At 32.1% G+C, this 72089-nt stretch overlaps 3 pseudogenes across 1 annotated transcript; all 3 read left to right on the forward strand.

The window, feature by feature from the left end:
- The first annotated feature begins 7248 nt into the window (after positions 1 to 7248).
- LOC149560574 (peroxidase 5-like) lies at positions 7249 to 8562 on the forward strand (annotated as a pseudogene). The gene is made up of 4 exons (XR_016363356.1): positions 7249 to 7290; positions 7391 to 7582; positions 7699 to 7864; positions 7985 to 8562. The product of XR_016363356.1 is annotated as a peroxidase 5-like (transcript).
- Positions 8563 to 18856: 10294 nt separating this feature from the next.
- Positions 18857 to 43014, forward strand: LOC149560575 (peroxidase 5-like; annotated as a pseudogene).
- Positions 43015 to 68056: 25042 nt separating this feature from the next.
- Positions 68057 to 69321, forward strand: LOC149560576 (peroxidase 5-like; annotated as a pseudogene).
- The last annotated feature ends 2768 nt before the right edge of the window (positions 69322 to 72089 follow it).

The following is a 72089-nucleotide window of genomic DNA, read 5'->3' on the forward strand; positions in this document are numbered from 1 at the left end:
TGGTCGTCCCTAGCAGTACAACACAATTTTTGAAGTCCATATTATGTGATAAATTAGAAGATTCAAATGATTTCAAAGTGCAATGCATCAAAAATTAGTGTGAAGATTGTGGAGATTTACGCAAATTTTTTGAAATGCAAATTGAGAATATTAATGAATCCACACCAGTTTCATGGATGAGATATGAATATGAGACATACCAAAATAAGATAGGAGATGAATCCAAAAAAATTGTATTGAAGGAGAGTGAATTGCATTATGATGAGTTTATGACCAAGTTTAATCGATTAATATATCCACATATCCAACATTGTCATGGTGCACGATGGCAAGCTAAATAGCTTCATGATTCCAAAAAAAAATTTCCACCTAGTTGTATACTTTTAGTTGTAGATTTTTTTCAGAATTTTACATTTGCACCTCAAACAGAGCTTCAAGGGCAATATTATCTTTCTGAACAAATTGCAATATTTTTGCAAGTGGCCTATAGACATGCACAATTTGAGGTGGATCAGATAGAAAGGTTGGATGAAAATAAATGCATCATCATCAAAGAGGTTCATTTCTATATTAGTGATGATAGAGTTCATGATAGGAGTTATGTGGCTCATTTTTTTGCAATGTTCTCTAAAGATCTCAAAAATTGTGCAACAAATGTTTCAAAGCACTGGATTTGGTTTGATGGATGTGCAGGTTAGTATGTACATGAACTTACACATTTATTTAACTTTATTTTAACTTACATTTGTTTCTACATGCATATTTTGATTTGATACATATACACAGATAATTGTAGATACTTATCATGTTTCATGTTCATAGGATAATTCAATTCTGCAAAAGTATTTAATTGGTTAGCAATGCAACATGCTAGAACCAATGTTAGGTTTTTATGGAATTTCTTTGAAAGTGGACATGGAAAAGGGGAGCATGATGGAGTAGGAGCATGTATAAAGCATGTGCTTCAACAACATGAACTTGCAGGTAAATATATGCATTTAATGTGCATGTTTAATACTAGTAGCATATATACTTTTAAATTATATATATATGCAAATTGTATGTACATACAGGGAATAGGATAGAGAGTGCAAATCAAATTGTTGAATGGTGCAAAGTTCATTTTGCTACTTGAGATACTGAATACAATAAGCATTACTTTTGGGAAGTGAAAGGTGAACTAAGTTATATTTATTTTTAATGTATTTTTTAAATTGTTTAGTTTTATATTAAATATAAATCTTTTGAAAAATGACAATTATTTTTAATGTATTTGTAATAGATATAGACCGATCTAATCCTTACAATTGTTAAATGATCCCTGGTATTAGAAGCTTGCATCAAATGATGACTACAGGAAACCATAAACCTCCAGTAATTAAAGTAAGAGAGAAAACATGTTTTGTGATGACTGCATTAAGGACAATCTAGTGAGTGCATGTGAAAATAATGTGAATGGATATGTTTCACATTAGGATTTGAAGGAGATAGTTAGAAAGCCTCATTTTGAAGATGTTGACATTGACATTGACATTCATGATCCTGTATATTCAACTAATTATGAGTGCATTTCTTATTTAGTTATGGTAGGTCTGTGTGCATATATACCTATATTAAATTAATATACATGTATATTCATTTTTAAATTAATTTATATTTATCTGTATTTTTATATACATGCAAGAGATATTTTTGCAGTTCAAGCCTTACTAGATAATGTGGAAAATGTGGTCTATTATCTTTTAAGATGCACAAAAGAAAAACACAAGTTGCTAGAAGGAACTATAGATGCTGATCAACAATCATATCCAATTGGATTAGTTGTTATTGAAGGAACATATTATCAAAAAACAAGGGTAACTGATAGTGGTATTGAATTTATTAAATACAAGCCTGGAGGAAACGTTTTACATTATAGTAACCATGTTATAGCAACCAAGTTACAATTTGAAGCAATACAAAGAAGAGGACATTGTGGAAACTATCTATTGAAGAACATGAAAAAATTCTAGAGATAATAAAAACTAGAGAGGATCCTAACAATACATTGTTTGTGGAGCTCTATTTTACCTATGTACTTATTGTGGAGCTTTAGTTCAGCTATGTCTATATAGCTCTTATACTTTCACATTTAACATTGACAAGATTTTTTTTTTATAAATTTTTATACATTGAATCATTTATCTTGGATATGCAAAATCAGACATGTTTTGTTATTTTTATTTAAATTAGACATGGATATCTCATTTAAGACAACCTGTTAGGACCTCCCCTTAAGACAACCTATTAGGACCTCCCCTTAAGATCACCTATTAGGACATCCCCTTAGTACCACCTTTTAGGACCTCTCCTTAAGAAAACCCCTTTAGTATTTGTATGTATTTATATACATTGTTTATGTTTTCTTACATATGATTGTGAATGCTATTATGTATTTATGTTATATTCTATGTTATACTCTTTATATTCTTTATATGTTCTTACATGTATATGTTATATTCTATGTTATACTCTTTATATGTTACATGTACATGTATATGTTGCCCTTAAGACATGTCATTAAATATAGTTAATGAGCTTGTGCACACAAATTAATGGGGACCAATTCAAGTATATTCCCTTGGGGGCTTTCATTATGATGTTACGTTCATTGATGATACAACTAGAAAAGTATGGGTTTATTTCCTTAGATATAAATATGATTTATTTTAAACTTTTAAGAAGTAGAAATGCTTTGTTGAGAATGAGATTGGTAAAATATCAAAATGTATCAGATCTTGTAATGGTGGAGAGTATTGAAGCAAAGGGTTTGAAGATTAATTTTCTCAAATGGTAATAATAAGTAAAAAAACTATGCCAAGGATTCCATTGGAAAATAAAGTGGCTTAATGCATCAACAAGATAATTATTGAGTGTACAAGGAGTATGAGGTTATATGTTGGAATTTCCTTAAACATGTGGGTAGAAGGTTTCAATAATACATTGTATATTTTATCAATAGAAGTCCCTCTTCTCGCTTGGGTTGTCATATTCTAGATGAAGCATATGTTGTATAGAGATATCTTGTAGCATAATGAGAAGCAAAAATGATTATGTAGTACTATATGATACTAAAAAATATGATGTTCCAATAGTTTCTCATGCTTCATAAAAAAATAAAGAACAAATACCAAAAACCCAAGTAGATGTTAGAGAGTCAAAAAGACTATGTAAACGTCCACAAAGGTTTTCTCCCTCTTCGTATTATTTTTATGAAAACATGTTGGTGAGAAAGAATGTTATGATGAATATGTGTAGGTGAAAGAAAAGCTCAAGGAATGAGTCTGCCATGACAAAACAAATGGACTTGTTGCTAAAAAGATAGACTTGGGACCTATGTAAGTTGTCTACAAGTAAATGATCCTTATAGAATAAATGGGTATACATATTGAAACAAGAGGAAGGAGGTAAGAAACAATTTAATGAGAATTTAGCATACATATTGAAGAAAAATTTATGTGGCTTGAAACAAGTAGCTTAGAAATGGTATATTAATTTTGACAATTTTATGAATGAGCATGGTTATAATCAGTGTCATGTAGTACATTATGTTTATTTTAAGAGGTTGGATTATGGAAACTACATTATTTTGTGTTTATATGTTGATGGCATGCTTGTAGCTAGGCCTAACATGGATCATGTTAAGGAATTGAAACAACAATTAGCACATTCTTTTTTTGTGAATGATTTAGGGACTGTAATGAATCCTTTGTATTACAATTTGTAGAAATGGGAAAAATAGGAAATTAAATGTATTCTTGGGTTGATTATATTGAGAAAGTGTTAAAATATTGTTCTATGGAGAAATCAAAACATATCAGCACACCTTTGCATGGTTAGTTGGAATCAATTTAGGAGATCTATCAATAGACACATGAAGATGAAGATGAAATGTCCAAGGTATGTTATGCTTCATTTGTACATACTATAATGTATGTGATGGTATGTACAAGGTGAGATGTTGGACACGCACTAGGAGGCATTCACAAGTATATGATTCATCCTAGCTTTAGAATGTAGTCAAATAGAATCTTAGATATTTAAGAGGGATGTTGAGTAAATGTTTACATTTTAGTGGCTCTACTACTGATTTATAAGGCTAAGTTGGCTAAGATTTGGCACAGATTCTCAATGCTAAGAACTATACTAGAGGATATATATTTACTATTTGTGTGAGAATAATGAGTTTGTTTTCTCAATTACAGAAGTTGAACACTCTATCCAATATAGTGGTAGAGTATGTTGCTTCTACAACAAAGGAGATAATATGGCTTCAATTCCTCATGAAAAAATTGGGATACCAACATAAGGATAATTATATATATACAAATAAGCAAAGTGACATTCATCTTACCAAGAATTCTACTCTCTATTCAAAGAAAAAATAGATAAAGTTGTGGTATCAATCTATTTAGCTAGTTTTGTATGGTCTAGACAATTAGATTTGACAAGATACATATAAATATTAATCTAGATGATATTTTTACAAAGGTAGGAAGAAGGAAGAATTTTAACTCATCTTTAGCTTTAGTTCATCTTGTCAACTTAATAGAATAAATGAACAACATAGTCTAGGGCGGTTCAATTGTGTGGGAGACTAACAAGGTAGTGATATGGCTAAATGATCCATCTCCAAGTGATAGATAATTGCTCAAGTGTAGCTTGATTAGTCACAAGGTGAGAGATTGTTAGCTTGTGGTGACTAGTTAGGTAAGTACTATACACATTTTATGCAACCTTGCTAGGTTCAAGGCTATTTTTCCAAGGGCCAATATGTTGTAATTTTCTAGCTCTAATTTTGTAACCTAAAAAAAGGTTCTATAAAATGTCTTAGTGTTAGTAATTTTATTATTTGATGTGATAGTAGCTTCTTGCAGTAGTATTGAGATGTAAGGGATTACAAATTATAATTAGGTAGTAATCATTAGGTAACGAGAAGAAGTTGGGCTTGTTATTTAGTGGCATAGAATAGGGATTGGTAAACCATGTTAAATATTTATGTTCTATCTTCTCTTATGTGTTATTTATTACTTTATGATGTTTGATATATTTTCATATAATTTTTGTATATATCACACTAATCATAACATTGTGCCCTCATCATAGATTCTAAAGTTAGATAGAGCTTTCGAGAAGCTTTCTAGATTTTATTACAAGTATTTTTTATTTGAAAAAAAATAAAAACTTCACCAAAATTGGAATCAGATGATGAAAATAAAGATATTAATGATTAAAATTTAATTTTAAAAAAAAAATAACAGTTGACTCTAAATTATAGAAATCGAATAATTTTATGGCCAAGACTAATTAACATAGGAAAATTAAAGCATTAGTTTCTATATAAACAAAGATTGACACATAGTTATTCATTTAAAATATGATAATATCCTAGCCAATGCTTGTACAATGTATCTTACAAATTAATTGACCATTTTATTTGCATAAAAGTATTATAGTATACTTTTCTCACTCGCTTTCACTTTTGTATTAGAGTATGTTTGAAACTCTTAACATGTAAATTAACACTTATATAATAATATGTGATCCTAAGGATATTTAATGTGCCTAGAAGACATAATGTGATTGTGCTAGATTATACAAGCTTTTTGAATGAAAATGTCTCTAATATAGAGCCCAATTCAACCAACCAATAAAAACATAGAGATAATATAGACAAATATAAAGTTATAAAATTGTTGTCTATTTTATGGAAAATCTAATATTTATATTTTTTAAAAATTTAAAAATGAATTCAAACTGGTATATTATAGTTCATTAACAATCCATTAATGCAAGGAATTCAAAATGTGTAATAGATTTTGGGTTGCATAGGAGACAACCATAGTTTCCTAGCGGCTATTTGGAAAGAGGTAATCAACATTACCTTCATTGCCCTACATTAGTTGTAATAGTCTGGTTAATTCATACAAAATCTATTGGTTCTTGTGGTGAGGTGAGCTTGAAATACATATGTTAATACATATTTATATTTAAAGAATTTTTTTTGACCAAACCATTGATATTAAGGATTCAATAATATTATGTAAAATATATAAAACTATTAGCTTAATCCTTACACCAGTAAAAGTGCTAGTTTTTAGAATTTTCTAGAAGTATTATTGCTTGTATGGAAACAATTACATAAGATTAGGTAATTTTTAAGAATGGTAGGTTATGAAAATATATATCTTCACTGAAAAGACGTGTGAAGAGATGTGAAAAGATGTTTTTTTTAATATATCCCTTAAAATATAAAATCGATAAATTTTATATATTGGAATATAGTAAAGTCAATCAGATGTGCTTGAATGTTTCGTGAGGACATGATAGATGGGTTTCCCATGAATAGTTAACGCATTTTTTATTCGTAATTTTAACACTAATTTTTCCTCGTTGCTACAGCTGGCGAAGCTTTGACATTTTCTTGCTCGGTATGGTTCAAAAATATCGTCGATTATAATTTAAATATAGTTACGTATCACTCTCGTGAAGTGGTCAACCTTGAGCTATATTTAATCCCTTTTCAGATTATCGTAATGCAATGAGAAGAAATTCAGTGCCATTTAATACATTTCATTTCATGCTCATTATACTTAGTCTCCAGGCTTTTATAGCCATTTTACATAATTTTAATTGTCATGGGTGATAATAGTCCTAAATATTCAGGAAGCTTTCATGGTCAACAATCAATCGCCATCAAGGTATATTTGGAAGCCAGTGCGATAAACGGATTTGTGCGTTGGGTTGGTAATGTCAAAGCCTGCAGATTTTGTTTTAATAGACAGACTCTGTCAACCGCGGCTTAGACAACTTGCTCTTAGTAGACTACCTCGTTTGTATGATGGATATATATATATATAGAAAGACATTACAGCACCGAATTCAAGCAATCTTAAGCACATCCTCACCATTTAAAAGTACTTCAAGATTTTTTCTGCAAAGGATATAGTTTGTACTCCAACAGTACCAAGTATTTTTTATTCATAACATATTGCTAATAGGCCGGAGGCAGTGATCGCAGCAAAAAAAATGAATCCATCGAAGTCCTTGCTGATTCTAGGGTTCCTCTGGATGGTGTCCTACTCGTATTCAGTCGATGCGAATCCAAATGGCCTGCGGGTGGGTTATTACCGCCATAAATGTCCACAGGCCGAATCTACTGTAAGGAGAACAGTCTCCAACGCCCTAAAACAAGACCCTACTTTAGCAGCTCCTCTGATTAGGATGCATTTCCACGACTGCTTTGTTACGGTAAGCATATCACACTTCTTAGATATCTTTTCATTTGTATGACATTAAGATTAGAAATGTATGGAGTGATTTAGCTTACATGTTAAGGTGGTGTTTACAGGGTTGCGATGGCTCGATTCAGTTAGACTCCACGCCTGACAACAAAGCAGAGAAAGAGTCTCCTGCGAATTTTCCAGGCCTTCGAGGGTTTGAGGTGATAGATGAAGCAAAGCGAGAAATTGAGGCCAAGTGCCCTCAAGTTGTTTCATGCGCTGACATCCTCGCATTTGCTGCACGAGATAGTGCATACAATGTTAGAATCTCTCTCCCACCGCCTCTGTTATAACCCTATAAACCTCTACTAAATCCGATCAACTTGTATAGACATTTCTCAGCCTCTTCTGATTGTGGGCTTCTTGATGTTTGCAGGCAGGTAAACTGAATTGGCGAGTCCCAGCCGGACGAAAAGACGGAAGGATCTCTAAAGAAGATGATATCATACGAAATTTACCACCTCCCTCTTTCAACGCCCAACAGTTGACCGATATATTTGGGAGGAAAGGTCTATCAGAGGAGGACATGGTAACCCTTTCTGGTGGGTGTCATTTAAATTATGTTTAAGATAACTCTCTGGCTTAGAAGAAAACATTTATTCATTTTTTTGTATAATTTCATAGTTAATATAAAAGATACATATGATTCAATTTTTGTGCAGGTGCTCACTCCATTGGTGTATCGCATTGCTCATCATTTCGTGACCGGCTATACAACTTCAACAACACGGGTGCTCAGGACCCCACTCTGGACGCTCAACTAGCGAGGCGACTGAAGCTGACTTGCCCAAATGCTGATACTCCCGATCCAACCGTAGCTTTGGAGGAGACTACCCCAACTCGTCTGGACAACAGATATTATACTCAGCTCACCAAAAAGCGGGGATTACTGACATCGGATCAAACCTTACTCTCAACTCCTTCTACTCGTAATATGGTAAGGAATAACGTGGTGAATCCGTCTAATTGGCGTAACAAATTTGGTTAATCCATGGTGAAGATGGGGAAGATTGATGTGCTGACAGGATCGGATGGTGAAATACGAAAGAACTGCCGCGTCGTCTTGTGACCACGTCTTCTTGTCGATGTTTCGTCTTAATTTCATCGAATCGTTTTTTATTCTTTATTCCCTTTCAAAAAAGTTGAGGTTGTGGGGTTAACGTTGCGTCCTTGAAAAAAGGGGTCATTAACAATTGTATTTTATGACAATAAAATAAATTTTTTTTTTCAAATTACCAAAGGTTATTGGTTATGAGTATAAAAAGAAACTTTTAAGTATAATTCACTTTTTGCAGCTCGTTTATTAGTATGAAGCTCATTATATATATATATATATATATATATATATATATATATATTATTGAATTAGATTAAGATTGAAGTGAGAATTTAAGAGTCAACATTAATCATGATTTTGAGAAATGAATTTCATTTTATTTGGTTATTTAGATTGAAGAGAAAATTATGTTAATGTTTTTTATAAAGGAGGTAGGGAGAGGGCCCTAAAGTAAGTATCATAATGTTAGTGGAAAGAAAGACATAAAAATTTGAAATGTACATATATCGTATATTATTCTTATAGATAGAAACTAAAGACAAAAGAAAGTTGTTTCTAATTGACTACAGCCATGTGTACCAAATACAAAGGAATGGGACTCAAAGATTGAAAAATATAGGACTTCTCAAATAACCTTCTTGATAAAATTTGGTTGAAGAAGTTCAAATTATTTAATCATGAGAGGACCTAAACCCATTTAGAAACAATTCTTAAGGGATAGGATAGATGTTCTAATTGGTTTTGAGATGTCCAAATAGGGCAAAAAAATGGTGAAAAATCCCATTTTAAAATAATCTATAAGATTAACTCTTATCATTCATTTATTGAAAGACATTGAAATAACGGGAAAAATTGGCAACACATCCTAATTGTCAAGTATATTCCACATAGAGAGTTCATGAGTAGTCATATGATTCTCAAGGGCTCAACATTTTTTAATAGCCGTATGAAATCTAAGACTATCATGGACAAATGACTATGATGGAAGCTTTAGAGGGAAGACAAAACTAACTTTTCAAAGGATGTGACAATGGAAGAATAACTCTCTATGGTTGGCTCCTATTTTAAAGCTTGTATCCTATTTATTCAAATTATATGAAAAGATTATAAAAAACTAGTCCATTCAAATAGACAACTCTACTATTTAAAGGCATCTCAATGCTCAATGATTTAGAATTTGAAATGATAAATTTATTGTCAAGCTACCAAATATCCTTCTTTGGGAAACTATTTGGCCAATGAGATATCTCTATGAAGATCCAATTATAGCATTGTCTTTGGATCATTATTTTAAATAATGAGGATACTCATCACTAGAAGGTTCATAGTTAAAAATGTGTATATGGATCATTATTAAAAGTTATATTATTAGTAACACATTTATCACATGTCCTTGGTTCATTGAAAAAATTTGTGTGTGTGTGTGTGTGTGTAAATGTGTATATGCATCATTATTAAAAGTTATATTATTAGTAACACATATATCACATTTCCTTGGCTCATTGAAAAATTGTGTGTGTGTGTGTGTGTGTGTGTGTGTGTGTGTGTGTGTAATTAGATTACAAAACTATAAATATATTATAATGTGTAATTTATTATATAACTATTCAAATTGTGTGACTCTAGTAATAATGCATTAGAACTCTGCACATTGTGAATGAAATAAAAATGAATCAAAGAGTTGTCAATCACATTAGTTGAATATAAGCATATATTACTAACATCATAACAAATAATTGATTACAAGATTTTAGGACATGGTACTGAAAAATAAAACTATTACTAATGAATATCATGAAGAGGGAAGCCTACAAGAGAACAATCCCTAAAGCTCTTTAGGAAAGATTCAATAATAGAATTGAATGTCTCAAGAATTTTTATAAGTACATGAAAACACATAAACTAGTTATACAATATTTGTTTGATCACTAAATAGCCTAAGCCTTGCCACTTTTATTATAATATAATTTAATCAAATTACACCCCATTAAACTACATGCACTAGGGGAAAAGAATGAGGTGAGAAAACCCATAGTGTAGCCCAAGACTTATTCAATCTAATCTTCAATAAATTAAAATAATTTTTCATCCTTGTATAATGGGAGCATTATCAGTTGATATGACTAATTTATATTTATACACCAAATTTACAAGATATGTTTTACATATATAAATGCTAGTTAGTGATTGTCATATTATGATGACTTACAGCTCTCCTCCCACCTTATTGTCCTAGGAGTTATGAGTTATTTATATCTTTTGATTGGAAATAATAGTATTCTTTATCTAGATAAGACCAAATTATTAGATTGTCTTGTTTAAGGAAAATCATTAATGATCACATTAAATCTTAAAATAGATTAATATTACCTTAATAACATCATGGTAATCACCCATGTCTAAAATCCCCACCCCCTAGTCTAGAAAGGACTTCTTTCTTGCTAGAGGAAGCAGAGTTGAAGAAGCTATTGGTTAAGCTAGAGAAGCACAATGACAAAATGATCATGTTGGAGTCTTATTTCATGACCTTGGCTAATTTTTGGAACAAAGTCATGCATGTTTCTATAACTACCCTCTATCTCTCTTGTACTATCTCTTGAGCTTCTAGATCTTGGCATTTCATTCTTGCCTTAGCCAAATTCTTACATCATATTATAGCTATACCAAATTCTTACATGGTAGTAGAGCCATAGGAGTTTTGATCCATAGCCATTGGAGAGATTTTTTTTGTAGGTCAAGACAAGAGCTTGTTTATGCAAATCAAATGTTGGTATATCATTTAGAAGGTCAAAAAACACCTAAATCAACTTTCGTTTCATCAAAATGTAACATTTGAGGAGAAATCTAAAATCATTTTATTCGGAGGTGTGACAACGGCAATTCAAGAAAAATAATTATAGAGCTGATTTTCAAACAGTGATATCTCCCTCATACGAACTCTTTTTTTTAGCATTTTTTTTTTCATTTTGGGGTAGAATTCTATGATCTACACATTGTTACCGGTTGTTTGTAATCTTTGTTCTTGAATTATTCTAAAAATCTTAAATCCCATTTTTTGCAAATTCAAAGGCTTCATTTAGGCTTCTATAGACACATATTCAAGTGTTATTTTTTTTGAAGTGTAATTTTTTATTTGCCTTCCGAAACTAGTATTAGTTTGGAGTAATTTTGAGTGGACAAAGCACTTGTAGCATTTGGTCATTTTTGACCTATTTTAACACTTGTAATTAACTAGATCCTTGAGAGGTCTTGTGTCTTACCTTGTTGAGTCATATATAGCTTCATATATGCTTTTGTAACCATCCAAATCATAGGTCCACTTTGATCTATTTTGACAAGTGGTCGATTATATGTGCACTAAGTATAAAGTGCTAAAATAATCCATTTTGGGGGGATTCTTTCATTGAGTGATTTAGGGGTTGTCTTTATTGTCCACACTTCTCTTTCTCTTGTGTACATTTATTTTGTATCATGGGTTGTCCAAGGTTTCCACTTTTAACTCCACATAATTATGCTACATGGAAAATTAAATCATAGATTAAAATGATGGAAAAAGGTTTAATTGATTATGTTGATGGAACCATGGTTGCACCATCTAATCCTGATAAACTAAATGAATGGAATCATAACAATAAGGTTTCTATTGGTACTTTGAGCAAGTATGTAAGTGAGAATCTTATCTTCCATATTAATAATTGTAAAATAGTAAAGGAAGCATTAGATAAGTTTGCTAGCTTGTATAGAAAAGTAGACAAAGTTATGGATTTTGAACTTGATGAAAATCTCATATCATTAGATCCAAAGGAGTTTGAAACAATTCAAGACTATATCACCAAGGTATATGAGGTAAGGTCAATGGTTAAGGATTGTGGAATTACCATAGAGGATGAAAATTGATCTATAATTTGATGAGAAAACTTCCTCCAAAGTATGCATCATTTTTTTCGAGCTTCAACACTCATAAGTTGACTTTAGGTTCTTCCTACACCATGCCTTCATTTGATTCCTTCATAGAGATGTTGATGGTAGAACAATAAAACTCAATGAGAATGGGGATTCTCAAGTCTTCAAAGTCCAAAGCATTGGTGGCTAGTAAATAGAATGAAGGAAAAGGGTCTAGCAAGAAGCATAAATCATGGCAACAAAATTCACAACAAGAGCAAGAAAACTCAACCTCCTCACCACAAGACAACTCCAACAATAAAGGAAAATCATCCAAGAAGGAGTTTCTCACTTTTGTATATTGTAAGAAGAATGGACATGAAGAACATAATTCTTATAAGAAGGAGATAGATGAACTCAAGAATCTTCTAAAGAAGAATCAAATTAGTCTACCTTCAAGAATGACTACTTCTCCCTATTCTTCACAGTCAAATTTTGATAAAGGAAAGGATCACATGGGAAAAGGTCAAGCATTAGTAGCTACTTCAAGTAAAGATTTAGGGAGATAGCTTCTAGATTTAGGGGCTTCTCATTATTTTTCCATAGTTTATGTTTTCATCATTTGATCCTTGTCATACTCTAGCTATTTTGATGGGCAATCATACTTACATGATTTTTTTTGGGAAATGCACTATTAATAGAGGGGAGGGATACTTCAAAGATGTGTTGTGTGTACTTCACCTAAGTCATAATCTTCTTTCCATCTATCAACTCACTCATAGAGATAAAAGGATTGTGGAATTCACATCTGATTCAATTTTTAGTAGAGACTTGGAGATGAGATAGATCATTGCTACAAGGGTGGTTGATCATGCATCTTGGCTATACTACTTCTCAAACATTGGTCATAATAATGATGATAGTGATTTTTCAACAAATTTTGATCACACTTCTAGTGTTGACTCATACTTTGAGGATTTTGGCTACTTGAACTTGGGTGTTCTCACATGTGATAAGGTTCCTAAGCTATCCATTACTTATACTCCTATTGTGATGACATTTACTATTGTTCCTAGTGATTCTTTTATTCACATAGCTATGGATTCAAATGATTTAGTGCAACAAGGTGTTCATTGTCTTCAAGACTCAGTTCGATGGGATGACTACTTGACTGAAATTTCCAATTTGTTTGTGGAGTCGTACATTGCAAATTTGGGAGAAACTATTGATTAGATTCATCTTTTCTATGGTGAAGATGATCCTCCTTTAGTTGTTTTAAGGGAACACTATAACTCTCATCTTCATTCTCTATTAGATCAGTCTTTTGAGGTTGACATGATAGTAGATCCTCTGATACAACAGTTGGAGGAGGTCATTTTCTCTTCAGAGAAGATATTTGAATCTTTGATACATGTTCTACATTCATCCTCAATTGATCATGATTTGTCTTTTTTAGCAGATTGGCATAATACACGTGATTTGGAGGAGGCACCTTTTAGTATTGACATGGGGACACTCGAAAAGGTTTTAGAGATTCCATACATTTTGAGGTTTCTTCCTACACACGGGGCAGGCTTCGTTGATACACTTTTCATTCTATTTCTTCCTAAGTGGAGAAATGTGGTTCTACACTCATGGAGAAGTTTTTACATTGAGCCTGGAAAATATACCATTGGTGTACGTTATACATTGAGAGGGGGAGGGAGGGGAGCTACTTGGTCCCTTTTCCACTTCTTCTCTATTATGGGAGGGATCTTTTCCTTACATGAGATCTTCTCTCTCACTTTATTTTATTGTACTTATCTCTCTTTATGGATGGGTGGTTTTCCCATTTATTTTTCCCTCTTTCTCCTCTTTATGAGAAATTGCATTGCATATCTTTTGCAATTGCATATTGTACATGGGCACCTAACATGGCCTAGTAGCCAAAACCCATCTTGCATTATTATATAACTTTTGTGAGCTTAAGTACATTCTCCTAAGTTGCACTTAAGGGTGGGTGTTGGTGTAAATAAGTATTTACTATTTACACTTTACTTAAAGTTTACTTATGATAATGCATATTCGTATTAGTTGACATGTAGACACCTAGGAGTTTGCATATTCATATGATTTGTCATGTAGACAACAGAGTAGTTTGCACTCCAATTGAGCACATATTGTCTACTACATCTCTTTATGGGATACACCTTTGTATTCTTATTCTCACATTATTGCATGTATATTCATGCACAATGGAGGATATTCCAATCGTGGTGGACATGTGATTAGTTGTTATGCTTATCTCTTTGCATGACTCCTAGTCATCTTGATTTCCTTCATACACAAGGCACTTCTATGATGTATTCATCCAATTATCTAATTAATCCATTCTTATTTGATCATATCCTGTCTCTCTTGTGCTATCTCTTGAGCTTCTAGACCTTGGAATTTCATTCTTGCCTTAGGTAAATTCTTACATGGTATTAGAGCTATACTAAATTCTTACACCAATCACCCAAATTTTGACCTCTTTTAATATTTTTTAATAAAATAATAATAATAATTCAATAAAAATTGGATAGGTAATAGTCATAAACATTAAGGAAATTTAGAATATAAGTTGTAAAAATCTAATAGTATTGTTATCCATAAATAATCAAAGTGCTTAACAGAGGCAAAAACTGATGACACAATGGTAAATTGTGAGCCTCTTATCTAGGAGGTCTTCAATTTGAGTCTACTCAAGCTTAATAAATAATAGTAATAAATTAGGATACATAATAAATAATATTTAATCTTGGTTTTGACCTCTTACAATTTTTTAAAAAAAATTAAAGTTAATAGGATTAACTGGTATCTTTTGCAATCAAGACTGATGTTACCACAAATTTGATGCTCCTAATAGCCACCTAAAAAATGTTTCTAACAATATTGTTATGTATAATGATTAAAACTAGTATACATATATGTATTCATCACGGGTCAATTGTTTATGTGTGAGTTGAGCTATTTCCATGTGAGCTTTTCTGAAGCCTTCAAAATTATTGTCTTTTGTAATGGTTGACCACCATTACATATGTTGGTTCATATTTCCAAAAGTTTGGAAGTTAAAAAATTTAGTTGCATTAATGGTGCTTCTATTATCTTTTCCTACAACCTCATAAATTTTGAAATGTTGCCATTAGGAATTGTGTATTTGCTAATATATGCATTTAAGAAGTACTGGTGTTATGGTCAAAGGTTTTAACAAAAATTATGTGCTTTATTTTTAAGAAATGTTGATGGATTATTAAGGGCAAAACAATGTCATTTATTTGTTTAGGAAATGGCTAATAATTTTTAATATGTTTTTCTTTTCTTTTTAATTACCTTAGTTAAAAGCCTTTGATTATGATCCATGAATATACTTCATTCTTTTTGGGTGCTAACTTTCTCTAGTTAAAAAGCATATTATTTTAGTAATTATGTTATTAGATGAATCTTATATATTATATATTATATTAAAAGTCTTAATTAGTGATATATATTTTTATTTTCATAAGAATGTTTAATTATTATGTCATTTCTCATTTTTAAATATATTAGAAATATAATTATTATTATATAATAAAGTAAATCTATTAGTAAATTATATTAAAATTATATGTGATTTTATATTACATTTTATAAAAGAGATCAATTCAAGTAATCAATAAATAAATATTTTCTATTTTAATTTTAAAATTTAATCATAATTTAGAAGTATTTGATTAATATGTTTTTTAAATATTAGTAAAGATATGTCAAACCATTTAATTTTTTAAGATTTGGTATTAATTTAGTCAATAGGACTCTTTATTGTGGCACACAACAAGTTGTCTCATGCGTAAAAATTATTAGATGCATATTGGAGAAGTCGTATGGATATCAGAATTGAAGAAGTTAGATAGACATGGGAGAAGTGATTTATAATATTACACAGTAAACTTTATCGACAATAGGAAATTATGAAAACTAGGGTTAGTGGATCCAACATAAATCAGATAAAATTAGTCCATACACCCTTCAATGTGAATGCCTTGCAAGAAAGTAAAATGGATGTAGGTACAAAAAATTGTTTCCATCTTCTCCATGTTTTGTGGCAATGCATGCAGTAACAATTTTTTGATAAGTTTCCATATTTAATCTTTTGGATCAAATTTATCAATTCTATTATCTATATTGAGCTTTACATTAATGATAAATAGTTGAAATGTTGGTTACTTCTTTACCCTACCTAGGATATTTGTGCTATAAGTCAGGTAGGCCTTCTACTAAGTTGATACCTTGGATGAATTTACATGGTTTTTCTATCAAATAGTTTATATTATATTTCCATTTTAAATGCTATTTTTCTTAGTATACGCATTATTTACTTGCATCTATACTATGCATAATGTATTAATTTGAGAATGGAATTCAGAAATGATTAATTATAAACATAGAATTGAAAATTTTGAATCACTAGTTAAGGTATGAAAATTGAAGACTATCAAAGAGTACTTAGCCTACCACAAGTACTATTAATATTCATATATATGTGAAAACCACATATATTTTGATATGTTACCATTAGGAATTATAAAGTCAATTGATATAGGCATTTTAGAAGTATTAATTATATTGTCAAAGGTTTTGAGAAAAATCATGTGCTTTATTTTTTAAGGAGCGTTGATGGATTATTGAGAGCAACAAATAATATAATTTTACTTTTTAATTACCTTAGTTAAAAGCCTTTGATTATGATCTATGAATATACTTAATTTTTTTTGGGGTGCTTACATGTCCTAGTTAAAAAGCATATTCTTTAAGTAATTATGTTATTGAATGAATCTTATATATTATATTTTATAATAAAAATCTTAATTGGTGAATAAATATTTTCCATTTTAATTGTAATATTTAATTATTATATTATTTTATTTTTAAATATATTAGATGTACAGTTATTATTATATAGTGAAGTAAATCTATTAGTAAATGATATTCAAATTATATATGACTAGATATTACATTTTATAAAAGACAATAATCAATCAATAAATATTTGTTAATTTGATTTTAAAATTTAATAAAAATTTACAAGCATTTGATTATTATTTATTTCAAGCATTTGATTTTTTTTTTTTGAAATATTAATAAAGTTATGTGAAACCATTTAAGTTTTTAAGTATTAATATTAATAATAAAAATGTATTATGCTTTAAATGTATATGCATATATGTGATATAAAAGAAAATAAAACAAGTGCTACACAATGGCTAATTACTGGCCTCTAGTTATACAAGTTCAATACTGATAGAGAATTGTACTATTAAATTAAATCAAATTTTAAATTAGGGAGGGTAAGACCTTAATTTATGTACTCTACAAAAGAAAAAGAAAAAGAAAAAGAAACTTTATTCAAGTATGCAAATTTTGAGTTAGAAATATATGAATAGGCATGAAAGTTCTAATGAAATTTTTTAACTAAGAAACAATATATTAGTTTTATATTATGAGAATAAATTTCTCTATGTAACATTTTTTATAGTGTGTAATTAGGTAAATTTCTATTTTATTTAGTTTAAATGTTTAATCTTTAATTTTTATTTTTTCAAATAATTCATGAAAATATAAAAAATAATAATAACATAAAAAATAATAAAAATATTTAATATTTTTTTTCATAATTTTTTTAAAAACAAGACTTCTCACCTAAAAAAGTTAAAATATAATGAAACTATGATAAATGTGCTTGAAATTAGGGATTCAAATTTAATAATAATAATAAATGTGAAGATTCATAAATTGGCATATAAGAGCCCAATTCAGCCAACCAATCAAAACATAGAAATTTAATATTGAAAAAAATAAAGTTTTAAAATTGTCATCTATTTTATGAAAAAACTAAATTTAGAGCTTATTTAATAACTCGTTAATGCAAGGAATTCAAAATGTGTCACAATAGTACTTAGCCTATAAGAAGTACTAATATGAGAACACATAGATTGAGGTGGAATAAATCATGATAGAATTTTTTTAGAGATTTTATAGAGTTAAGTTTGAAAAGGAATGTATTTAAGAAAATAATCAAGAATAGAGGTGTAATAGATTTTGGATTGGATGCTTGTGGTAAGGTGAGCTTGAAATACATATGTTAACATGTATTTACATATAAAGTTTGTTTTTTACCAAACCATTGATATTAAGTTTCAATGATATTACGTAAAATATATAAAACTATTAGCTTAATTCTTGCACTAGTGCAAATGCTAGTTTTTAAAACTTTCTAGAAGTATTTTGGCTGACAACTAATTACATAAGATTAAGGTTAATCTATTAAGAATGGTTGAATTTTATATATAGGAATATACTAAAATCAATAAGATGTGCTTGAATGTTTCATCATGACATGATATACAATAAAGGTTGGGGTGTTCACGCTCCCTCCTTACTAGACATTTATAACTTGTATTTGATGAAAATGAATAAATCAATTTTGGTTATCTGTTTTTTCATCCACAAAAGTTGTCTACTTCAAACCCCACATCTTCCTTTTTATTTCCCTCTTGGTTTCCTCTTTGGTTGTTTCACCCGTCATTCTAGAATAGTAATGGAGCCTGGGTCATACTTGCACCCTTTATCCATGTTAGAATCCCTCCCCCATCGCCTCTGTTATAACAGTAATCTCTTCCATTAAATCAGGTCAACTTGTATAGAAGTCTCTCAACCTCTTCTGATTGTGGACTTCTTGATGTTTTCAGGCAGGTAAACTGAATTGGCGAGTCCCAGCCGGACGAAAAGACGGAAGGATCTCTAAAGAAGATGATATCATAGGAAATTTACCACCTCCCTCTTTCGACGCCCAACAGTTAACCGATAGATTTGAGAAGAAAGGTCTATCACAGGAAGATATAATAACTCTTTCAGGTGGGTACCACTAAAGTTATGATTATGATTTCTCTGTGGCTTAGATGAAAGCATATTTTTTTTGTGTCATTTAATAGTTAATATAGAAGATACTTAATGAGTACATTTTTCTGTAGGTACACACTCCATCGGTGTATCCCATTGCTCCTCGTTCCGTGACCGGCTATACAACTTCAACAACACGGTTGCTCAGGACCCCACTTTGGACGCTCAACTGGCGAGGCGATTGAAGGTGACATGCTCAAATTCTGATACTCCCGATCCAAAGGTAGCTTTGGACGAGACTACCCCATCTGGGCTAGACAACAGATATTATACTCAGCTCTACAAAAAGCGGGGATTATTAACATCGGATCAAACCTTACTCTCAACTCCTACTCGCAATATGGTCATGAATAACATGGTGTATCCATCTAATTGGCGTAGCAAATTTGGTTAATCCATGGTGAAGATGAGGAACATTGATGTGTTGACAGGATCGGACGGGGAAATACGAAAGAACTGCCGCGTCGTCTTGTGACGATAGATTCAGGTAGATCATCTGTTTTATTTCAGAAAATATTCTTTATTCTCTTTCAAACCAATAAAGGTTGGGGTGTTCACGCTCCGTCCTCGGCAGACATTTATAATTTGTATTTGATGAAAATGAATAAATGAGTCCTGGTTATCTACTTGTTTCATCCGCAAAAATTGTCTATAGGTCTTCCTACTCTTGCTTCAAACCTCACATTTTCCTTTTTATTTCCTCCATTTCCTTGTGGGTCGTTTCACCCATCATTCTAGAATAGTCATGGCGCCTGGTTCATACTTGCACATTTTATCCATGTTCCTTGTTCTATTATCTTTTACGACCAATTCCTTATTTGTTTTAGAATATATTCTCACTATCTTCCCCATGTGAACCAACACCGCATCTCCCCATTTGATTCCCAATTTATTCTCATCAATAGATAGTATTGGCATTTCCTTTTTTCAGGTTTTAACACCTCCTATAAAAGTATGTTTCACCTTGAAGGGGCATCAAACAAATTTTTTGAGAAACCCAAGATTTGGGGAATATCCTATTCCCTAATAGTGCCCACAAGAATTAACTTTTAGCACATGCAACAATAATACTTTCATCTCCTACATATTCCCTCTCTTATTCCATTTCATCCTCTACATCCACCGAGCCTTCTACACTTATATCCTAGGTATCTATCTTTATGATGTCCTTTTCTAACAAATGAGAAGCCATGCTAAGGGTGGAAGAAATTTGCTCCTTTAGTTATTTGGAGCCCTACTATTTGAAATTATATGACCATGTTTTGCACACATTCAATATAAAAGAGAAGAACTTTCATACATTAGAGTCTTTTTCCATTTTCCCCACTTAGAATTCAAGGAGATAAAGTTAGGGATTTCATTTTTTTGTTAGCAATGTTCATACAGAAGTGATCATAAATCAGCCTTATTTTCACAAACAAATAATATCCATTGAGACAAAGTATCTAGAGTGATTCCCAATACTTCTAAAAATGTTCTCATTCTAGAAAATAAATAGAAGACCAAGTAACCTAACACAAATAGGGGAAATATAATTAAGTTCCATAAAGGGTCAAAACTAGCCTCCCCTTTTAGAGGGAAAGATTGTTCTTACCATAGTACCATGTCCTTTTTTTTTATCAAGGTCATATCCACTATAAATGTGAAAAGGAAAACCTCTCAAGCATTGAAGACACCCCTATGCTTCACTTTAGCTTCTCTCATACAAGAACCCACCACCTCACCTTTTCAATGGTTGGTCTAGAAGTCATAAATCTCCCCAAAAGTGTCAATTTCACTTTTGAGGTAATCTAATCCATATTTCCATCAAGGATGTCTATTTTAGGGTTGTCCATACCATGTGAATTAGGTGTTGTATGTTCTCAACTCCCTCAAATTGATGACCCTCAAAATCCTCCTTCCATCTTGCCTTCGTCAAGATACCTTCACCCTTACAATTAATACCCACAAAATTGGATTACCTAAGAACCATTCCATTTCCATCCTCCAAACTATAGGCAATAAAAAAAATTACAATACTATTAGCCTCCAAGAAGTTATCCCTTATGGAGGCCTAATCCAACTCTAGGTCTGGGGATATCATCTTAAAGAGTAGACCTAGATTAGCGAGTATAAGACCAAACTCCCTAAAACTAGCCATAGAGGGCTCACACAAGTGAGTGAAAACTAGAGCTACAATAAACTGGTAGAGAAATTTTGTTGACCTACATTTGGTTCATGTCACCATTATAGTTAAGAAATAAGTTAATCTAATCTAGTCATATATTAAGTCGAGTTATGGTGGAGTAGTATATAATAACTTAGTTATGATTACTTGATATTATGGGTGGATTTATAAATAATCTAACTAAATTATAATTTGACCTTGAGTTATCTATAATTGTATTATGAAATAAATAAGAGTTATATTTTAACATTGGACTTAAAAACAACTTTATTTAGGATTCTAAAACTATAATCAATATTCATATGTCATCTATTGATATGTATATATGTTATTAATTAAGCTATTAATGATATAAGATCTCACAAATTAATAGCTCGATAAAGTTATATAGTCAAAATTATCAAGAATTAAAAAAAAAATCATATGTACACTTTACATCACATTTGTTTTCTTTTTCATTAATTATATGTATAGGTAAGGCTTTTCCCTTGGTATAGATTTTGTCTTTAAGACTTTGAACATTTTTTATGATTTCACGTGCTTAACTATTTTGGCTTAGATAATGAAATATCATAGCCATTTATTTTTCATGATCAAACCATCTATGGGTTTGAGGTGTATCTATGAGTTTCTTCACATTTTAATTTATTATTGTTAGTTGACCATAAAAGGTAATGACTGGTGTTTTATTAAAAATTTTCTTGGTCATCTTGTTTCTTGTTACTGTTCTGAGATATGGATGATGATATTTATTTATGTTTTAAACTTTTGTTGGAGAGAGAGAGAGAGATATTCATTTTTTCATGATCATTGGTATTGTGATATTGAAATCATTTATATGTGACATTTGATTTTTTTGAGACATGTACATAATGCAATGGGTAGTTTGGATTCTTATATATGATGATATGATATCTACTAATATACAATTTTTTCTAAAATTATTATTTTGACTTGATTATTTATGAGAAGACATTTCTGATTTTGGTTTTGTCTTCTTTATTTTCCATTTTGGGAGCATTTGGACAAGTTATCTAGGTATATATATGGGATGTGACATGCAATGGGGGTTGAGGCCCTTAAGTGGTCACTAGTGTAATTCATTGTAAGTTAATAAGTGATAACATAACATCTTAAATGGGGTTTAAAATAAACTAATAAAATAATGGTTTTCCTCACCCATGACTTGAGTGCTAACACAAGCTAGGATGAGAGTGGGAGAAGATTATCTCTGCTTGATTCAACTTGATATGGCATAGTTGGTAACCATGTATGTATGAGAGGATACTAGTTCTCATAGAGTCCTTAGGACATCAAGTTTCATTGGGTCTTCTATGATAACCATAGAGTTGACTCATATCATGACACTGCACCATATGCATCTTATGGTTTTTACATATTTTGATTTTCCACTACAGATAGAAAACTTTCCTAAATTCTCACTAGGTTTCTATTTTTTTCTTCTAGATTTTTATTTGAGTGGGACTGAGCATTATCTAACATTATCTCTTTAGCATTGTGGGATTGGACCTGTGGTTCTATCTAATTGAGTGGTAGTTATTTTACTAATATTTGATAGTTTAAGGCACTTGTATCAGTGCTAGATGATCCTTGTAGAAGTTATACTTCCTTCTTTCTCATTGTTGGAGACTTGTTCTTATCTTTTACATGTAGCATACTACATCATGTATCATGTATCTTTGTATCAATTGTGATACTTATGATATTTTATAATATAATTTATATATAGATTATTACTACATATCATGTGACTTTTGTAGTGGATGGTAGTATTTTGGGTAACTAGGTGATGGGTTTCAGTTGTATCTATGAATATACATATGTGATAATATACTTTATATTCATTTATTCATGTTAGAATTTATGCTTTTGATTAAACAAAATAATTAATTAAAACATTTGTGATTCTATGTTGTGGAACCCTTGAAGAATATAATCTTTCTATGAATTGTGTTTATATGTATAAAATATATTGATCATATTAATTATGTTTTGTTATCATTTTTGTTATGTTAGCTCTTAAAAAGAAGTAAATTATTCTATAAAACTAGTAACAAGTACTAGGTTAATTTCTCTCAAGTTCCCTATTGAGGTGTTACATTGCTATATTTTTGTATCACTATACTTATAATAGTAATCGCATGCTTATAATTCACACTTAAGATGTATTATTAAATGTTCAACTAGATTTGTAAGTGCATTATGTGCATAAGATTATGTATCCTAAAGGAATGATTTATTAAGAACGATCATTATATGGGATTCACACATGTTTTCATTTTATCGCTAATGAAAATTTTTCATTATTCATTTCAAAATGTTGATTGTAATGTATCCCTTATCATCTTCTATAGGATGTAATATTTCAATATAGATTATTTAATCTCTACGTGTTTCATCTTTTCCTAGTAGAGTGTTGATCTCTAAGTTTGTGTTTTCTATTAGTGTCCAAACACTTAGTCATCTACTAGGAAAGATTAGAAGGTCATCATTGCGACCATGTTATCTATTTAAAGACCAACTATAGAAAGCTTATATTGAGTAGGATAATGATTGCAGAGTATTCAGTAGCGATCGAGAAGATGTACGTGCTGAGCAATATAGTTTACATTGAGCATATTGACAAGTCATTGATTTCCAAGCCAGAAGGTATATATAAGTCAAGTGACAACTGGAAGAAGTATATATGACCGAGCATTTGAGCATTCAAGTGCCAAGTAGTTCTGTTATGACATATAAGTTTGTGATAGCATTTGAGTATTCAGTAGCGATCGAGCAGATGTACGCGCTAAGAAATATAGTTAACATTGAGCATATTGAAAAGTCATTGATTTACAAGCCAGAAGGTATATATAAGTCAAGTGACAACTTGAAGAAGTATATATGACTGAGCATTTGAGCATTCAAGTGCCAAGTAGTTCTGTTATGACATATAAGTTTGTGATAGCACAAACACATATATGTAAACCATTTTGGCCAAGTTTTATATGATATGTAGTATTTGTAGAGCCAACTAAGAAGGTGATCCCACATTATTTTAGAATGTAATGATCCCAAAGCATGCAATCTGACCAATCAGAAAATAAGATAGAAATGGATAAAGATAATGAACTGTAAACCATCGATCAAGATCTAGAACCTTTCTAGAACCTCTATTTAAGGAGGATTCTAACCCTTGAATTAGTAAGACTTTATGAATGCATATGCATATATGAAGGAAGGTATTACTTCAAGAACATGTGCACGTGAAGGAATGAAGACAATTTTTGAAAGCAGATCAGATACCGAGCAATCAAAGCAATGAGGGACTGAACAAAGTTATCAAAATAAAAGTCAGATCAAATATATAGAGAAAAGAGGAAGTTGAGATAAAATTCTAGAGAGAACTAAGGGTTGTGTACTAAATTTTTTATTATTAATTGAGAGAGGATAAATCTCTTAACATAGTGGTTTTAACAGGTCTATGTAAACCTCCTAATAGAGTCCTTACTTCACTATAAGTGTAAAATCATTTAACAAAGTGAACCTACTAGTCTCTTAATATTTTAATAGGGAAAACCCCTCAAAGGATAGATTATATATCTTATTATTAAAATTGTAACCCTAACAGGCTAACTTTATTATTGCAAAAATGAAGATTTATGGGTTTCATCCCCACCCTAGTTTTACATTCATCTTGAATTTCATTCATGTAACCAAATCATTGTGTAATGTATTGAAATATTCTATGGATGTGATGTATTTCATTTATGTTTCAACATTATATTTTTAATGGTAGGTCTATTATATGAAATTAATTAGGTGTGAATTTATGAAATTGATTTTGAAGTCAAAATTTTAAGATCCTAATTCAACCCCCCCACCCTCCCCCCCCCCCCCCCCCCCCCCCCGCCTACCCCTCACCCTCTTGGTATCTTATTTTCCATTTACTCATTCCAACAATTAGTATCAAAGCACAAATCTCTTATCAAGAAGCATAACAATTCGAGAGGACCAGATTATGGATATGAAAGTGTATAAGATGGGAAAAAATATTTAGAACCAAATGATTGAAATCCAAATCATACAAAAACTGGAAGAAGGGAAAGAAGAGTTATGGTGAACCCTAAAACCAAGGAAAGAGATAGCTATTCAATAAAATGATACACAGTACAAAGAAATTGACATAGAAGGAGTTCTTGATAGTGAAAAGACTTGTAGTAATGATGAAGTATTGACATAATTTCTAGAGAAGAATAGTACCCTAGAAAAGGATGCAAAAGATCTCAAGATAGAACAAGAAATTCAATCGGTTACACTATGTGAAGAAATCAAATAAAAGAAGAAAGCAATGGAAGACAAGCTCATGGAAGAAGAAGACAAAAGATAGATGGATAGTACACTTGAAGAGAGATCATTTGAAGTATAAAAGATTACAAATAATCAGCTAGATATGATAAATCAACTAGTAATTAATAATAAAGAAGAAAATAGAAAGGATTTGGAGATCACAAATCTAAGGTTAAAAATTGAGCAACAAAAAAGTGAGTTAAGGCATGAAAAGAACTCATGGAGAGATTGAATAAACCAAATGAAGCAATCAAACACTTTGAAGAAATGTTGAGGTTACCAAAAATAAAAGACACCTCTGGACTTGGACAAAACAAACAATGTTCATCTACTAAAGGAGAATCATCCAAAAGTGGAGAACAAAGGAATGCAAAAACCAAAGGCAAACCCACATGTCATTACTATGGGAAAATTGGTCACACAACCAACATTTGTAGAAGAAAAAAGGTAAGAAAACTCTTGAACCTAAACTACCTACTAACTATTTTAATTGCAAGAAAAATAGACTTCAAACACATGAATGCAGATCAAAATACAATGACCCAGCCAAAAACATATCTAAATTCCAAGCTCATTGTTACAAATATCAAAAAAAAGGACATAGAGCTCATGAGTGTAGATTCAAGAAAAAGTCAAATTAGATGCCTAAAAAACAAACTCATATAGCAAGGAAAGGGAATTCATACAATTGGGATAACAATACATGGTATTGTTGTCACTACTATGGAGAATATGGACACATTCCAAAGAATTGCATCAAAACACACTCCATAGGAAATTACAAGAAATATCTGAATGGAGAGATAGTATGTTTCAATTATCTCAAAGCTGGACCTATCAGTAGAAACTACAAAACTAGAACACCATCACTAGAGCACCATGTAATGGAAATAAAAAACTAAAAGAAAGAAAATATGGATGAAGATAGTGGAAGTTGGAAGCAATAGAGAAGGAAAAACTTTGATCACCTAATCTAATGAAATAGGTGATCACACCACATCTCACTAAATAAAGAAGGTATACATGAACTATATATTTAAATGTTATATTTTATATTAGTTCCTAATAGAAGTTTTAAAAGTCTATATCTCCATAAGTAAAGATGCATTAAGAACTGAAAGAAAAAGAATAATCATAAAGTACTAAATATCAATGGTAGAGTCTATATTGATAGAGATTTACATTATAGAATGAGTGATCAAGGTACATAATATGTTGACTGAATGAATTAGTTATGACCAAGTGAGTAACCCTGACAAAGTTGAAATGAAGACTAAGTTAGCTATCATACACCAAACAAGTATGAGAATATTAATTACAGACCTAGAATGAAAATTTTATCAAATGTGGACATTCATTTTCAAATACCAAACAATCAAAGAGTTTACAAGAAGATTTTAAGGAGATCGAAGTAATTTTAGTTATCAAATCCAAAAGAATCTCGACAGTTTACCAATGAGCTTGTGAAATAAAGTAAGTATTATTCTTAGTGCTAAGTTAAATATTTAGCGGAGATATTACAAAAGGTTTTGTTCTAAACCCTAGTTCAAAATGACATTTGGAAGTGAAATGATGAAGGAAAATGATGTACAAATCAAGAGAAATGATCAAAGTCCTCCACCCAACTTCAAAAATTTGGTAAACTTCAAAATATTGTTGATGAAATTAGAGCTTCATCATTAATTCCACCCAAAGTCTTGACTATTCAACATTTAAGATCTTATTATCAATGCAAAGTACAGGAAATTAGAGATTTTGATATTAGAGAACTTTATGATAAGCTATGTGTTAATGGAATTTTGAAGGATGAATACATGATCGTTGCTGAGAAAGGGCTTACCTATGCCCTAGATTTTCCAAATGTTTTTAAGGTTGAATGGATAAAGATTCTGCTTAGCACATTCATGACATGAAAATATGGCTAGCAGGTGGGCTGATCAAAATAAACAAGGATATCATTCACAAGGTAATTGGGTACCCTACCTTGGATCAGCCGAAGAGTATAAGAAGTGCAACAAAGAATGAAACTAAAAATCTAACCAAGGAGAAGTGGAATGATTGTGGTATGTCAATTGATGGAATTGAGGACCCATTAGTTAAATTTGTTGTTCCTATGATTGCAATTTTTTTTTTATCAATCTAGCAAGTTGAATAGTGTACCTTGTGTAGCAGTGGATTTGGGCTACAAAATTGTGAAGAATGATCATTCCTATGATCTCGTTGAGCTACAACTTTACCAACTTACAAAGAATTTAGAGGCAATGAGGAAAGAGAAGAAAACCTACTGTAAGTTTGGATCTCTATTGGTTTGTATATTTTCAATGAACAAAATTCTTTTCCTACCATTCAAACAATTGCTTGGGATAGAAATTGAATAGCAATGGAGTAGATTAGTAATTTAATTAGTAGATTTAGAGAAAAATTTGAAGCAATAATGAACAACTATTTTGAAGAATTCAAAGTACATATGAGGAACATAATGAGCATCCCTAAGTTAGTTGTAGATAAGTACTATGATGAAGTATATTTTATTGTAGATACAAATTTTGTATATGCTCAAATAGTTTTACCTAGGGTAGCATGGCTAAGGTCAATGCCCTACAAAGTAAAGATAGATTAGGTCACTACAATAATTACTCCACTTTTACTTGAGAACATAGATGCAAGTGTCAAGCAATTTGAAACATACGAAACTATAATTATTGAGCTAATTGTTGAATCTGGTACACCCAAATTACGAAAGAAAAAAAAGAGAAATGTTTCCAGGGGTGGAAATAAGGAAGAAGGAGAAGTGTCTGGATAGCCTATAAAGGCCATAGAAGGAAAAGGAAAAGAACTTGTTGTTGTGAATCCTAAGGCTACCAACTAGAAGAAGGTTGTTGTGATTGACCCTAAGGGAAAGCTGCCCTAAAGAAGGATATGGAAGAAATGGTGACACCTCAGAGGCCAAAGGATGAAGTAATCATGAGTAAGAAAAGGAAATCTCAACCCCATGTCAAGAAAATCATAGGAAGTCCATGAAAGAAGAGGAAACTGATGAGAATACAAAAGAACCCAACACAAGAAAAGTTGAGGAGAAAAAAGGTTGTAGCATAAGAAGGGGAGGAATATGATTAGATGATTGAGTCTAATGAACTTAGTAAACTTCAAGTAGTGAAGATACTCCCTACAATGACTATGGATTAAGTGCATGAAAAATTAAGAGAATCAGAATGTGTTATGGGATTAAAATATATTTATTATGATTGTTTGAATAATGTTGATCAAGATAAGCTCAAGAAGGATCTTTGATTGATGTGATGATAAAGTTTAGACTTACACCCTTGGAATTGGGATCTAGATTTCTAGTGGGATTGTACAAATGAGTAGATACAAAGTGGAAATTGGCATTATCCACTGAGAAATAAATAAGAGAAACAACACTAGCAAAAGCTATGATAGATTTAGGGAAGATTCATATGTCTATAGCTGTTAAAAGTTTTGTAAAGAAGTTTATACTGAGGGATAGGGCATATATATATATATATATATATATATATATATATATATATATATATATATATATATATATATATATATATATATATATATATATATATATAAAGCTCATGAAGTTGAGCAAGATAGAATTCATATATCAAAAGAAGAATTTTGTTTACTTACTCCATTTGTGGAAGTGAGGGAAGCCCGAGATGCAATAGAATTTGAAGATGACTATAAGAAACAAGTGGCCAAGCTAACTGAGGAGATTCAACAACTAGTCAATCACTGTGAATCAAAAAAGGCTATCACAATTGAAGATGACACTAACACCAATCCACCAAACCCAAATATACTAACAGAAGAGGAAATTCAAGGTTTAATGAAAGATTCAAGAAAACTCTATACTAACCCAATTTTCTTACAGATTGTAGATTATCCAAACCTTGAAATTAAGAAGACTAATGATATTCATATGACATCAATTATAGAGAATACAAGTGTCAAGGAACTTGGTAAAGCATTACTTATATATACACCTACTACTTGTATGCCAATTTTGTAAAAGGAAGAAAATTGTGAAAAAGAAACATGCACTAAATCAGTAGAAGAAGAAAAACAAAAAGAGAAAGATGCTAGTCAAGGTCCTATTCAATTTCCAAGTGTGGGTGAACCCACAATAGTGGGTTACACTTTTTTGGAGGAAGAAATTCCTCCAAAATTGCGAAAGTCGGATTTTTTGCCGAAAAACTTTCGATAGAATGTAATCATCTAGTTTCGATAGAAACTATAAAAGTTTCTATCGAAACTACTTTTGATGGTAGTTTCGATCGAAACTAACTATGCAAAAAAAATTTATCCTAAATAGTTTCGATAGAAACTAAATAGTTTCGATAGAAACTAAATAGTTTCTATAGAAACTATTTTTTAGTTTTGATAGAAACTGAAAAATAGTTTCTATAGAAACTATTTAGTTTCTATCGAAACTATTTTTTACATGAAAACTCAGCCTTATTAGTTTCGATAGAAACTAACTAAAAATAGTTTCTATCGAAAGTATTAAAAAAGTTTCGATAGAAAGTTAGTTTCTATCGAAACTAGTAAAGTAGATGGCTTTTACAAAGCCCATAACATTCTTAGTTGTTTTCATGGCTTCCAGGCTCAATTTCTCGTTTCAAATGGAGCACCAAAGACATGTGATTTTCCATGACTCAAGTACTTAGAATGAGATTTCTAATGAATATGGATTTGATAAATTTTGAATTTTTTTAGTATACATTTTTTTACGTTAATTGAATAGAGGTTCATTATAAAAAATAAACCTATATATTGAACGCTCATGGAAAAATAGTAAATAAGAGAATAAAAATTCTGAAAAATAACTACGGTCTCTGTATTTGAGTCCTCTTTCAATCAAAAAAAAACAATTTGAAATTGGATAAATATATAATAAGTTACATGTGTCAAAAGCCATATATGTCCAAATTAGTGTTAGGTCAACTTTAAACTCTGATAAAATATGAAATAATAATGATAAAGACATCAAATCACCTTTGCAATTTTGGTATGGATATTAAAAACTAAATTCGAAATAATTATACTGATATCTATTGTAGAGAAAAAGTTATGTGTGTCAAAAACAATGTCGCTTTTTCTCAGGTTTTTTATAACATAGCAATTTTCTTGGGAGAAAAATTAATTCAATCAAATCAATTAAAAAAAAATATTTAAAAATATATTTAGAATCGGCATAGAAAATCCTAAAGGACTCTAGTTTACTTCATCTTCAAATTCCTTACCGTTAAATGGCAATTCGCATCTGAATGTGAAAGTTTTCTTGAAAATTCATAGTTGAGTGTCAGTTTAGGCAAAAAAGTGTAACCCATTATTTTGGGTCCACCCGTCACGTAAAGGATGTAGAATATTCAATTGTGACACCTATGAAATAGGTGACTCTTACACAAGTGCATCAATCAAGATCAAGATTAAGTGAAAATGGGAAACAACTACAATTATCACTACCAAGTGATACACCTTTATGATCTCAAGATTGGACTCATTCAAGTGAGGATGATGAGTTAGTGAGCCTTGATGAGGTCATCATATTACCTCTGTATCATTTGAAAAATATTACTCTAGAGATAATGCAAGAACTGCAAACCTTGTTAAGCCATAAGGCAAAGCAGGAATAGTTGAGAAGAGAGAAGACGAGAAGGAAGGTATTATATATTGTCAAAGATATCTTTATATTTGCATTTGATTTTAAATATTTGAGTAATCAACATGCAAATTTGGATCAGCTAGTCTATTTAGTTGATAAGATTCAGATAGATGACATCTAGACTAATGATAAATTATTACATTAGTTTGAAAGAAGAATGGAACATAAAGTGCTATATAAAGTATTAGAAGAACTTTTACATAGATAGGTTGAGATTTCTACATTAGTTACACAATTGGAAACAATTTTGTAAACCATTAATTCATTATATTTGAAATTATGTGATATTGATTTCCTTATAGTAGATGCTACCGATTCATTAGAGCTATTGAATATAGACATAACAGAAAATATAATGTATTGGGCAAGAACACAAGTTCAAAATTATCCTCATATACTACCTTGACATTTAGTCAAAAGAGGTTAGCTGAGCTCATGGCTAAAGACATAGAAATTAGGCATAAGTTGACAATAATTCAACTATAGCTATTGCCACATATAGAGATTATTCAGAAGGTGGTATCTATTGCCAAATATATTTTGAAGAAATGCACACAATTTTCACATAGAGTGGGATTTATTGATCTAGCTGCTGAGCTAGAAATTCAATTTCAAAATTTGGATCAACTTAAGGAGAGATGGAATAAGGGCTATGGCAATATTGTTAGAAGTCATCAACAATTCTTTGGCAACTATTAGTTAGCCCTAGTAGCCCCCAGTTCCATCAGTGACAAAACCAAGGGGGATAGATCATGAAAGAATAAAATGGGGATATAAGGGAATAAGATAAGGAGATGAATTGTGCAGATCAAAGATCAAATCTCATATTCTAGATTTCATAGGATCAAACTATGATCTCAAGGGAAGTACTCATTTTAGAAAGAAATGACTATTCATGAAAAAGTGTTTTTGCCACTAATGTCAAAGATGGATATTGTTTATCTCTAAGCCTATGTTGTCTATTAGTTTCCAAACACTTAGTTATCTACTAAGAAATATTGCAAGGTCATCATTGTGACCAAATTATCTAGTAAAGGTTGAGCTTACAAAGCTTATACTGAGAAGAATAATGATTGTTGAGTATTCAGTAGCAACTAAGAAGATATATGAGCTAAGCAATATAGTTGAGACCATGGATGTTGACAAGTCATTGATTGTTGACTAAATAGGTATATAGAAGACAAGTGATAATATGAAGAAGTATACATGACTAAGCATCAGAGAATTCAAGTGTTGAGTTGTTCAATTTTGACATCTAAGTTTGTGATGGACCAAACACATATGTAAACTATTTTGGAAAATGTTTATATGATATTTAATATTTGTAGAGATAGCTAAGAAGGTGACCACACATCATTTTAGAAGGTAATGATCCCAAAGTGTGCAATAAAGACAATAATAAAATGAGATAGAAATAAAAAATATAATGAAGTTTAAATCGTCAATGATCAAGATCTAGAACCTTCATAGAACATCTATTTAAGGAGGATTCTAACTCTAGAATTAGTAAGGGTGGATATGAATGCATATACATATATCAAGAAAGGTATGACTAAGTGTATGTGCATGCAAATGAGTGAAGATAAAGTTTGAAAGTGTGTGTGTGTGTGTGTGTGAGAGAGAGAGAGAGAGGGAGAGAGAGAGAGAGAGAGAGAGAGAGAGAGAGAGAGAGAGAGAGAGAGAAATCACAATAGTGAAGGACCAAATAGAGTTATCAAATTAGGAGATCAAATTAGAGATATATCAAAGAGGAGACCTAAGATCAGCTTACAGCCAAGGGTCAGGTACTGAATCAATTATTATTAATTGAGATAGTGTAAATCTCTTGATAGAGTAGTTTTAATAGACCTATGCAAACTTCCTAACAGATTCGTTACTTTATTGTGAGTGTAAAAGCCTTTTAGAAGGTGAGACCTAATAGTTTCTAAAGCTTTTAATAGGGAAGTCTCCTCATAGATTAGATCATATCTTATGATCAAACATTGTAATACTAACAAGTTAACTTTATTGTTGCAATAGTGAAGATTTGTAGGTTTCATCCCCACCACAAATTGGCCTTCATCTTGAAGTGTTTCTAGATAACCAAATCATTGTATTATGTGTTGAAATATTTTGTAGATGTGATGTATATCATTTATGTTTTTGCATTATAGTTTTAATGGTAGATCTACTATATGAGATGAATTAGATGCGAATTAATGAAATTGATTTTGAAGTCAAAATTTTAATATCCTAATTGAGTGAAGGACTGAATAGAGTTATCAAATTAGGAGATCACATCAAAGATATAGCAAAGAGGAGACCTATGATTAGCTTACAACCAAGGGTTAGGTACTGAATCAATTATTATTAATTGAGATAGGGTAAATCTCTTAACGAAGTGGTTTTAACATAAGTATGTAAACCTCCTAATAGTTTCCTTACTTTATTGAGAGTGTAAAATCCTTTAACAAGATGAGACCTAATAGTTTCTTAAGCTTTTAGCAGGGAAGACCCCTCACAAGGTAGATCATATCTTATGATCAAATATTGTAACCCTAATAGGTTAATTTTATCATTGTAATAGTGAAGATTTGTGGCTTTCATCCCCACTCCAATTTCACCTTCATCTTGAAGTGTTTCTAGATAACCAAATCATTATGTTATGTGTTGAAATATTTTATGGATGTGATATATTTCATTTATGTTTTAGCATTACAATTTTAATGACGGATCTATTATATTAGATAAATTAGGTGTGAATTAATGAAATTGATTTTGAAGTCAAAAGTTTAATATCTTGATATATCTCACCCCCCCTCTTAGTATATTGTGTCCTATTTACAAATTCCAATAGTAGAGATAGAAAAATAAGACATCTCTCTCTACAATGAATCCACCCACTACTTAATTGTAATATTAAATTATTTGTCTATGCTACCTATTCTCAATATATTCTATTGACAATTAATTATGGAATATAGAAACAAGACTTTCATTTCTATCACACCACATATTTGAAGGAGTGCAACTCTTATAGATGTGAACACAAGTGTAGAAAAAAATCCTTTGAAATTAAAAGGACACCTCCTTATGCAGAGTTTGAAAAAGTTCCCACTAAACTATCCTAGAAAAAATATGATACATATAGATATGACTATTGGATACAATTGATTAATTGTGTATTATCTTTGATGTTACACAGATATCATATCATTATTAGTCACTGTATTCCAAGCTCACTCAGGAAGTCAAGACAATTTTTTGTGTCTACCAAGCCTTCTTGTGTTTTCCTAGTTCAGAAGATAGTGCCTACCGAGTTCACTTGAGCATTGAAGAAAAGTCTTTAGAAGATGAGTCTTAACCGAGCTCACTCAGTTACTGAAGGAAAATTCCTACCTACCCTAATTCCTGCCTCCCTCTTTCCAAGAACCTTCTTCACAATTTTGAGGTGAAACTCAAAAATTTCCTTTGGAATGATTATGAGGAAGATAAAAAAGTGGCCCTCATAAAATGGGAAAATATTTGCAAACCTAAGGAAATGGGAGGGTTAGGAATTAAGAATTTACAATGGTGAAATGAAGCACTAAGGGCTAAATTGATTTGGCATCTCTTTGAGGAAAGACATCATAAGTGTGCTAAGATTATGTATAATAAGTATCTTAGTATGCTCCACTTTCAAATTTTGGAATGAAAACCCTTCCTAAAGGTCTAAAAGTTGGAATTTTATGATTAAGTGTCATCCTCTCATCATAAAGTACCTCACTTGGGATGTTGATAAGGGGGATGATGATTTATTCTGGGAGGATTCTTGGGATGGACACCGACCAATAGATGATAATTCTTCCCCATAGATCTCAAAGAAAAATTAGTCAACCTTTGGGGAAGTAAATTTAGTAACTACAAGACAAAGATCATTTTGGAATGAACTTCCAAATGGATTTGGAAACCTTTAGAGGGTATAGAAGTGGATCTAGCTACTATTAAGTCATATGAAGAGATAACACAAGATAGGAAAGTTAAGCAGCTTGAGAGAAATTACAAACTTATTTGGGCAGCCTCGAATGACAGTAAGTATAGCATGAAAAATGGACACAAAGCATTAATACATTCACAAAGATGGGTTGAAGTGGAAATTTCACTTGAACTCTATTGGGACTCTATGTGCCTGCCAAAGGTAGGATTTTTCTTATGGATAGCATTTCAAAATAGGATTCTAACGGCAGAGAAATTTCATAAATTAGGCTTTGAAGGTCCTTCTAGATGTGTCTTACATAAGAAGAACAATGGGGATTCATATCATCTATTATACAGTTGTCCTTTTTCCCAAGCATGCTGGGAGTGGCTTAGGCATATGTTAGGATGGTCTTCGCCTTTTTCGAAATCATTTATTGATCTCCATAAAGGATGACTTACCAACATGGTTAGAGGAATTTACAATAAACTTTGGAATATTTTCCCTTCTATCCTTGTGTGTGAAGTTTGGAAAGAAAGGAACAAATAGATTTTTCGTGACTCAGAGTTGAAGTTAGAAGAGTTAATATCAAAAATTGAAGCTAGTATAGTTGAAATTGCCAACTCCCATCTTAGAAATTCTAGAAAAGAAGAAGGATCCTTCTCTATTTGGGATGGTTAGATGAAAAAGAACCGACCAAACTTGATTAATCCTCCTCTCATCTATTTTAAGAAAAGTAAGGAGGCAAGTGAAAGGTGCAAATGGTCTCCACCTCTAAAAGGATATGCTAAACTTAATTTTAATGGAGCTAGAAGAGGCAACCCAAGAACGATAGGTATTGGCTATATCACTAATGATGATACAAGTAAATGGATCATGAAAAAAGCCATGTCTATTAACCCTACTTCCAACAACCTGGCAGAGCTAGAAGCACTAGAAAAATGTCTAAAACTCTGTCAAAAGTTAGGATTAACAAATATCATCATTGAAGGTGATTCAAAAATTGTTCTAAACATGATAAGGAAATGTGCTACCCCGAATTGGATTCTTAACTCTAAGCTAGAAGAAGTTCTTAGGCTTCTAGATTGGTTTGTAGACATCTTGATATGTCATATTTTCTGAGAAGGTAATCAAAAGGTAGATTATTTAGCTAATAAGGGAGCTAATAGCATTAATTCTTTGGCCATCAAAGATGAGCTATAAATATGTCCAACTATACTTTTTATTTTAACTCTTAGTTTCACTCTTATAAGGTGTGGCTCTTTTAATCATATTATAATTCTTTTCAAGGATAGTGTGGGGTAGGTCTCTATCCAAGGATAAAGGGTAGAGTAATATATTAGGATCTAGGGTATAGCAATATATTAGCTTGAATATATTAAGTCTCCAATTGATGGTTTGTAAGCTTGGTTAGCAGGTATAGGTGTAAGTCATTTTACTTCATAAATATATCTTCTTAACATATCACAAGGATTTTAATTAGACACTAGCTTTGAAGTGTTTTATGCTAGGAACTTTATTTTGATCCACTTCATCATTAGTAGTTGTAGTATGGTTGCATCATTAATCACTTTGTAGGTATATTTTGAGGACTTTTTGTAACATGATTATTTATTAAGTGACATCTAGCCTCTCAAAAAGTAGAGTAAGTATCGAGGAACTTCCAAAGTGTTCAAGGAGTATCCATTTTGCCCTTTTGTAGAAGTTTTGTCATGATTTGACACCACATTTGGAGTTTTCAAAATGGATACCTTCATCTATGTCTCTCACACCTCTAAGAACTGCATTATGGCATTCTACAGCAATATCAAACTGGAAAGGTGGAATAGAGTGTTGAGGTTGGTTGATGGAATGACATGCATCACTGTGAATAGGGCAATAAGAGAAGGAGTTTTCAATTATGACTGCACCTAGAGGATAAATAGTGACATAATAGGTATCTTCATTGGGTACATGGCAAGAGCATGGATTAACAAATGGGACATGATAAGACTGTGTTTGAATATATTTGATTCCACTTGGTGTCATGGCGTGATTGAAGTGGTCATGAGCTTGGATGAGGATTTACAAGTGCCCCTTCTGGAAATGTACATGGACTATCCACCAAGGAGTCTTGCCATAGCAAACATACCAAAGTGGCCTTCACTGGTGATCAAGGACCCGGTAGCCTTCAATAAGGAATGGTTGAAGATAAAATCATGTCTACAATTTCTTCTTAGATGGCATAGAATTAAGGTGGATAACAGTATTGGTTGGCTCAAAAATTACTTGTGTATGTTTAATGCCTATATATATATATATATATATATATATATATATGAGGGTTGGTTTAGGTAACTTGGAGGCACTAGACTTTTGCACACCTAATGTTGAGAAGTCTAGTAGGCAGAGGTTCTCCTTTGAATCCTCCCCCCGCGCCCCCATTTCCAGTCAAAAAACCCTAATGACATTGTAGAAGTAATCATGGTGTTTTGGAAGAAATAATGGTTCTTAGCCAAAGTCAGACAACTCTAGCTTTGTGAAATACCTATGCATGCTCTGGTCTATGTTGCTAGCTAAAGTTGATCTTGTTCACTCCTATAGTAGGAATTTTGAGGCTTTCTTACCAGGTTATCAGTATTAGTGGTCTCATATCTTTAGTACCGTGTAGATAATATATGTATAGTGTTGTTTAGACATTTTCCAACCTTTCAAGGGTCTTGTTGTAATAGTTTGGTTCATAATTTGCTCTTTGTATGGTATCTAGAGTAGGGTCAAAGATGCGATCTTTTGCTAAAAAGTACTAAATGTTAAATGTAATCATCTCAATCATGAATATATAAGTGATATTTACAGTACTAATGGCAATCCTAAGTTTATCGATATGATGCATGGTTTCCTTATCTATTTTTAGTTAATTTGTAAAGGTTTCATTTAGCTCTAGTTACATTATTGGTAGATGACTAACCATGTTTGATGGTATCATAATGATAATTCAAGAGTATTCTCGGCATCATAGCAAAGTAATTTAGTTTAGGGTTCAAATTTCTTTACAATCATGGCTAGTCTTAGCTACATATGTTGTTCTCGATTAGCCTAAGGTATGGTTGTCTTTAGAGTTTATAATAATGGCTTGATGTCTTTTACTCTTTTGGTGGCTTCAAGTCTACATGGTATCAAGTTTCTTTCTCTATTATAAGTTTGATATATATACTTTATATGTTGTAGTCTTTGTAGAACTGTTATGTAAATACTAGTATGGTATTTTGTTTTCTAATTATAGATTATAGATTCTACTCAAACTATCTAGCATTACGGTGAAATGAGTTTGTACACTCAGTAGAGCTTTTAGCTTTAAAACCCTTAATTTGTAGGGATTTTCTGGTTTGGATTTCTATATTGTCTCATCTCGATTTTTGGATGCTTGAGAAAGGTATAATGGGCAAAGGATCTGGGTTTTTGAGGGCTTGGAGGGCATTAATGGCATTTGAGCCAGCCTTGTTTTGTATTTGGTTGCCTTCTAGTATTATTATGAGGCGTTTGTCATTTTTGTTGAAATTCTATCATGTGGCTTATGAGAGGCAGCTTAGGTACTACAATGGTTTTTGATCTCCATAGGAATGGTAATAGGCTCTTAGAATTCAAATTTAGCTTAGTATAAAAAGGTTAATTATAGATAACATCATAATTTTAAATTTTAAATGTTTCTAATACTCTTATTGATAACATTATGGATTTAGTTTATAAAGTAGCGGAATTATTCATTTAGATAAGTCGGTAAGTTTTATTTTAGTATTGAAGAAGGGAGCAATATTGCAATAGGCAAAGGTAATAATTTAGTCATTTCTTTTAAGTAAAATTAATGTAGTATTAAAACTAATTGTCTCAATGATCAAGCCTGTTAGATAGAAGTATCTTTCAGGTTAGGATTTAGAATCTAGGTCAACTCAAATGATAGAATTTTAAGAATGGCATTTGGGTCTAAGGTGTTGAGGTCAAAAGTGCTAATTGGTATTTAAGTAGTAATGTATTCATTTAATTATATTTAAGTTCTAATGATTCTTTTTGAGATTAGCCAAAGGTGTTGTCTATGTCTTTACGGCAAATTGAGACTAACTCATTTGGATTTTCAAAGGAATGTAGGTTTTTGTTTTGGTACTTGAATATTAAAGGAATTTTAATGGGCATATTGAACTAATATAACATAGTACAGTAATGAAAAGTTAAAAATCATCTTTTAAAATACAACGTTAAAGGTACTACTTGGTAGGCATTCAATGTTAATAATTTCGATGTTTAAAGGATTCTGTTAGTAAAGGAATAAAAATAATTATTATGACATATGCCTTTTTGAGTATTGTAGGAAATAGTTCAAATAATTAAAAGAAAAAGTAATAACTATTTTTTTCCAAGGATCTAATACTTAAAAAGATGTATGCAGTTCCATAATTAACCAATCTGATTGTAAAGTTAAGAAGGCAGGGTTGAGCGCTTAGCTTAGTAATGGAAGGGTTTAAAGTACAAATTCTAGAATGGCTCAACTTAATTGGTCTTAGTGGCATTTTAGTATCCCAAAAATCGTATTAATTTGTATTACAATCTCCTCTTTTGTAAACATAAAATATGAAACAATTTGACTAGGATATGCCCCTTTTATGATTTAATAATAAAGGACTTTGGTCTCAGGCTAGACTAGAGGTTTTCTTCTCTGTTCTTTTCTACCAATGTCTATTTGAATGGAAAAATGCTATTGTAAGTTATCAATTTTTATTAATAAATATAATCAAGGCTTTGGTCATTTACCGATGAATTTTTTTTTTGAAAATGTATTATGTTATATTTTACTATTATAAAATCTCCTTATATTAACATTATAAGATACTTTTGATCTTTATAAATTATTTTAATTAATTAAGCCTAGAGGCTTTCTACATTGGAAGCATTCATCAATGTAAAAATTTTGACATTTAAAAAAAAATTGACATTCGTTGACAGTTTTATGAAGTGATAATGACTATATTATAAAGTGATAAAATATTAAATAAATAAATACAAATAATGTACACACAAATAAAAAGAGCATGGTAACCAATCATCCTATTATTTCTTTAAAAACAAAATAATTCTAAATTTTCTTTTTGAAATATGTTTAGCATTTGTGTTGCTCTATATTGCACATAGTATGGGCAATAATTAAATATGAATTGAATTTATTTATTATTTGAAAGAGTAGGTGAGAGAATCATAATATAAACTTAAAAAATTATAAAATTTGATTTTCAATACTAATTACAATGCATTATTTCCAAAAAATGGCCAATGACTAATTTATTTATTTATTTTCCATAGTTTCATATCAAAATGATATTTTTAAGAAGAGTAACATCATTTTTAATGATCAATAAATATTAAAACATTTAATGTAGGGTTAAAAAGTTTGCCTTAATTGTATTTTTTTTTGAAATGTTTAGTACTTTCTAAACTCTGAACTAACATATATTTTTATTGAAATACTATATATATTATAATTTAATTTTTTATACACCGTATATATCTTAAACTACAAGTCAACCGTAATACTAATATTAACATCACCTAATTATATATCTCGACGGCTTATTTTATACAAAATTTTAGATATGCTAGTATATAGAAATAAGAAATATTCTTTTGTCTATAAACACTAAACTATTAAATAAATATAAACAGTAAGATTTGCTTGCATGATTCGCCAAGATATGATACACAAATGAGTTTGCATTCGCGAGTTTCACACTACTATTTCCGCGTAAGGCATACGCGCACCTGCCGAAGCTTTGACATTTACTGGTTCGTACGGTTCATAGATTTCATGAGTTATAATGTAAACATGATTGCGTATCACTGTCGTAAACTAGTCAGCCATTCGCCATATTTAATCCCTTTAAAAAATATTATAATGCAATGAGAATAAAGATTCAGTGCCATTTAATGCATTTTGATTTGTTCCCAGTTGAATTAGTCTCAGGGATTCTATAGCCATTATACATAATTTTAATTGTCACGGCTGGAACTAATTATATATATAAAGGAAGGTTTCAAGGTCAACAATTAATCGCTAACAAGGTATCTTTGAAAGCGAATGCAATAAACGAATTTGCGCGTTGGGTTTGTTGTGTCAAAGGCTGCAGATTTTATTTAAATAGATAGACTCTGTCAACCCCGGCTTAGGCAACTCATTCTTAGTAGACTACGTCGATTCAAGCAATCATAAGCACAGCCCGACCCTTCAAAACTGCTTAGAAGAGCATCTCCGCAAATCATTGCTTATAAGCCAACTCCAACAATAGCTAATTTTAAATTCTTATCATATTGCTAAGGCCGGAGGCAGTGATCACAGCTGAAAAAATGTATACGTCGAAGTCCTTGCTGATTCTAGGGTTCCTCTGGATGTTGTCATACTCGTATTCAGTCTATGCGAATCCAAATGGCCTGCGGGTGGGTTATTACCGCCATAAATGTCCACAGGCCGAATCTATTGTAAGGAGAACAGTCTCCAACGCCCTAAAACAAGATCCTACTTTAGCAGCTCCTCTAATTAGAATGCATTTCCACGACTGCTTTGTTAGGGTAAGCATATCACTCCTTAGAGATCTTTTCATTTGTATGACATTAAGATTAGAAATGTATGGAATGATTTAGCTTACATGTTAAGGTGGTGTTTACAGGGTTGTGATGGTTCAATTCTGTTAGACTCAGTCACCTGCGAATTTTCCGAGCCTTCGAGGGTTTGAGGCGATAGATGAAGCAAAACGAGAAATTGAGGCCAAGTGCCCTCAAGTTGTTTCATGTGCAGACATCCTCGCATTTGCAGCACGAGATAGTGCATACAATGTTAGAATCTCTCTGCCATTGCCTCTGTTATAACCCTATAAATCTCTACTAAATCGGATCAACTTGTATAGACATTTCTCAGCCTCTTCTGATTGTGGGTTTCTTGATGTCTGCAGGCAGGTAACATGAATTGGCGAGTCCTAGCCGGACGGAAAGACGGAAGGATCTCTAAAGAAGATGATATCATAGAAAATTTACCACCTCCGACTTTCAACGCCCAACAGTTAACCGATATATTTGAGAAGAAAGGTCTATCACAGGAGGACATGGTAACTCTTTCAGGTGGGTATCATTAAAATTACTCTGTTGCTTACTTGAAAACATTTCTTTGTTGAAGCCATTTCGTAGTTAATATAAAAGATACTTATGACTACATTTTTGTGCAGGTGCACACTCTGTTGGTGTATCCCATTGCTCCTCGTTCCGCGACTGGCTATACAACTTCAACAAGACGGGTGCTCAGGACCCCACTCTGGACACTCAACTAGCGAGGCGACTGCAGGTGACTTACCCAAATGCTGATATTCCTGACCCAACTGTCGCATTGGAGGAAACTACACCGACTCGGCTGGACAACAGATATTATACACAACTTTACAAAAACCGTGGATTATTAACATCCGATCAAACCTTATTTTCGACTCCTTCAACTCGCAATATGGTCACGAACAACGTGGTGAGTCCACCTAGTTGGCGTAATAATTTGGTGAATCCATGGTGAAGATGGAGGACATTGATGTGTTGACAGGATCGAACGGTGAAATAAGAAAGAACTGCCGCGTCGTCTTGTGACTACGTATTGTTGTCGATCTTCCGTATTAATTTGATCGAATCATTTTATATTCTTTTAGTCCGTTTCAAAAGAATTTAGGCTGTGCGGTTAACGTTCCATCCCCATAAAGGGCATTTACAACTTGTATTTTATGAGAATGAAATAAATAATTTTTTAAAAATTATCAAAGGTTATTGGTTCATAGAGTAAAAAGCATATTTCACATTTTGAACCTCCTTTAGTAATATTGACCTTGTAATTATTAATAATATTATTATAAAATCAAACTGAGATTGAAGTACGGAAAAAAGTCAATATAATGATGATCTCAGGATATGACTACTTCACTTCATTTGGTCATTCAAATTGAAGAGTAAAATATCTCATAGTGCTAGTGAAAAACGAGACATAAACACTAAAATATGACATATATTATATATTATTCTTATCTAAATAGAAACTAAAGACAAAAGAAACTTCTTTCTAGTTGGTTAGAACCATGTGTACTATATATAGAAGAATAGATGTCAAATGTTTAAAAATATAGGCCTTCTCATAAATCTCTCTTTATAAAATTTGTTTGGAGGAATTCAAATTAGGTAATCTCTTTTTTGATATGTTCAGGAAACCCCTAGTGTAGCCTAGGACTTATCCAATCTGGTCTTCAATAAATTATAATAATTTTGCATCCTAGTATAATGGGAGGACTATCGATTGATATGACTAATTTATAATTAGCCATCAGATTTTCAAGAAACTGGTTTACATGTAATGCACTCCCGAAAGATCCTTGGAAACAAGGATAAACAAAGATGGGCATTTTTCATATTAAAGATAAAGCATAGGAACAAGAAGCTAAAAACCTAAGATCACAAAGATCGCAACAAAAGACTAAAACCAAAACAAAAGATCACTATGTTCATCACTAACAACATGTTCATTACCGTCGACAAGAGTTAACATAAATGTTTTATTCCAATCATATACTAACAAGGTTATGATGTTCATTTTAAATCCCAAAAACAATTCCTAAATCATTAATTCATATAAATTCATTTACCATATGTCTAGAGCATAGACAAATTCATGAATAGCCATATTGAATATTGCAACCCTTAAAACTTTTATTTTCTATGTATGCTATATTTATTTTACCAACTTTTTCTTTAATTGAATTCATTATTTTTTGCTATCCACCTTTTAAGGTATGGGTTCTTCCATGATTTAATATATTATGTTAAAATATTGTACTGATTCTTTAGTGGTCATCTTAGTTAGTCTTCAATTTATTAGATAGTTATTAGAAACATCGCCTTCTTAAATTTATATAAGGAGCTTTCATCTCCTTTGTTTAATACAACAACATCGATTGTCCATAACATAGTATCAAAGTAGGTCAATGGGATTTCATAAAATTTGACAATATTTTAAGGAAAAAATCGAGCCTCTTCTAATCTAAATTTTTTTTTTTTTTTTGAATTTTTAAAATCAAAACTGCTAGAGGTATTTTATGAAAAATTTGTAGTTTTCCTTAGAAGATTTTTGCTGAAAATCATATGCCTAGTCAAGGGTTTTAATCGTGAAGTTTTCTAGTTTGAGTAAAAGTCTTTGATTTTGAAGGTTACATGTACTAACATGTTCTTTTTTGGTGCTTGCATATGCATTTGATGATTGCATGTGCCTTTTGTGAGTTGCATGTTGTTTGCAAATGTTGTTTATCACACACGTTAATGTTGTAGCTTTGATTAGATTGGTTTGATAAAGAGATAAATTGTTTTGTTCAAGTCATTATGGTTACTAGTTAAAACTTTTTTTAATCTCTGATTAATAGGCTAAGTCTAGAATCCCAAACTCCTAAAATAAGACTAAGTCTAAAATTTTGTCAACTCTTGGAATCTGTAATTTCTAGTGAAACTCCTAGTGGCTTGAAAACCTTCTCAAACGAATTATCATATATATTAAATATATCTTAAGTATAATAAATTATGCTTAAATGATGTATTTTATATACAACCCAAGTTTCCAGAGTAAAACAATATGATACTTCATACTAGTGTAGTACAATACTTCCCATAGCCATGGTACAATAGTTTACATTTTCATATGATATTCCATATCTATTCAAAATGATACATACTAGTATCATATGATAGTTCTATCAATTGGGGGCAATACTTCACTTATCATTTGATATTTTATCCTATTGTCATCTAAGAAAAAAAAAAGGTTTAAAAGCTAAAATGGGAAGTAAATAGGGTTACAACCTCCACACCAAGGAGTACCAAAACTACCAAACTTGAGGAGCAAACATCTAAGAGCATCAAAACCATAAAGAAGATCTACCTAACCCACATAAACAAAATACTACTCTAAACCATGATAAGTTACATTGCAATGAAGTAAAGAAACTCCTCACATAAAGAAACTCCTTAAGGTGGACTACTAGTGGGATGGGCAACCTCCTAGGAAGTTATAGTCATATCCAATAAGTTCTAAATGTTCTATTTATTATTATGAGAGATGGACTCATGGGAATCACTAGTCATGAAACACAAGTTAATGAGTTTGACTTAAAAACTTAAGAGTTAAATCCTAGTGGCAATATAAAAATAGTTAGGGTATCATATATATGTTCTAATTGGTTTTGTGATGTCAAAATAGGGTACAAAAATAGTAAAAGATCCAATTTTCAAATAATTTATAAGATAAAATATTATTATACATCTAATGAAAGATATGTAAGTAGGGGAAAGAATTTGTAACACATCCTAGTTGGTGATTTTATACTAGATAGAGACTTCATTAGTAATCCTACTATTCTCAAGGGCTCAACATTTTTGAATAACCATGTGAAATATAAGACTCTCATGTTCAAATGTCTACAATGCAAGATTTAGAGACAAGATGCAATTGGCTTCTCAAAGGATGTGAATGTAGAGGATTAATTGTCTATGGTTGGTTCCTATTCAAATGTTTGTAACCTACCTCTCTAAATTATATGAAAATAATATTAAAAAGTACTCCATTGAAAATGAGAATTCTATTATTTAAAGGCATTTCAATGCTCAATCTACCATACTAGAGGGCACCTAAAGTTTTATATAGAAGCTCCAAAATGAGTTTGAAATTTATTTACCCATAGATAATGGGAAATTAAACTTCACATTTTAAAAGCTCAGTTCCATAAGGAACTACAATATTTCCTCAACAAGATGTTCCTTATTAAGAAAAAAATAATTCTTTTTTATGTCAAATGATTTAGGGTTCCAAATTTTAAGGTGTTTATCAATTGCTACTAGATATCCTTGTGTGGGAAGTATTGGGCCAATGAGACGTGTCTATGAAGATTTACTTCTATCACTGTCATTAAATAATTATTTTTAATAATGGGGATAGTCATAACCAAGAGGATCATAGTTCAAAAGGTTTCTAAGCATCATTATTACTATTTATAATATTAGTAGCCCATGAATCATGTCCTCAATTCATTAAATAATTATCAAATCCCTAGATGAATTAAAAACTATATCATCATCATCATTATTATTTATCTCTAGTTAAAAGTACACTACAATCAATACAAGTACATGACATAACATAAAATGATACATATTGTACTAATTGGCTCAATTATAATGGAAACCATTTTTAATGTAACAAAGTGCATTTAGTAATCTAGAATCGCCATATGCATTCTTGAATTGGAAAAATAGAAATATTATAATTTGTAATTTATTATATAATTATTTCAATTGTGTGAGTCTAGTAATTATGCAATAAATCTATGTACATTGTTAATGAAATAAAAATGAAGCAAAGAGTTGTGAATCACATTAATGAATATCATCAAGAGGGAACCCTACAACAAAACAATCTATACAACTCTTTAGGAAAGATTGAACAATTGAAGTGAACGTCTAAGGATTTTTAATAAGTAAATGACAACATGTTTATCGATAAATGTCTTTATCCTCAACATTCTTTATAGTATATTTTAATCAAATTTCACCTCATTCAAGTGTAGAAACCGAGGAAAAGAATAGGGGTATAAAACCCCAATCATACATCGAGACTTATCCAATCAAGTTTTCAATAAATTATAATAGTTTCTTGTCCTAATATATTTGGAGGGTTAATCTATGATATGAATTATTTATATTTAGGCACCAGATTTACAAGAAAATAACTTACATATGTAGATGCTAGTTAGTGATTATCATATTATGATGACTTGCTACTCTCCTCCGACCTCTTTTATGTTAGAGTTGAGGCATATTTAAAGTTTGCACAATTGGGAATAATAGTACTAGTTCTCCTTACAATCTTAAAAACTTTTTCTCTATCTAAGGTCAAATTATTAGATTGTCTCCTTTGGGGATAATCATTCATGATTAGACTAAAAATTAAAATAGATTGATATTACCTTGCTAACATAATAATAGTCATAAATTAAAAAAAAGTTAGAATCTAACATTTAAAAATCAACTAGCCTCATTGTCCATTTAATTGGAAATATAAATCAAATAAAAGAAATTGCTTAGCAAGATTGACCATCTATGAAATATAAATGTTGTACCTTGCATTCAAAGCTAAGGTAAGATGAAAAAAATTACATAAAGGAGAGAAGGAACACTAATATAGGTTATAGCCTCATTTAGGAGAGGAACGTTTATAGGGATTTGATTAATCTTGCATGAGACAAAGTAATAGTACAAAAAGAAAAACTTTTTACTATAATAATTTATGTTTATAGGGATATACTCTTATTATTTGAAATAATTATTTATTATGTTATGATTCAACTTTATAATTTCTACACCCATTAATTTCTCTATTTTAGTTACTTTATGATGTTTAATCACTTGTGGACATTGCTAATGAAAGGTGAAAACTAAGGGTTTTAATTTGAATAGAAACTTTGAAATAATTTCTCAAGAGAGTGTAAAGGAAAATAAATAAATCTATAGTTGTTGTTAGTGTAAATACATATTTACTATTTACACTTACTTAAGTTTAATTAGGTTATTGCATTATTTTATTACTTTATTTCATGAGATAGTTAGGAGTTTGCACACCTTTTTGAGTTGTCATATTAACAACACAAAAGTACGCGACTCTATTTTAGCACATGATGTCTACAACACTAATTTGCGTGTTAAACTCTTGTAGACTTATCCTCTCATCATCTCACTTACTTTCGTGCTTAATGGAGGATAATCCATATCTGGTGGACATGTGCCTAGTTGTATGACTTATCATGTAGCTAATTTTGAGGCATTCTAGATGTATCTCAAAGGCCTTTATATACATGTACTCCTAGTGTACTTTTATAATGCATATTGAATGAATATATCATCATTTTGATCATATTCTCTCTTTCTGGTCTACAATTGTGCTTGTGTTTGAGTTCTTAGTTCTTGGGTGAATTTTTCCCTTATGCAAATTCTTACAAGGTATCAGAGCTTGGATATTTTCTCATCACATAGCTGTTCAAAACCATTGTTGCTTCAGGACCTTGACCCGAATCTAGAGTATTGCAAAAACTAGGAGCATCTAGAGCTAGATATGACCTTGTCATTGCATTTAGAATGCTGATTTGGTGAAGATCGACCATAAATTTGGCTACCTTAACCCAAAGTTGACCATGAGGAATTTTTTTTTGGCAAATTGGCACCCAAAGGCCCTAATTTGCAGTTCAAGTATGGTCATTTGCAAATTTAATTAATTTATTTGAATCTACATTTTTCATTCTCTGTATTTTTTTTCTGTATTTTTGAAATATTTTTTTCCCCTCCAGGCATTTAGTAGAGAAATCTTGTTTGTATTTACTGAGTTGTCAAATCCTAGCCCTGTGCAAGAGAAATTCCTTTCAATCCATGGGCACCTTCAATTGTTCAGTGGGCTTCAACACATTATTTCAGCCTTAGACCAATGGGCCATACCATAAATTTGGCATCGACTCTCAACAAATCTAGTCGACACTCATTCCAACTGGACAAGCCCATACACCAACCACTAGCAGAAATTTCTTTGTTCTAAAGCCTGTGGCTTGTGAGTTTTAAATAGCACACATGTTGTTACCCCCACTGATGTGGGATTTTATCTGAAAACCTTGCCAGTCGCAAAGAAATTTCCAGTGCTCGCTACAAGGATCCCAACTCCCATGACTTCAAAATCTGGTGCCCAAACAATACTCTAGTCCATGCAGACTATTTCTCACTAGTGGCATTAAAATCCTCCCTCTGGTGCAATTTTAAAAACCAACCTGCATTTATCATCCTAGTGGTGCAACATATGTCATTGGTACATGAAGATTCTTGTTTCAGTTTAAAACTCCAGCGAGCTTTGAATTTAGCCTGTGGACCACCATATCCACCACATGGCACATAGAGATGTTGCCATGTCTGCAATGCCAACACAGAACCTAGGGATATGTGGCATAATTTAATTCACCCATGCAGATGACCCATAGGATAGTACCTGCTGACACAACATCCAGTCAACAGTATATGTCATCGCACAATCAGCTAACATGTAAGTAGCTGAGTTAACAACCACTTAGTGCCATGTCAACACACATCAACATCTGATGCAAAGATGTACCTAGCCAAGTCAACAATTATGTATGTGACACGTGGTTGTCTGTACCATCTATAGAAAACTAATGTCATGTTGATGTCATCACAGTGAAGGTCACTAACATCATCACATCTATGAGCCGAAATTTGATAGTCATCTGACCATCATTCCTAGTCATTTTCAACTACAATGACAATCGTTTGATCATCAAATTTAAGATAGCAATTTTCCTTCCAAACCCCTCTCTAGATTGCTTTTTGAATTGGCAGCCTAAGATTGCGAGCCCATAACTTGGTCATCCAAACTTTGATTTAGGTGTGCTTTCTTTGAAATTGGGTAAAATATCCTAAACTTTCTAGTGGTGGTGTTCTTTTCTAGTTTTGGTGCAAAGATTTTTTAGAAATTGCATTTTTTGACTATTGTACCTACTTCATCCTAGATTTTGCAACTTCAAATGCCCCATACGGGCCCATCTAGACATGAAAACAGGTTCTATTTTTTTGAAAGTGCATTATTTTTTGTCTACTTTCCAAATCTATAGTTAGATTCTAAGGTTGTGTGGATGAAATTCTCACTTTTAGAAATAGGGCTCTTTTTGCATTGTAATACTTTGATTACTTTTTAGAATTTTTTTACATCTAAGCTACAGTGCTTAGTGACAGATTTGGGCCTCAAAAGGTAATTGTAAAAGAAAAATTAGAAAGTCCACTTTGTTCATTTTTACAAGTGTCTCATTATACATGCACTACTTACAAAGTGTCAAAAGCATCTTTTTTGGGGGGGTCTTTTGATTGAGTGAAAAGGGGGTGTGTGTACTATGTTCTTGTGTCTCTCTTTTGTGCTCTTTTCATTTTTGCATCATGGGTTCATTTAAATGTCAACCTCTAACTTCACACAACTATTCTACATGGAAAGATATTGCATGGAGTAGATTAATGGAAAAAGGTTATGGTCTTTATGTTGATGGTACAATTACCAAACCTAGCAATGCTAAAGAACTCATTAAATAGAAAAAAAAAAGACCAACAGGGTTTAGGAATTATTAGGAGTTGTAGGCATAGAGATCTCTTCTTTCACATTGCCAATTGTACAGAATCCAAACTAGCTTGGAACAAACTTGAATCATTGTATGGTAAGTTGGATGAAGAAAAGGGATTTTAGATTGAGGACGATCTACTTCTCTTGGATCCAAAGAACTTTGACACAATAAAAGATTACATCAACAAAGTCAATGAGTATAGGGCATTTCTTAAAGATTGTGGAAATCCTATGAAGGATGAAAAGTTGATTCATCAAATCTTGAAGAGGCTACCTTTAGAGTATGCTTCCTTTGTTTCGAGTTTTAATACTCATAGGTTGACCAAGGGAACTGCTTACCAGAAGCCTACATATGATGCATTTGCAAAGATGTTGATTGTTGAACAAACTCACTTGATGGATTTAGGACTTCTTATGACATCAAAGACCAAAGCCTTGGTGGTTAGTGATGAGCACCAATCAAGTCAAGGGGGGAAAGTTCTAGCAACAAGAAGAAGAAGTAGTGGGAGTAGAAATCAAAATTTGAGACACAACAATCCTCCTCATAGCAAGGAAATTCTTCTTCCAACAAGAAGGGAAGTAATGAAAAGAAGGACAAACTTTTTTGTGCATAATGCAAGAAGCCAAATATGAACGAGCATCATTGTAAGACTAAAAGAATCGATGAGTTAGAAAACCTACTTAGGAAGAACAAGATTCAAGTGCCAGGTACTTTCAAGGATTCAACTGCAACCTCTTCAAAGGGAAAAGGGAAAGCACTTATGGAAAATAAAAGTTCTTCTTTGGAATGGATACTTGACTCAAGTGCATCCTACCATATGGGTTCTTAAAAGGAATACTTTTCTTCATTGAAGTAGTCAAAAGTACCACACTTCTTTGTGGGAGATGATACTAAAATGGAAGTTGAAGGAAAGGACATGTGGAAATGGAAAATGGGTAATTTAGAGATGTTCTCTACATTCCAAATCTTAGCTCTAATCTCCTCTCAGTTTACCAAATCACTCACCTTGGAGATGGTCACAAAGTTGAGTTCCTTCTAGATTCAGTCATGGTGTGTAGTCTTCAACATGATTTGTTGGCTGTAGTGGGGAAAGTCAATGATGACAAGAGGTTTTATTCCTTCTCCTACTTCGTGCCTAAGTCTCCTTCTCAAGCCTTGTTGACTCAGTCTACTTCACAATCTACATTATGGCATGAGCGGTTTAGTCATCTTAACTTCCACTCTCTTTGGCAACTTTTCTCAAACCACATGGTCAAAGGTATACCTAACATAAACTTTTCTAAGGAAGAGTGTTGATCATGTTTAGTGGATATGCATCTCGAAGAGAAGTATGATAAAGGCAAATCTTCCAAAGCGCCAGTTGTTCTCCAATTGTTTCACATGGTTTTAGTAGGTCCCTTTACAGTGACTTTAGTCAGCCAAGGCCGCTACATCCTTACTTTTGTTGATGAATTTTCACAATTCACATGGGTCTAACTCCTTCATCACAAGAATGTAGTGGTTCATAAGCCTCAAGCCTTTAAGGGTCATGTTGAACACAAATCAAGGAAAGCCATCAAGGTACTACAAGTGGACAATGAGAATAGATATGTGGACAGAAGACTTAGGGACTTTTGCAAACTTAAGGGAATTGATCTTTAGAGCCCACCAAAATTCAATCCACATAAGAAAGATGTTGGAGCACTAAGGATTAGGACTCTCAAATCCATGGCAAGTTGTATGATATAAGCCAAGTCTCTTGATCCTGCACTTGAAGTTGAAGCCATTAGCAATGCTACTCACATACTTAAGAGGTCTCCTCATATTTCCTTAGATGGGAAGACTCCTCTTGAGGCATGGTGTGGCAAAAAATCAGTTATGAGTCATTTCAGAGTCTTTGGTTGTCCAGATGGGAAAACCTATCTTCTAGGAGATGCAAAGCACCAACACCTAGGCCTTGTAGCTTCATCACATATGAAGATATTGCTAAGGCATATAGACTTATGGATCTAGAGACACGTGAGATCTTTGTGGAGAAGGATGTACACTTTGAGGAAAGCTCACCCAACTTATCCTCTACTCCTCTCTGTACCTCATACACAATGGAAACTGATAGTGACACTAATGATAGTGTTTCAACAGATTCAAACACATGGGGTTCTATCAACAATTCTAGTGAAATATCACATCATTAGTCTAGTCCACATGCTTATATAGCCATAGTGAAAGGTCCAACACAACATGGTACATGTTGTCTTCTAGCTCCAGCTTTAGTTGATGACTACATGGCACACATTGTAGGTTTGTTCGTGGAGTCACACATCACAAACTTGGGAGATGGCCCTGAGGACTTACATCTTCTCTTTGATAAAGATGATCCTTCTACAATTGTTGTGAGGGCTCACTCTGACCCTCATGTCCCTTCACTACATGATCAATCTTCACAGTTTGGCATGATTGTGGATCCTTATGAACAATAGTTGTCAGAGGTCTCTTTATCAGTTGAGAAGACAGATGGTTCATTGGAACAGGTTCAACAAACATCCTTGCTAGATTTGCATTCATTCTTTCAACATAGTTGGAAGGGGTGACCATCAGCATCAACACAAGGATACTTGAGCAGGTTTCAGGACCATATATCTTCAAGATTGCACCTTTGCCATTGTTTCTTCCAAAGGGGAGAAACATCATTCTGCATTCTTGGACTAGCTTTTTCCTTGGAGCAACACTCACTAGTAGGTATTCTTCATTGGGGGGGGGGACTACCTTGTCTCTCTTCCTCTTATGGTGGGGACTTTTTCCTCTTATGAAGTTTAGTTCCTCTAATTCCTCACTTTTGTCTATATTGGATGTATGTCATAATGGGGGGTTATTGATTACTCCATCCATCCATGCATCCCTATTCATCTCTCTTTTTGGGGGAGGGTTTTTCCCATGAGGTTTTCCCTCTTACTCTTCTTTATGAGAGATTGCATTTCATTATGTAAATGGTTACTTAACATGGCCTAGTAGCCAGGACCCATTATGCATCTTCATCCTAGTTTTTGTAAGCTAAAGGGAATTCCCCTAAGTTGCACTTAAGGGGGGGGGGGGGGGGGGGTTGTGTTGGTGTAAATATGTATTTACTATTTACTATTTACACTTACTTAAGTTTACTTAGGTTAATGCATTATTTTATTATTTTATTTTGTGAGACACTTAGGAGTTTTCGCACCTTTTTGAGTTGTCATGTTGACAACACAAAAGTACGAAACTTTATTTCAGCACATGGTGTCTACAACACCAATTTGTGTGTTACACCCTTGTAGGCTTATCCTCTCATCATCACACTTACTTTCCTACTTAATGGAGGATAACCCACATCTGGTGGACATGTGCCTAGTTGTATGAATTATCATGTAGCTGATTTCGAGGCATTCTAAATTTATCTTAGACGCCTTTATATAAAAGCACTCCTAGTGTACTTTCACAATGCATATTGAATGAATATATCATCATTCTAATCATACTCTCTCTTTCTGGTCTATAGTTGTGCTTGTGTTTGAGTTCTTAGTTCTTGGGTGAATTTTTCCCTTGGGCAAATTCTTATAGTTGTCACCCTCACTTTCAATTACTTGGATTTATATTCATTGAAGACATAACAAACCTTTTGTGTAAAGATAGATAGTGATTAATATGGAAAATTTTATAGTTGTATAACATTCATGAAAATATCTATTTTAAGTTTTATAGGTCAAAAATCTAGGAAACTTATACTTAATATTATTAAACTATATTTTGTATGAACCATTTATTTTATAGTTTGACTTTAGTTTAGAATTTCTATGAAAGCTAGTCCATCAACACCTTTATTGGCTAGATTGTCTACTATAATGTTACCTTTTGTATATTTATGTTTGAATTCAAGTTATGAGATTTATAAAAGAATATTCAAGTTTCATTCTAGAAAGGAGTGGAGTTTTTTTATTGATGGAGAATTTTTTACTTCTTTATTTATGATTTTTTTTTTCGAGTCTAACAATTTTGATTAAGTTCACAGGTCATGATAAGATTTTTGGATGATCTCAAAATGAAGGATAACAAACTTTTTATGTAAACGATGTTGATACTAGGTGAATGACTGATCTTTTTTTTAATCTACAATGTAAGAAGATTGATTGAAAGAGATACTTTCATTTAAATGTATAACTTAATTTCACATATTCTAACCCCCTAACTTGAACTGTAGAGCCTCTCAACTAACAAGAAAATGATGTTGGTTTTGAGAGAGATTAAAGAAATTAAATGAAAATCAAACCATAAAATAATACAATTGATTGTGGAAAGGTAGTATAAGAGTGAATCAGAACATTTTAAAGAATCATTCTCTTCAAATATTTAGTAAGCTCGATCTTCTAAATGGTTTATCTAAGTATTCACACTAAATTTAGATAATGAAAACATAGAGAAAGAGTACATACTATCCCAAATATAATAGCAAAATTTAATTGAATTTTTCTCATTTTAAATAAACATAAATATCTAGATGAACCTAAATAAGATGAAGACCTTCCCTATTACTTTACTAAGTAATTTAGAGCTCCTGATACCTCAAATAGTTGCTACTGATATAGTAGCTAGATCCATCATACTTTCATTGAAGTCCAAAGACCCACCTAGCTTGTTAGAAGGGAAAAGCATGCTATTGAAATATCCCATGCAAATGGTATTAACATCATTGAAAGGAATCTTAACATAATTTATTTCCTCCCACATCAAAAGTCTCCTAGATAGAGAGTTGGAAGCATGTATATTGAATAATAATTAGGAAAACTCATGATTATATAATATGATTGCAAGGAAATTTTGCGAATGCAAAATGAGCATTACCTATGAAAATACTAGGGTTCCAAAAAATTTCTATACCTCAAGAGGCCCTATTAATTTTCATATAGTGAAAATCCACACCTAGCCAAATGTTTTTGACAATGTGGAAAAAATTATCATTTCTCATCTTATCCTCTTGTATGAGTAAGATGAAAACTTTTCTATTGAGAAATAGTTGTTTCACAATGAATTTATTTTTTGTGTTTTCCAATTTCTATGTATTCTAGGAGATGACTTCCATTTATTCATTCTCCTCTAGCAATTTCCATATATAGAGCTTCCAAAACTCTAGGGGAAGCTATAGGAGACTAACCCTAATCAAGGCCAAATAGTGTAATTTCATTACTAGGTAAAAACTTGGTTTCCATGTAGCTATCAGTAGGTCATGCTTTCCATAGCTCTATGACCCCGCTAGCATAATATTGACATCATTCTCCCCAATGAAGCTAAATAGGAAATTTCCTTTGGGTAGCACAAAAACATCACACTACCTTTTAGTTTCCAAAGGGTACACAATTTTCTAACTATCAAAATAAATAGTTTGAAGGATTGGAACCGACCAACTAGGAAAATTTTATAAGAGTAAGTGATACACCCATCCAAAAAATTTGGAAAGAATATTTTAGACCACCCCACACCCATAACCAACTTTGAGAGATCACAATTATTATTAGTAGTTCATCCCACAATGGTCTCATTCCATCATCTTCTAATACCTTGTAGAGCTATTTTCAACAAGGAGGATCTGGAAAAATCCAAATCATCACTCTGATAGCCAAAAATGGGGCCAAGGGTAGAGAGAAAGTCAACATAGTCGACATAAATTAGAGGTTCGACCTATGCTAACCAATCATTGAAAAAAAAGGAAAAAGGTAGGGGTTTCACATGTCCTGACCAATTATTTGAACAAAGAACAAATTAGGTACCAAATATTTTTAGAATTAGAGTCACTTTTGTCAATTGTTATTATCCATTATTCAGGTCAATTTAGTGTCTTTCTTAAATGATCTTTATTCAAAATTCTATAATGTATTTCATTTGCACTAACACTCTTTGCATGGCTGACTTCTAATATTGTTGTACTGGCTCGAGATTTCACAAAACGTGGAGCAAAAACTTTGTTGACTAGTTTATTTTTTCCTAGATATTTTAGAGAACTATTGTCCCTTCCACATTCCTATGTTTTCATCCTCATTCTTTTTGTTTCATTTTAACATGGCATTTCAAAAGATCATTTATTTATTATAAATTTCAACTAGTTTCATTTCTACTATATGCATTTCACATTTGATAAATACGATGTATATTGACTAATTGAATTTTTTTAAATATAACTATATAAATATTCTATTTTATTCTATTTCATTTCTTTAGATGATTCCTAATGACTTGTACTATCTATTGTATTAGTCTTATATCTATTCTGTTCTATTTAGACATCATTTGTATACATTCTTGCAAATGCACTGAGATAAAGAGTCACATTGCATCTATATTTTTGTTTCAATTAATTTTCTTTGTTTTGCCTTCTAATTCAAGTAGTTTCATCTAAGCACACTCATGTAGGTTAGTGTATTCTTGGGTTCATCATATCTTGTACTTTATTGTACGTGCACTACTTTGATAAAGTGCCATGGTGGGTTGATGTTTTACCATTGTTTTTCATCTTCCTTTGTCCAATGAGTGTCCCTTCCATGAAATTAGCCTTATGGCGTGTTTGAGACTGATCACCTTAGTACACAAATATGTACTATTTTATGCATCTTGATTATAATTCCTTGACATGCAGTTCTCTATGCCCACCTTTTCACTTGCTTGTCACCTCACCTTTGTCTGCATTAGGGGGTTATTTTTTGTTTCTCGTGCTTCCTTGGTTCAATTGATCATCTCTTCAGGCTTTTATATTTTATATCGCTTGTATCTTTGAGTTTAGTTGTTTTCCTTTATGTGCCTCCTAATTCGATGCAAATTATAGTTTTGTCTACCTAGTCAGTTTCCATCTCAATGGAGGTTCTTCGTATCAATAGTTACTTTTGACAAAGCTTTGTAGCTTCTATATGCTTCAATAGTGTTCTTCATGATCATCTTTTGTTCCTATCTTCTAGAACATTTCCTATTTTGGAGGTTTCTTCATTCCTTCACTAGTTTCTTTTAGCATAATTTCCATCTCTTTTTGGAGTAGGGTTTTTCCCATGTATTTCTCCCCTTTAGAAAAATTTGGTTGTGCTTGGGTACCTCATTGAGCCTTGTTTTCCAAGATCCAATTCTAGTTATAGTAGTAGTTTCTAGGTTTTTAGCTACTCCTTAAGTATATTTGAGAGGGGGAGGGGGGGTAGAGTAATTAGATATTTCCTGATTAACTCTAGTTCACTTAAGCTAAATTTTAAGCATATAATAATTATTTTTTTTTATTAATTATTATTATGCAACCTAGGTTAGACCTTTTTAGGGTTTCACTCTCCTTTGTAAGGATAATATCTCATTGTAAACATTCATTAAGAATTGAGATTCATACACTTTTGATTATAGAAATCTCCTTTTTTTGTTCATCAAGAATGTCTCATTTATGGATATGGAAATTCCAGCCTCCATATCTTTTGCTTCTTTCTTTCTGCGATAGGTGTTTGCATGTAGGTGATTCTTGGGAGCTATAGGGTTGATCTTTTATCAACTTCAACATTAAATTTTCAATACAAGGCCAATATTTATCTAATGGCCATGATTTTGTAAATTGTTAAGACTCTCGATGCTTATGGTAGTATTTACTTTACAATTTTGAGTATGGGTTGTTTTTTGAAATTCCAAAAGGGGATGGGGTAATCTTGTGGTGGTTAGTACCAAATAATCTTTAAAGAGTTATTCTCATCTATTTTAGGTCAGCCCCCATTTTGGTTACTTCTTAATTTCAAATACTTTATAATTTATGCATGCATTTATTTCTCTATTTTAGTCTCTCTTTTTTCATTAGATGTGGACATTGACATTGGAAATGTAAGAGTGTAACTAAGAGTGGGGGAGGGGGAGATTAGTTACCACAAAAACAACTCCATGTCCCTAGATGTCAATTCAAACTTTCCATTGATCATGATTATTGTCTAACTTGACTAACACTAGAATATTACTAGCACTTGGTCAACAAAGAAATCTTATGATTATTAATTTTTTATAACCTTTTGTAAGTTAGTTGTAGAAGCATAAAGCATAAATAAAATGACATGGACACAGATCACACCAAGATTTAATGTGGAAACCCAATTTGGGAAAGCCACCAGGGAACTAGTTACAATATTTTTCACTCTTTTGAAGTGATCTCTTTTCACTAGATTTATTGATAGGAATTTTTTTGCATCGATGATCTTTTTCCCATCAAATTTGGGATCATTACTTGTTGACATCAGCAATGCATCAGTGTTGATGTCACCTTCTCAAACTTTGTTTCGACCTACCTTTGCATTTTTACTCATCTTGTGAGCATACAATCTCCATTTTCCAAAACCAAGATATTATCAGAAAGCTAGTTCTGAGCCCATCATAGTGGTATGACTTATTTTTAGTTTTGATGCTTTTTTAATGGATTTTTCTATTGTCAAAGTTAGGAAATCCTTAAATTTGCACTCCTAGAGACATCTTGAGCATTTGATCTCCCTTTTGGAAATTCATTATATCATTGGAAATGTTTTTCTAAGCTCTTTCTAGTCATGTTAGTTGTTTTTCCATATTATGCTTCAAGATCATTTTATTCAGTCTTTTTCTTTTTTGCATCCTAGTGGATATCTTGGTTATTTCAGGTCCAGGGATCAATTTTGTTTCTTTAGATGATTCCTCATGACTTCTACTATCTATTGTATTAGTTTTATATCTATTTTGGTTTATTTAGACATTATTTGTATGCTTTCTTGCAACTGCATTGAGATAAAGTGTCACATTGCATCTATACTTTTCTTTCAATTGTTTTTCCTTGTTTTTCCTTCTAATTCAAGTAATACCATCTGAGGACACTCACGTAGGTTAGTGTATTCTTGGGATTCATCATATCTTGTACCTTATTATACATACAGTACTCTAATAAAGTGCCATGTGGGGTTGATGTTTTTCTTTTTTTTGCTATCTTCCTTTGTCTAATGACTGTCCCTTCCATGACATTAGCCTTGTGGCATGTTTGAGATTGATCACCATAGTACACACATATGTACTTCTTTATGCATCTTGATTGTGGTTCCTTGACATGCAGTTCTCTATGGCCACTTTTTCCCTTGCCTATCCCCTCACCCTTTTCTACATTAGGGGGTTCTTTTGTTGTTTCATATGCTTCCTTGGTTCAATTAATCATCTCTTTAGGCTTTGGTATTTCATATCATCTTTATTTTGTTTGCCTTTGTGTGCCTCCTGATTCGATGCAAATTATAGTGTTGTCTACCTAGTCAATTTTTGTTTCAGTGTAGGTTCTTCATATTAGCAGTTACTTTCGACAAAGCTTTGTAGCTTCTATATGCTTTAGTGGTGTTCTTCATGATCTTCTTTTGTTCCTATCTTCTAGAACATTCCCTAGTTTGGAGGCTTCTTCATTCCTTCACTAGTTTCTTTTAACATGTCTTCCATCTCTTTTTGGAGTAGGGTTTTTCCCATGTGGTTTTCTCTATTTATCCCCTTTACAGAGTTTTGGTTGTGCTTGGGTACCTCATCGAGCCTTGTTTGCCAAGACCCAATTCTACTTTCAGTAGTAGTTTCTAGGTTTTTAGCTACTCCTTGAGTATATCTTTTGGGGGGGGAGGGGGGGGGGGGGGGGGGGGGGGGGGGTTGTGGGGTGGGGTAATTAGATATTTTCAAATTAACTCTAGTTCACTTAAGCTAAACTTTGAGCATATAATAATTAGTTTTTTAAATTAATTATTATTATACAACCTAGGTTTGACCTTTTTAGGGTTTCGCTCTCCTTTATAAGGATAATATCTCATTATAAACATTCATTAAGAATTGAGATTCATAAACTTTTGATAATAGTAATCTCCTTTTTTGCTCATCAAGAATGTCTCATTTATGGATTTGGGAATTCCAGCCTCCATATCTTTTGCTTCTCTCTTTCTATTACAAGTGTTTGCATGCAAGTGATTCTTTGAAGCTATGGGGTTGATCTTTCATCAATTTCAGCATTGCATTTCCAATAGAGGGCCAATATTTATCTGATGGCCATGATTTTGTATATTGTTAAGACTATTGATGCTTATGATAGTTTTTACTTTATGATTTTTGGTATGTGTTGTTTTTTGAAATTCCAAAACGGGATGGGGTAATCTTGTGGTGGTTAATACCAACTAATCTTTAGAGAGTTATTCTCACCTATTTTGGGTCAACCCCCATTTTGGTTACTTCTTAATTTCAAAAACTTTATTATTTATGCACGCATTAATTTCTCTCTTTTTTCATTAGATGTGGACATTGATGTTGGAAATGTAAGAGTGTAACTGAAAGGGGGGAGGGGGGAGAGTAGTTACCACAAAAACAACTCCATGTCTATATATGTCAATTTAAACTTTCCATTGATTGTGAATATTATCTAACTTGGCTAACACTAGAATATTACTAGCACTTGGTTAACAAAGAAATCTTATTATTATTATTTTTTTATAACCTTTAGTAACTTAGTTGCAGAAGCACAAAGCATAAAGAAAATGACATTAACATAGATGACACCAAGATTTAATGTGGAAACCCAATTTGGGAAAGCCACCAAGGAAGTAGTTACAATAGTTTTCACTCTTTTGAAGTGATCTCTATTAGGAGCCAACCCTGTAAAAGGTTACAAAACACACTGTTAAAATTTATGACCATGTTAAAGGATTTAGATCACCATATTAGATCAAAGGTTAGAAAGTAATAGTAAATTGACTTGATTGAAGAAGCAACTAACTTTTTAGATTTAGATCTCTTTCTTGGCTTGACTTCTAGATCCCTCCTGATTAGATGTTCTTTGCAAATTCTCTTCACTCTTTATTCCTTTCCCTTTTCTTCACTCACATATCCATCTTATTTCATATTCCACTTGTAGATTTTATCTTCACAACTTGACCTTTCTTATATATCATAAGATTAGATGAGTTGTCTTGAAAACCCTTACAAATAATCCATAAATCAAATACTCGACCTCAAACAATTCATTATTAGACAAATGCATCTATATCACTCAACCAATACCAGGATTGAATGCTTGGTCAACACTATAAGTCATTTGATGCCTGACCACTCGGTCAATACTAAAGGAAGGAATCCCTTTATTAAATAACTACTCAGTTAATACTAGAAAACTCTTCTTTAACCGATTTCTTAGTTAATACTAAGATATTTGATTTTATACTATGAACTCTTTATTGCTCAGTTAATATTGACCTTTGTGTAAGATCAATGACAACATACAACTAAAATATTTGTTCCGACAATTGATAATGATGGGTAAAAACTATGGGTTTAAATTTAAATAGTAGCATTAAAATAATTTAATAGGAGAGTATAAAGACAATAAGAAACCTACATTCATCATCCCGACTTTTAATTACTTCGATTTGTCTTCATAGAGAACGTTAAAATTTATGTGTAAAGATAGATAGTGATTAATATGGTTAATTTTTTAGGAGTATAATATTCATAAATATAACTTGATTTAATTTTCTATGTCAATTTTTTTTTTATCATATATTTACTATTATTAAACTAAATTTTTTGGGTATTTTTTGTTTTATAAATTGTTCTTAGTTGATAATTAATGTGAAAACTAGTCCATTAACACCTTTATTGGCTAGATAATCTATTATTACATTACCTTATCTATATTTATATCTGAATTAAAGGTATGGGAATGATAAAAGGAGATTCAAGCTTCATTCTAGAATGGAGTGGAGTTTTTGATTTGGAGTTTTAATGAGGTTTCGAGCATTTATAACAATTTGGGAATCTCCTTTTGTTTGTAATGGTTTCATTCCAAGATTAATGCATAAATACAAGCCTTCTATGAGATATATAATTCTGGCTTGATTATTAGTAAATTTATTCAATGGTTTAGGTATGTTTTCTGAAATGTTTCCTCTCTAGTTGTCAATAAAGTATCCAATTCTAACTTTACTAGAGTTAGCCCTAGATGCCCCAACAAAATTCAATTTGCACAAGCCCATTTTAAGAAGAGTCCATTCAAAATTTGATCTTTATTATTTTCAATGTTTTCCTTCTTTTCTAAATAAGGGGTGCAATAATTAATCCAAACTAATTTTTCCTTCTAATCTTGTCCAATTAAGAAATTGTGTCTCCTATATGATTGGTATATTTTGATTCTACAGTTCATGATTTCCATAATACTTACTTCAATTTTGTTTCCTAATGCTTTAGGAGACTTTTTTTTAATTTTGAAAAATAATTTTATTATATTCTTTCTAAAATACCCATACAACTATGAAGCCTGATTTTCCAATTTTTTTGATACAATCCACTAGGTATTTTTGTTTGCATTCACTTAAGAGAATCTATTTAGGAATTGTGATGCACTATAAACTAATTCAATTTTTGACAAATTTTATTTGAGTATTGTTTGACAAATGGAAAATTAAATAGAATGTGTTCTACAATTTATTCATCTTTTATTTTTTTTGCAAAAAACACATCTTGAAGGACCTTCATAACCTAACTTCTTAAAACATTCTATGTTAAGGATTCTATTTCACATTATTTCCTAGAGAGTTCTCCTTAGTGGATATGATAAATTTCTACTTCAGTTTCAAAATTAACAACTCATTTCTATCTAGATTAACATTTTTTTCTAAAAATGAGGCTTCTTGTGACATTTTCCTCTTATTCTCATCCAATGATCATTGAGTTCCTGATGGGGATTTTAGTAATTGGAATCAATAGTAACCATGTTCCTATTCTTTTTCTTGACTTGGATGTCATGATTTCCCCATAATTCTCTGCATTTTTCTTTATATAGTACTAATTGAACTTCAAATTCATTAGAACTCTCAATATTCCATTCTTGCATACGAGCGCACTATGGATTTGAAGATGAAAAATCTTAATTCTTACTGATAAATTTAGAAGCCTTCTCTGGAATGTGATCAATCTTTAAGGATTCTAGAAGTCAAATTTATTTTCTTTTTCAGTTTATAAATTATTGCTCTTTGACACATCAAAGAGTTTGTCAATTCGTAGAAATAGAAGACTATAGTTTGTGTGTATTTAATTTGCAGTACTTTATGTTGCTAGAATAGAGTCCCTTTTATCCATCATTATTTTCTTTTGTTTAGGTCAATTTAGTCATTGCCTTGAATGATCTATATTCAAATATCTATTATGTCTTTCACCCACACCATCACTCTTGGCACGCATAACTTCTAATATTATTGTATGGGCTCGAGATTTTCAAAATTTGGAGCAAAAACTTAGGCAACTATTTTTTCATTTTTTTGAATATTTCATAGAATTATTGCCACTACCACATTTCTATATTTTTCATCATCATTCTTTTGTTTCATTTTTAATTTGGCATTTCACAAGATTTATTTAATATAGATCGAACTAGTTTCATTTCTACTATACGAGTTTCACATTTGATAAATAAGATGTATATCAACTAATTAAATATGTTTATATAAATATTAAATTATTCTATTTTATTAATTTATTAAATTTTTTGGAAGTCACATTCCTTGTATAGGAACAATTACCTATGATTTGGTGAATCTATAATTAATTGAAAAAAATATTAGGCTATGAAGAAAGTTCTTTACATTGGAATGATTTGTAAAGAGATATTTTTGTTTAATATATGAGTTAAAATACAAAATCAATAAATTGTACATATTGGAATACTAAAAATTAATAAGCTCAAATAATGGCATGTACTTTTTGTGAGAGTTGAATCTACAAAATAACATGTAGAATCGCAGAGTTGTTGAAATAAAATGTCTTATAATATATTTTTAATGATCAAGGCAATCTTCTAAATTTGTAATTAAATATATTGAATATTATAATAATTAACTAATATAGTTAATGGAAAATAAAATATAGATAAATAGTTGATATTTTTTTTTTATGAATAGTTGATCTCCCGCTTTGGGCCATTTGAATTGGTGTGGTGATCCTGTATCCACGGATCCCTTTTTTTTGAATATGTATCTTTAAAGTTTTAATTTAATGAAAAAGGTCTATTTATCAAAAAATTAAAATAATTATATTATTATTATTGCGCCGTAATATATTATGTTATATTTTACTATTATAAAATCTCCTTATATTAACATTATAAATTATTCTACTTTGATGTTTATAAATTATTTTAATATATAGAAGTAAGAAATATCTATTTTATAAAATGAATATTTCTTTTGCCTAGAAACACTAAACTATTAAATAAATATAAACAGTAAGATTTGCTTGAATGATTCCCCAAGATATGATACACGAATACTTATACAGACTTCGCATTCGCTAGTTTCACGCTACTATTTCCGCGTAAGGCATAGCCACACCTGCTGCAGCTTTGACATTTACTGCTTCGTACGGTCCATAGATATCATGAGTAATAATGTAAGCATGATTGCGTATCACTATCGTAAACTAGTCAGCCTTGCGCCTATTTAGTCTCTTTTAAAAATATTATAATGCAATGAGAATAAAGATTCAGTGCCATTTAATGCATTTCGATTTGTTCCCAGTTGAATTAGTCTCCGGGATTCTATAGCCATTATACATAATTTAAATTCTCCCAGCTGGGACTAATTATGTATATTCAGGAAGGTTTCATGGTCAACAATTAATCGCTATCAAGGTATCTTTGAAAGCGAATGCAATTAACGAATTTGCGCGTTGGGTTTGTTGTGTCAAAGGCTGCAGACTTTATTTAAATAGATAGACTCTGTCAACCTCGGCTTAGGCAATTCATTCTTAGTAGACTACGTCGTATGTGTTGGATGTGAAGTGCAACTGTTATGGCTGTTCATTTCACATTCTTCTTGTTTGTCTCTTTGTCTTTTCTTGAAGACTAATACATAAATATAAGGGCAAAGCTCTGTGTATGACAAGCTGTAAGCTGCAATGACTGAATAATATATTTGCTCTACGGACATAGCCACAGTTGCGATGAATCATGATATATCCTATCTCTTCTTCTATTTTGTGTATTCTTAGTTTATCTTTTTAATTAACAATTGGTATCAGAGTATGTAAGATCATGGAGAGCAGACTATAAGAGTCCAAGGCAAGTAGAGGCTGTTAAAATGGAAGACTGCAAAGGAAGAATGGGATTTACCGTAAGATTAGAAAAGCCCTATTCAAGATCCATTGCAGGTGCTCTCAGAAAAAGAGGTCTGAGACAACAAAGAGAGCAGTTCAGTCAAAGATATTAATTAGGGAACACCGTGTGTGAGGCCATTACCTTGCATGAAGTTTGGTGTCCCAAGTCCAAATGATTTTGTGACATAGCATGTGCGGTGGGAGCATCGTGCTCAAATTTGTGTGAGCTTGCATGGGAGTTGTGGACAGAAGGCGTCATTTTGGAAGGAGTGCCTACGGGTGAGGCTCCAAGATGGGATTGGTTTGTGCCCAATACTATGAGTTTTGTTATGAGACTGGGCAGTGTCAAATAGACTGTGATCAAAATGATGGACATGAGCTAAAGAGCCAGGGGAAAGGCTTAATGAGGCAACGCTAGATGCTTTATATGTATGTGGACTATATTTGCAGACCAGTGGGTTGTAGTCACAGTGTGCTCCTCAAAGTTTGTTGGCAAATGCTAGTTTTGGTTCTATTTCTCTAGATTATTGAGAAAATGCAGCTTCAAGTATCACTGCTGAGTGTGATGATTGGCATTGTTTTTCAGATTTTAGTTTTTTTTTTTTATGGATATCATGAAGAGTTCGGTGTCACACTATAGTGGGAGTTTTTTATTTGCTAGTAATAATCTTCTATCATGAGATGGCTGCCTCCATGAGATTGGAGATGTTTTCTATTGTGCCATGGTGATCTATTTAGAGTGTTGGTATGATAGATGTTCTCTTGACACGTTTTTCTCTTTAGAGCATGAATTTCTAATATGTGGAGATCAAGTTGTCATGTTTTGTTCCCTAGTTATGTAGACATGCAATGGGAGTTTTGACAATTGATCTTGGTTAGTGCTCTTGGTATCGGGTACTTTGGAGGATTGACCATGGAGGTGCTTTTGAAAACTAAGAGGCTTGGGTGAGGCTAGAGTTCTCTTGCTTTAGAGAACATTTGTTGAGACAATTTCTCTTTGGAGGTTTCAGCATGAAGTCTGAATAACCTACACCTATGGATGGGTGCGAGTTCATTATAGACTTAGTGGAGATTGTTCTTGGAGAAGAGTCATTGAGACTTGGTGTATCTTGGAGGAGTATTCTCACTCCCCACACTTGGTCTATTCGGCAGATTTATCTCCTTGTGCATTTAGGAGATAGTTGATAGTGTTCCTAATTTTGGAATGTTTGGATTTTGATCTTCTTGTTTATAGGACCTTTCATTCATGATGTTTGGGTGTTGTAAATGCTCTCATATGGGGAGGTAAAGGAGATCATACTTGACACAGCTAGGCACTTGATGGTGTTGGTAGAAGGATGAGTTATGATTTGTGTTAGTGTTCCTTCCAAGAGTTTTTGAGGTCATCTATTGTTGTTGTACTTCATTGTTGTTTAACAACAATAGGTAGTCTTTTCATGTGGACTTGGAAGATGTCATTTTGGAGTAGGTTGGTTGCAGTTTGTAGATCATCTCAAGTTAATGCCATGCCTTCTATGTGCTGATTGGTAGATTGAGTCAACTTATAGTTGGCATTTCTCATGCAATTTAAATTTCTCTATAATGGTGTTCTATTTTTCGCACATCAATGGTTTTTTGGTGTGTTTTGTTGGAAGATGGTATATTTGGTGAGTTATTGTATGGCCTAGTTATGTGGTTATAAATCTACTGATGTTGTATAGATAGTTGGATGTGATTAGTGATTAGTTGTGGTTGCTATTCCAGCTATGAAGATTGTCTTTTGGCAATTGCTTACCATGGGATTTGGTAAGGGAAAGCAGAGTTTAAATGGGAGAATATTCAGATATGAGGTTGTAGCATAAGTTGAACTTCAAGTGGGAGATTGTTGGATGTGAAGTCCAACTGTCATGGCTGTTCATTTCACATTCTTCTTATTTGTCTCTTCATCTTTTCTTGAAGACTAATGCATAAATATAAGGGCAAAGTCCTGTGTATGACAAGCTGTAAGCTGCAATGATTGAATAATATATTTTCTCTGCTCTCGGTGTAGACATAGCCACAGTTGCGGTGAACCATGATATATCGTATCTCTTGTTCTATTTTGTGTATTCTTAGTTTATCTCTTTAATTAACAGTATGCATGACCGATATAAATAGAGACATTACAGTGTTCGATTCAAGCAATCTTAAGCATAGCCCGACCATTCAAAACTGGTTAGAAGAGCATCTCTGCAAATCATTGCTTATAAGCCAACTCCAACACTAGCTTTTTTTTTATTCTTATCATATTGCTGAGGCTGGACGCAGTTATCACAGCTGAAAAAATGAATACATCGAAGTCCTTACTGATTCTAGGGATTCTCTGGATGGTGTCCTACTCCTGTTCAGTCTATGCGAATGAAAATGGCTTGAGCGTGGGTTATTATAGCTATAAATGTCCACAGGCCGAATCTATTGTAAGGAGAACAGTCTCCAACGCCCTAAAAGAAGACCCTACTTTAGCAGCTCCTCTAATTAGAATGCATTTCCACGACTGTTTTGTTAGGGTAAGCATATCACTCCTAAGAGATATTTTCATTTGTATGATATTAAGATTACAAATGTATGGAATGATTTAGCTTACATGTTAAGGTGGGGTTTACAAGGTTGTGATGGTTCAATTCTGTTAGACTCAACGGCTGACAACAAAGCCGAGAAAGAGTCGCCTGTGAATTTTCTGAGCCTTCGAGGGTTTGAGGTGATAGATGAAGCAAAACGAGAAATTGAGGCCAAGTGCCCTCAAGTTGTTTCATGTCCAGACATCCTCGCATTTGCAGCACGAGATAGTGCATACAATGTTAGAATCTCTCTGCCATTGCCTCTGTTATAACCCTATAAATCTCTACTAAATCGGATCAACTTGTATAGACATTTCTCAGCCTCTTCTGATTGTGGGTTTCTTGATGTCTGCAGGCAGGTAACATGAATTGGCGTGTCCCAGCCGGACGGAAAGACGGAAGGATCTCTAAAGAAGATGATATCATAGGAAATTTACCACCTCCCTCTTTCAATGCCCAACAGTTGACCGATATATTTGAGAAGAAAGGTCTATCACAGGAGGACATGGTAACCCTTTCAGGTGGGTGCCACTAAAGTTATGATTATGATTTCTCTGTGGCTTAGATGAAAGCATATATATTTTTGTGTCATTTCTTAGTTAATATAAAAGATACTTGTGACTACATTTTTGTGCAGGTGCACACTCTATTGGTGTATCCCATTGCTCTTCGTTCCGTGACCGGCTATACAACTTCAACAACACGGGTGCTCAGGACCCCACTCTGGATGCTCAACTAGCGAGGCGACTGAAGGTGACTTGCCTAAATGCTGATACTCCCGATGCAACCGTAGCTTTTGATGAGACTACCCCATCTCGGCTAGACAACAGATATTATTCTCAGCTCAACAAAAAGCGGGGATTATTAACGTCAGCAGTATGGTCAGGAACAACGTGGTGAATCCATCTAATTGGTGTAACAAATTTAGTGAATCCATGGTGAAGATGGAGAACATTGATGTGCTGACAGGATCGGACGGTGAAATACGAAAGAACTGCCACGTCATCTTGTGACCACGTCTTCTTGTTGATGTTTCGTCTTAATTTCATTGAATTATTTTTTATTCTTTATTCCCTTTCAAAAGAGTTGAGGTTCTGGGTTAAAGTCCCTCCTTATAAAAGGGCATTTACAACTTGTATTTAATGAGAATAAAAACTAGCAATTGCACTTAAGATGGTGCAATGGTTAGGTGCAATGGGTACGCTGAAGATATATTAAAAATCAATTTAAAAAAATATTTGGTTTATTTGTTTGGATAGTAACATATATAGATCTACCTATGTTTGAGCTAATTCATTACTCTAACAACCAAAACAATTTTATTTAGAATTTACAATAGTCATATTGTTATTTAAAGTTTATTTAGTTTAAAGCATACACACATATTGAGCTTGTTTAGACTAAGGAATGTTTGAGATTTAACTTTTTAAGCTTTAAGAGTTTAATGTGGATGGATGGAAGCAAATGAGATTGGCATGGGAAGAAAAACTTTTCTATTTTTACTACTATCCATCATAAACCTCAATTAAATTTAATTAAACTTAACAATATAGAAGATAATCGTGCTCCATTATCATAATCATTAACCTTGAATCTTATTGCAAATATTAAACCATGATCTTAACCATAACTAGAATACTATATAAAATTAAAACCCATACTGTAAATACACCTCTAGCTACATAAATTGAAACCAAATTTATGTCAGGCACTCATACTCTTCTAGAAATAAGGAAATATTACTGTTATTAAAACAATTTTCAAATTTTACAACTTCAATAATTTGTATTCTGAAAATTCAGACAAAAGCAAATGAAAACATGAAACAGGGACTAATAATAGACCAAAAACCTCCAATTAAAGACAGGATTAGAGATAGAGAGATAAGGATGGGAGTATTCTGGCACTTACCCATTCTCAATGACAATGTGACCTTTACGGAATGTCACTTGTTGCAGCAATAATCTCCAATCCTGTAGCTTCTCTGAAGAGTACCTTCCTCTTGCTTCAGGCTTCATGAATGCATCTATGTAGATCCCCTTTCCCCAACGGATATCAGCGATTTCGACATTGTAGAAGACTGGAATAACTGTGTTGCCAGTGTTGAGGATGTAGGACAACTCCGCTAAACACCAGGGAGACTCTGTGTAATTGGGGGAAAGTATGGCAATGTGAAGGAAAGAAGTGGCCATTGCATCTTGTATCTCAAAGGGCACGAGATTGCCTAGTTGAAGCTTTGGTTCATCCAGGAATACTTGCAGTCCCATGGGTTTTAGGTTTTTGTAGATAGAAGTGGCCAGTGTATGTTTGGAGTCAGGGCCGCGATGGTTAATAAACACATTGCAAGGTGCCCTTTTCCTCTTCTTGCTTGGGTTTGAAGACGATGTAGATGTAGATGCAAATGGCGGCACAACTTCCTCAAAGGCGTTCGCCTTTTTCAAGCGATTGAAGAAAGGACGGAGGGAAAGAAATGCGAGAAATGAGAGATCTGAGAGTGATAATATGCAAAGAGTAGAAAATATGTGAATCAGAGAGCAGAGAGAAAGACGCATTACGAGGAGGATAGAAGCATGTGGAAGAAATCAATGGCTTATTGATAAATCTGGACAATGAGAGGGTGTGTGAAGCAACATGGATGAAGAGGGCCACTCATTCTAACTTTTGTATGCGATTTCCAGGCGTCATGGACAAGTAGAGACAAAAAAGTACATTTCCCATGGATGGACTGATTTGATTCAATCATCTTGCATCCAATGCAAGCAATATTTGGCCATAGATTGATTTTTGAAGTTGAACAACTTTAGTATAGGAACGCCTTTGGCATAACAAATGATTTTTTTTTTAAAATCAAAGGTTATTGGTTAATAGAGTAAAAAGAAAATCTTAATCATATTTCACCTTTTTGAAGTTCCTCTAGTAATATTTAGCTTGTAATTAATAACAATATTATTATAAATTCATATTTGGATTGAAGTATGACAAAAAGGTTAATATAATGATTATCTTGGGATATGACTACTTCACTTCATTTGGTCATTCAAATTGAATATAAAAATATATCATAGCGATAGTTGAAAACGAGACATAAAAGCTTAAATATGACACTTATTATATATTATTCTTATCTAAATAGAGACTAAAGACAAATGAAATTTCTTTCTAGTTGGTTAGAACCATGTATAAAAGAATAGATGTCAAATATGTAAAAATATAGGTATTCTCATAAATCCCTCTCTATAAAATTTATTTCGAGAAATTCAAATTAGGTAATCCCTTTTTTGGTATGTTTAGGAAACCTCTAGTGTAGCCTAGGACTTATCCAATCTTGACTCTATAAATTATAATAATTTTGCATCCTGGTATAATGGGAGGGCTACCAGTTGATATGACTAATTTATAATCAGCCATAAGATTTTCAAGAAACTGGTTTACATGGAATGGACTCATGAAAGATCCTTGGAAACAAGGATAAACAAAAACGAACATTTTTTATTATTAAAGATAAAGCATAGGAACAAGAAGCTACAAACCTAAGATCACAAAGATCGCAATGGAAGACGAATACCAAAACAAAAGATCCATGTGTTCATCACTAACAACATGTTCGTTTCCATCTACAAGAGTTAACATAAGTTTTCCTATCCAATAATATACTTACAAGGTTACAATGTTCATTTTAAATCCCAAACACAATTCCTATATCATTAAACCATATAAGTTCATTTATTATGTGTCTAGAGTGTAAACGAATTCATGAATAGCCATCCTAAAATTAGGCTAA

This window comes from Cupressus sempervirens, chromosome 4 (genome assembly GCF_028749045.1).
Source record: "Cupressus sempervirens isolate cs-2001-9-10 chromosome 4, ASM2874904v1, whole genome shotgun sequence".
Lineage (NCBI taxonomy): Eukaryota > Viridiplantae > Streptophyta > Pinopsida > Cupressales > Cupressaceae > Cupressus > Cupressus sempervirens.